The sequence below is a fragment of the Schistocerca piceifrons genome, chromosome 5, assembly GCF_021461385.2.
Source record: "Schistocerca piceifrons isolate TAMUIC-IGC-003096 chromosome 5, iqSchPice1.1, whole genome shotgun sequence".
NCBI classification, from domain to species: Eukaryota; Metazoa; Arthropoda; class Insecta; order Orthoptera; family Acrididae; genus Schistocerca; species Schistocerca piceifrons.
The window spans coordinates 83,716,233-83,788,321 of record NC_060142.1 but is presented as its reverse complement, the minus strand read 5'-3'; positions in this window follow the sequence as shown (position 1 = coordinate 83,788,321).

Genomic DNA, 72,089 nt, shown 5'->3' with positions numbered 1-72,089 from the left:
TGCAAACTCACAACACTACTGGCCGTAAAGTCACGGCCCTTCATGTGCATTCGTGGTGCATGTCGATTGCGATAGACTTATAATCATTCACGTAAGTAAAGCCAGCGTTTATCTTTTTACAATTAATTAGTGATGGATTGAGGTAACTGCTGAAATGGATTTTAAGAAGTCAAGCAGGAAGCTTGGAGCTTACTAAAGAAGTTGGGGGGAAGTAAACCACCAATCAAAGTAGCCCGTACAGTGCTACCAGATCAGATAGCAAGTCGAATTGTATCACTATCTAGAGCACCACGAGACAAACAGCACACACGAAAAGTAAAACGGAAATACAGAAACATACAGCGAACAACACCTCAAGAAACCGAGTACTCTGGGAGCTTCACAATTGAAGAACTAGAAGCTGCTTTTAGTGATGTTAAAACGGGTAAGGCGACTGGTTATGATGGAATGCACCCTGAATTCCTGAATCGATGTGGGAAAGAAACGAAGAATTGGCTGACCAAGTTTTACTCATGCATACTACTATCGGGCTGCCTGCCAAAAGCTCTTAAAATTACTAAAATAATTGCTGTGCTGAAACCAAACAAACCATCAGATAAAGCCGAAAGTTACCGCCCTATCGCTCTTCTCAGCAGCTGCTACAAACTTCTGGATCGGCTACTCCTCAACAGACTGGGCCTACGATTCCTAGAAGTCATCCCACCAGAGCAGGCAGGTTTAAGGCCCAATAGGAGCTGCACAGACCAGGTTCTAAGTCTAACGACATATATTGAAGCAGGTTTTCAAGAACTAAAAAAGACTGCGATAGCTTTCATAGACCTAACAGCTGCCTATGACACTGTATGGAAGGAAGGACTTCTACACAAACTGATAAAAGTAATCCCCTGCCGTATGACACTGAGACTTATCAAGAACATGCTTTCAGATAGATACTTCCAGGTTATACAGGGTAATGATAAAAGCAAACAAACGAAACTGAACAATGGACTGCCTCAAGGATCAATTTTAGCACCAATGCTCTTTAATCTTTACATCTCTGACCTGCCTGAAACCATCTCAAGGAAGTCCAGCTATGCTGATGATATCGCCCTAGCTATCAAAGCAAGCAGTTGGAAGACACTGAAAACCTCCTCACAACTGACCTAAACAAAATGCATGAATATTTCACCAAATGGAGGCTAATACCAAATCCCATCAAGACTGAAGTCAGCTGTTTTGATTTGATCAACAGAATGGCGGGATATGAGTTGAAAGTTCATATTAATAACAGTCAACTGCGATATCAGCCATATCCAAAGTACCTGGGGGTCACTCTAGATAGGACACTATCCTTCAAAAGACATCTGGAAAATGTATCCAATAAAAAAAGCTCACGGAACAGCCTCATTCAGAGGCTCTGCAGCACTGACTGGGGAGCAGCAGCAGACACATTACGACCCTCAGCACACGCCTTAGTGTACTCTGCAGCCGAGTACTGTGCACCAGCGTGGTTAACCAGCAGGCGTGTAACCAAGGTGGACACCCAGCTCAACGCTGCTATGAGAACCATAACTGGATACATAAATACTACCCCACTATACTGGCTCCCAACACTTAGTGATATAGCTCCGCCCTCCCTGCGAAGACAGGAAGCTCTGATGAAGGAATACACAAAAATAATGAATAACCCCCTACTTCCTATCCATGAAGATGTCCCAACTTTGGAAAGAACACGACTCCGCTCCAGAAATTCCCCTATAAGACTGGCCCAACAACTGTCAGCTGCTAACTTCAGCATAGATACTAAATGGCACGAGAGCTGGAGTAACAGTGCCTCCCCTGACAACCGTGAACTTATCTGTCCAACAGAGAAACCTAAGGGCTTTGAACTTCCACGACAGCTATGGAAGTGCCTAAACAGAACCCGAACACGACATGGACTATGTGCACACAATCTACACAAGTGGAGAAAGCTTCCCAGCCCTAGCTGTGACTGTGGGGCACCTAATCAAACAATACAGCACATCGCCCAGGACTGTGAATTAAGAGCCTACCAGGGTAGTCGGGCTGACTTCTTCAACGCCACACCGCCCTGCCTCGAATGGATCGCCAATTTGGACGCCAGTATTTGAAGACTTGGGTAACGCAAAATATCTGCTGTGATGTTACTTTTTATTGTGTTTATGTATTATATTTCATCTGAATATTTATCCATCATTTATATATTTTATAGTATATTTTATCATGTTGTTGTTGTTGTGGTCTTCAGTCCTGAGACTGGTTTGATGCAGCTCTCCATGCTACTCTATCCTGTGCAAGCTTATTCATCTCCCAGTACCTACTGCAACCTACATCCTTCTGAATCTGCTTAGTGTATTCATCTCTTGGTCTCCCTCTACGATTTTTACCCTCCACGCTGCCCTCCAATGCTAAATATGTGATCCCTTGATGCCTCAGGACATGTCCTACCAACCGATCCCTTCTTCTAGTCAAGTTGTGCCACAAACTTCTCTTCTCCCCAATCCTATTCAGCACCTCCTCATTAGTTACGTGATCTACCCACCTTATCTTCAGCATTCTTCTGTAGCACAACATTTCGAAAGCTTCTATTCTTTTCTTGTCCAAACTATTTATCGTCCATGTTTCACTTCCATACATGGCTACACTCCATACAAATACTTTCAGAAATGACTTCCTGACACTTAAATGTATACTCGATGTTAACAAATTTCTCTTCTTCAGAAACGATTTCCTTGCCATTGCCAGCCTACATTTTATATCCTCTCTACTTCGACCATCATCAGTTATTTTGCTCCCCAAATAGCAAAACTCCTTTACTACTTTAAGTGTCTCATTTCCTAATCTAATTCCCTCAGCATCACCCGACTTAATTAGACTACATTCCATTATCCTTGTTTTGCTTTTGTTGATGTTCATCTTATATCCTCCTTTCAAGACACTGTCCATTCCATTCAACTGCTCTTCCAAGTCCTTTGCTGTCTCTGACAGAATTACAATGTCATCGGCGAACCTCAAAGTTTTTATTTCTTCTCCATGAATTTTAATACCTACTCCGAATTTTTCTTTTTTTTCCTTTACTGCTTGCTCTATATACAGATTGAACAACATCGGGGAGAGGCTACAACCCTGTCTTACTCCCTTCCCAACCAATGCTTCCCTTTCATGTCCCTCGACTCTTATAACTGCCATCTGGTTTCTGTACAAATTGTAAATAGCCTTTCGCTCCCTGTATTTTACCCCTGCCACCTTTAGAATTTGAAAGAGAGTATTCCAGTCAACATTGTCAAAAGCTTTCTCTAAGTCTACAAATGCTAGAAACGTAGGTTTGCCTTTCCTTAATCTTTCTTCTAAGATAAGTCGTAAGGTCAGTATTGCCTCACGTGTTCCAGTGTTTCTACGGAATCCAAACTGATCTTCCCCGAGGTTGGCTTCTACTAGTTTTTCCATTCGTCTGTAAAGAATTCGTGTTAGTATTTTGCAGCTGTGACTTATTAAACTGATAGTTCGGTAATTTTCACATCTGTCAACACCTGCTTTCTTTGGGATTGGAATTATTATATTCTTCTTGAAGTCTGAGGGTATTTCGCCTGTTTCATACATCTTGCTCACCAGATGGTAGAGTTTTGTCAGGACTGGCTCTCCCACGGCCGTCAGTAGTTCCAATGGAATATTGTCTACTCCGGGGGCCTTGTTTCGACTCAGGTCTTTCAGTGCTCTGTCAAACTCTTCACGCAGTATCGTATCTCCCATTTCATCTTCATCTACATCCTCTTCCATTTCCATAATATTGTCCTCAAGTACATCGCCCTTGTATAGACCCTCTATATACTCCTTCCACCTTTCTGCTTTCCCTTCTTTGCTTAGAACTGGGTTTCCATCTGAGCTCTTGATATTCATACAAGTCGTTCTCTTATCTCCAAAGGTCTCTTTAATTTTCCTGTAGGCGGTATCTATCTTACCCCTAGTGAGATAGGCCTCTACATCCTTACATTTGTCCTCTAGCCATCCCTGCTTAGCCATTCTGCACTTCCTGTCGATCTCGTTTTTGAGACGTTTGTATTCCTTTTTGCCTGTTTCACTTACTGCATTTTTATATTTTCTCCTTTCATCAATTAAATTCAATATTTCTTCTGTTACCCAAGGATTTCTACTAGCCCTCGTCTTTTTACCTACTTGATCCTCTGCTGCCTTCAATACTTCATCCCTCAAAGCTACCCATTCTTCTTCTACTGTATTTATTTCCCCCATTCCTGTCAATTGCTCCCTTATGCTCTCCCTGAATCTCTGTACAACCTCTGGTTCTTTTAGTTTATCCAGGTCCCATCTCCTTAAATTCCCACCTTTTTGCAGTTTCTTCAGTTTTAATCTACAGGTCATAACCAATAGATTGTGGTCAGAGTCCACATCTGCCCCTGGAAATGTCTTACAATTTAGAACCTGGTTCCTAAATCTCTGTCTTACCATTATATAATCTATCTGATACCTTTTAGTATCTCCAGGGTTCTTCCATGTATACAACCTTCTTTCATGATTCTTAAACCAAGTGTTAGTTATGATTATGTTGTGCTCTGTGCAAAATTCTACCAGGCGGCTTCCTCTTTCATTTCTGTCCCCCAATCCATATTCACCTACTATGTTTCCTTCTCTCCCTTTTCCTACACTCGAATTCCAGTCACCCATGACTATTAAATTTTCGTCTCCCTTCACAATCTGAATAATTTCTTTTATTTCATCATACATTTCTTCAATTTCTTCGTCATCTGCAGAGCTAGTTGGCATATAAACTTGTACTACTGTAGTAGGTGTGGGCTTCGTATCTATGTTGGCCACAATAATGCGTTCACTATGCTGTTTGTAGTAGCTTACCCGCATTCCTATTTTCCTATTCATTATTAAACCTACTCCTGCATTACCCCTATTTGATTTTGTGTTTATAACCCTGTAGTCACCTGACCAGAAGTCTTGTTCCTCCTGCCACCGAACTTCACTAATTCCCACTATATCTAACTTCAACCTATCCATTTCCCTTTTTAAATTTTCTAACCTACCTGCCCGATTAAGGGATCTGACATTCCACGCTCCGATCCGTAGAACGCCAGTTTTCTTTCTCCTGATAATGACATCCTCTTGAGTAGTCCCCGCCCGGAGATCCGAATGGGGGACTATTTTACCTCCGGAATATTTTACCCAAGAGGACGCCATCATCATGTAATCATACAGTAAAGCTGCATGCCCTCGGGAAAAATTACGGCTGTAGTTTCCCCTTGCTTTCAGCCGTTCGCAGTACCAGCACAGCAAGGCCGTTTTGGTTATTGTTACAAGGCCAGATCAGTCAATCATCCAGACTGTTGCCCTTGCAACTACTGAAAAGGCTGCTGCCCCTCTTCAGGAACCACACATTTGTCTGGCCTCTCAACAGACACCCCTCCGTTGTGGTTGCACCTACGGTACGGCTATCTGTATCGCTGAGGCACGCAAGCCTCCCCACCAACGGCCAGGTCCATGGTTCATTGGGGGGGGGGGGTATTTTATCATATAATTTCATAATGTAATAAGTGTAAACCATGTGTGTAGCGCCATACGCTAAATAAATAAATAAATATATAAGTGATGCTTTTCTTTAATTTTCTTAGGCCACTTAACCTAACTGAAACTAATTTACGCTAAGGACAACACACACACACACACACACACACACACACACACACACACAGACACATCCATGAGATAAGATTAAAAGCCAAACTCCGCACGAATTATAGCTCACCTGCAGCAATCCGATGCCAGTAACAAACATTCCCGTACCTGACCAGTTCAAAGCAAACATGCAACCGTCAACAATCTCTATTTAACCTGCAACTATCTCTCTGCAACGTCCTCCGTACTTTAATAAATAAAAACATCCTGAAATACGATATCGTATACAGTGTGTTTCATGTACGAGGCAAACACTAATAATGTAGTTGCACGGGAGGCTCTATAAGAGTAGGAACACTGTAATCGCAGAATGACGCCCCGAAGCGTTTGCTCAGAAAACACTTCAGCGCCATCCTCTCCATCACGCACAGACTGCAAGAGCTAGTAGCAGGACCAGTGTTGAGCAACAGTTCTGCGCAGGTCGAGGCACTACAGTTACTTTGTAAAGCTTCAGTTTGAAACCTAACCACTGTCTGCAAACTTTATCTTGACTTTAAGCTAAAGATCTGAAGGATCTGTTTAAGCGATTTATATTCAATTTCCAGAAAAGCTTCTCAGAACAATCAGTCTGCCTCAGTGACAACGATTAACATTCGTAAGCGCAATCTAAAATGTGCTTATGTGTTTCAGCTCGAATGAGGCACGTTAATATTATCAAAATAAATTTGCAAAGCTAATGCATTCTTAATGTAAAGAGGTTCGTCTTGTACACAAAAACGCATGCAATGAATATGTATATGCAATTTGTGTGATCTGAAGCAGCACTGAAATCTGAATTACACACCAAAAAGTAGTAACCCATGAACTATAACGATTCTTCGACAACGTTATTAACACAATCGATTTGCAAGTAGAGCTATAGGCGGAATCGTTCATCAGCAAAAAGCGACATAAATACTTTCTACAAGGGACATTAAAATGAAAACCATGTTGTTGTAGTGGTCTTCAGTCCTGAGACTGGCATGATGCAGCTCCCCACGCTACTCTATCCTGTGCAAGCTTCTTCATCTCCCAGTACGTGCTGCAGCCTACATCCCTCTGAATCTGCTTAGTGTATTCATCTCTTGGTCTCCCTCTGCGATTTTTACCCTCCACGCTGCCCTCCAATACTAAATTGGTGATCCCTTGATGCCTCAGAACATGTCCTACCAACCGATCCCTTCTTCTAGTCAAGTTGTGCCACAAACTCCTCCCCAATCCTATTCAGTACCTCCTCATTACTTATGTGATCTACCCATCTAATCTTCAGCATTCTTCTGTAGCACCACATTTCGAAAGCTTCTATTCTCTTCTTGTCCAAACTATTTGTCGTCTATGTTTCACTTCCATACATGGCTACATTCCATACATATACTTTCAGAAACGACTTCCTGACACTTAAATCTGCACTCGATGTTAACAAATTTCTCTTCTTCAGAAACGCTTTCCTTGCCATTGCCAGTCTACATTTTATATCCTCTCTACTTCGACCATCATCAGTTATTTTGCTCCCCAAGTAGCAAAACTCCTTTACTACTTTAAGTGTCTCATTTTCTAATGTAATTCCCTCAGCATCACCCGACTTAATTTGACTACATTCCATTATCCTCGTTTTGCTTTTGTTGATGTTCATCTTATATCCTCCTTTCAAGACACTGTCCATTCCGTTCAGCTGGTCTTCCAAGTCCTTTGCTGTCTCTGACAGAATTACAATGTCATCGGCGAACCTCAAAGATTTTATTTCTTCTCCATGAATTTTAATACGTACTCCGAATTTTTCTTTTGTTTCCTTTACTGCTTGCTCAATATACAGATTGAACATCATCGGGGAGAGGCTACAACCCTGTCTCACTCCTTTCCCAACCACTGCTTCCCTTTCATGTCCCTCGACTCTTATAACTGCCATCTGCTTTCTGTACAAATTGTAAATAGCCTTTCGCTCCCTGTATTTTACTCCTGCTACCTTCAGAATTTGAAAGAGAGTATTCCAATCAACATTGTCAAAAGCTTTCTCTAAGTCTACAAATGCTAGAAACGTAGGTTTGCCTTTCCTTAATCTAGCTTCTAAAATAAGTCGTAGGGTCAGTATTGCCTCACGCGTTCCCATATTTCTACGGAATCCAAACCGATCTTCCCCAAGGTCGGCTTCTACCAGTTTTTCCATTCGTCTGTAAAGAATTCGCGTTAGTTATTTGCAGCCGTGACTTATTAAGCTGATAGTTCGGTGATTTTCACATCTGTCAACACCTGCTTTCTTTGGGATTGGAATTATTATATTCTTCTTAAAGTCTGAGGGTATTTCGCCTGTCTCATACATCTTGCTCACCAGTTGGTAGAGTTTTGTCAGGACTGGTTCTCCCAAGGCTGTCAGTAGTTCTAATGGAATGTTGTCTACTCCCGGGGCCTTGTTTCGACTCAGATCTCTCAGCGCTCTATCAAACTCTTCATGCGGTATCATATCTCACATTTCATCTTCATCTACATCCTCTTCCATTTCTATAACATTGCCCCCAAGTACATTGCCCTTGTCCACGAAAACGATACAAATGGAAAAAAGTAAGTAAATCTTTGATTGTTTTAAAAGTAGCTGCCGTATTTCTTCATACTTTTAATCCACTGTGATACAGGTTGGTAAGTGCGCTGATGGGAAAAAGTTTGCTGTTGCCTACGAAACCAGGAACGTACCTAAGCGTCCACCAATTCGTTCTGAGCAAATCGACATCCACAAATGTCTTTCTTCAGGGCTCCAAAAGTTTGGAAATCGCGTGGGAAGAGATCGGGACTGTGTGGAAAATGTGTAGGGGCTTCGCAGTGAAACTTCTGCAGCGGACTCGAAACAACCTTGGCGTCGCGTCCATATTTTTGTAGTCCTGAAGGAAGACGTTCGTGGTCGTCGATTTACTTTGGACGAAGAGGTGAACGCCTGGTACAATCGTGGTTCCGTAGGCACCAGCAAACATTTTTCTGAGAAGACAGTGATCGTCATGTCTCACAGTGGAACAAATGTATTAACAGTTATGGCACGTATTTTTGAAATAATAAATAATTTACTTAATTTTTCCATCTGCCTCGTTTTCATTTGACTGTACCTAGTAGAAAGCTGAATATTTACTTAAAATGTGAGAATGACATAAAGCTCTAGGATTACATTACTTGTGTAAATGGAGTCGTTAAACGAGGAATAATGAGATGACCAGTACACGATATGAAATTTGTTATTGCCGCGTGGCTCCAAATAAACAGAGAAAATTTTAACATCATAAGCGGATTCTTTTCGCAAAGATAATATAATGTTCGAGCTTTCAGATATAGACTAGGCAGCCATGTATAGGAGACTACAAACAGTCTCAGTCACTGCATAAAGGGCCTTAATTTGCCACGTTTTTATAATATTAAAAAATAATAACATTACCAAAGCGATTTTCTCTTTATATTGTTGGATGAGAGAGTGATTGAGTGTCACGAATGCTCACAGATGAATAAAGTATGAGTGAATATCACTGTCCAAGTCGACACGCAATTCTAAACTGATCAGAGATAAAACTAGCTTCGTTTCAAATAGAACAAATAATACGCACGAGAATCCCCCCCCCCCCCCCCCCCCCCGTCGTCTAACCATCACTTTGAAAGACAAACATTGTTGTTGTGGTCTTCAGTTCTGAGACTGGTTTGATGCACCTCTCCATGCTTCTCTATCCTGCGCAAGCTTCTTCATCTCCCGGTACCTACTGCAACCTACATCCTTCTGAATCTGCTTAGTGTATTCATCTCTTGGTCTCCCTCTACGATTTTTACCCTCCACGCTGCCATCCGGTGCTAAATTGGTGATCCCTTGATGCCTCAGAACATGTTCTACCAACCGATCCCTTCTTCTAGTCAAGTTGTGCCACAAACTCCTTTCTCCCCAATTCTATTCAATACCTCCTCATTAGTTATGTGATCTACCCATCTAATCTTCAACACTGTTATGTAGCACTACATTTCGAAAGCTTCTATTCTCTTCCTTGTCCAAACTATTTATCGTCCATGTTTCACTTCCATACATAGCTATACTCCATACAAATACATTCAGAAACGACTTCCTGACACTTAAATCTATACTCGATGTTAGCAAATTTCTCTTCTTCAGAAACGCCTGCCTTGCCATTCCTAGTCTACATTTTATACCCTCTCTACTTCGGCCATCATCAGTTATTGGCCGGCCGCGGTGGTCTAGCTGTTCTGGCGCTGCAGTCCGGAACCGCGGGACTGCTACGGTCGCAGGTTCGAATCCTGCCTCGGGCATGGGTGTGTGTGATGTCCTTAGGTTAGTTAGGTTTAAGTAGTTCTAAGTTCTAGGGGACTTTTGACCTAAGATGTTGAGTCCCATAGTGCTCAGAGCCATTTGAACCATCATCAGTTATTTTGCTCCCCAAACAGCAAGACTCATCTACTACTTTAAGTGTCTCATTTCCTAATTTAATTCCCTCAGCATCACCCGACTTAATTCGACTACATTCCATATCCCATAGTAATGTGGCTGCATATACCGGGTGATGTAAAAATGAGTATAAATCTGAAAACTGATTAAATCACGGAATAATGTAGATAGAGAGGTACAAATTGACACACATGCTTGGAATGACATGGGATTTTATTAGAATCAAAAAAATACAAACCTTCAAAAAATGTCCGACAGATGGCATTTCATCTGATCAGAATTGCAATAATTAGCATAACAAAGTAAGACAAAGCAAAGATGAAGTTCTTTACAGGAAATGCTCCATATGTCCACCCTCATTCCTCAACAATAGCTGTAGTCGAGGAATAATGTTGTGAACAGGACTGTAAAGCATATCCGGAGTTATGGTGAGACATTGGCGTCGGATGTTGTCTTTCAGCATCCCTAGAGATGTCGGTCGATCACGATACACTTGCGATTTCAGGTAACCCCAAAGCCAATAATCGCACGGACTGAAGTCTGGGGACCTGGGAGGCCAAGCATGATGAAATTGGCGGCTGAGCACACGATCATCACCCAACGACACGCGCAAGAGATCTTTCACGCGTCTAGCAATACTTTTTTTTCTAATAAAACCCCATGTCATTCCAAGCATATGTGTCAATTTTTACCTCTCTATCTACATTATTTCGTGGTTTATTAAGTTTTCAAATTTATACTGACTTTTTGATCACCCGGTATGTGCAAGGCGTTGCTTGAGACAAGAGTGTGTAACAGTCACATTCAGCAAGTATGACGCAGCATGATAGAAACTGTAACCAGATTTACATCCGCCCCTTACAGAATTTATCCCCAGAGTTCCCTCCGCTTCTCGCCGCGCTATGAGCAAACAAAAAATTCATGCCAACCTGCCTGATTGGCTCACATTAGTGTAAGTGCCTGATGCGTGAAAAGTGGGTCATGTGTGCGTTGTCCGGAGAATGCGACAAGCTGACAGAGAATGGCAGCACAGCTGTAACTGCTTCTTTGGAACAAAAAGAGGAGCGACCAGTTCACTCTTGAAATGTGCCGATACGAATAGCAGATACATTTCAGGTTTACATTTGTGCACGGTTCTCTCCGCAGATGCTACTGACAATCCGGGATGCTGAACGACACAGCGAGTTTCAGTTCAAGCCCGCCCCAAATTCGTCTAGCTTTCATTGAGAAGTTATACGCCACTGAAGCACAATCCGAGCAACGAACCGCAGCGAATGCGACGACGGGCCTACTGGTTCAAGCGCAACCCAGAAGGCAGCGCTTGCAAACCGTATACGAAAGTTCGAGGATTACATCGGGGATCAAATATGTCATTTTCCAGAACGTCCCGCACAATCTGTCAGCTCTCCAATCCGACACAAAATGCCGCCGAATAGTAAAGCCAGCTTGGATTAAATCGCCGCGCACCTGAAGTTGAAAGCCATGGCTAACGATCCGCAATTCCCATAGCAAACCTACCTTAGTAATACTTTCTATGTTTGTGCTAAAATAAAGTTGCTCTACGAAACACTCCGCAACAAAGTCCTGCTGCAAATGCCATATGTGGTGTCTAGGAAACCTGGGTACTAGATTCGCTAGACGAACATTCAAGCAAATCATAACAATGATTTCCATTACAAAAAGTAAAGAGAGAATACTTAACTTTGACAACCAAACAAGCAAAGGGCAACATGCGAAATAACCAAACTTCTGTAGTATACACAATTCCAAGTCTGTGCTAAATAGAGTGTACAAACAAAGTGTCTTGAGTTGATGCTGCTATTGAACTGGGGCGTCACCAGTCGGTTCCGGAGCTTACGTCCTCTTCACATAGGGGTTGCGGCTGTCACGTTGTCGTCTTGGAGGGGGATCCGGTCAGTTTACGGTTGGCTGATCCCATCTCACAGTCATCTCTTCTCTATCTTTCCCGACTGCCGTGCCGGCGCTTGACTTTACACCGTATGCTGTCTGTCAGCACCCACGAACGACTCTCCGATTTCAGACATGAGCAAAAGCACAGACAATGCATATGTAAAATATCTGCGCTTTGACGGCAGTTAATTATCATTCGGTGTGGTTGCACTCTTCGTACGAAGCCTTGCGGGAATCAGCGTGAGGATGTGAACAATGAGGGTAATGTGCGACAAGTTAGGAATTTAGGTTGTAGGGCAAGCGTGCTCGGATGGAGGAAACTGTTAAGGCGACCGCTGGCGTAAGGCAGGAAATCCGGGTTCGAGTCGCGGCCCACCGCAAATTTTCATTTGTCACCATTGAATTTATTTCAGTGCCCGATTGTGGCTGGGGTCGTAATTTCAGTTTCGTCACCTAACTCTCTAAACTTGTCAAACACTTTTTTCTTCTTTGCAAGTCAGCGTTGCAAATGCTTAACTTGTTTTCACCCACTGGTATTTACATCGGTTCATCCTACTCTCAGCTTTATGGGACTGTGATACTCGGATGAAAATTTGGCACGCTAACGACTGGAAACATCCCTGTGATGTTAAGTGAAACACTTTCAGTACTCCGTGCAATTAATGCACTCCTGAATGACACAGGGCGCTCAAATCTGGGTGAAGTTCGACTCTGGGTGAAGTTCGACTCTCCTCCCCCCTACCCCCCCCCCCCCCCCCCCCCGCAACATGTCACATATCACTTCTGCATCCTCATAATCCTCATAATCGCAAATGTTATATTAGAAACGCCACGTGCACTCGTCACAGTCATTTGAACTCAACATGTAACATGTACGCTTTCGACATTGAACCCACATAAAACAAATGGAAGGTACATATAGACGTGAACAAGTAACACCATTTTAGTTAGGCGGCTGAACGTAACTCTAAGCGACAACAATGGCATAATACTTTACTTTTACTTCTTAGCGTGTGAAAACTACAGTTTACCCCACAAAAGTATTTCACGTGTTGCATCCACTATTAAAGTTATGAGTGACAGTACAAGAAGACACCTTATAACATGAAAAAAAAGAAATAGTTCTCTTATTACATCCCACCGCAGCGTCCCCTCAGAGTAGCTATGCCATGGTAACGGCGGAAATGTTATTGATTGTGCGCCTTTGTCGGCTGGACGTAATGTAGCAACAAAAGAGCTACACTAAGTGAATTAACGCACCATGAAACGCTTTTATTACGATTCATTAGTAGTTAAATTGCCAAGCCAGAACTAAATTACCGGATAGGCATGTCAATTTATTGATGCTCTCTGATAGAAGACGCTTTGACTACCAATTACTGGTACTTAACCATTAGAAATCATTCCGCGAATGTGGCTCTGAATGGCTGGCGCTATTTTCCTGTGAAGTTAAAGATGGCTCGTATCCAAAGTATTCAGGTTTATTACTAGCTGTAATATGTATCACTGTTGCTACACATTTCTCTCCATCTGCTGCTGCCGGCCTGGATTTGTAGTTTCGAGAGGCCTGACGGACGACCAGGATCGTTCCACGAGCTGCAGCATTTAAAAACTGAAGAAGGGTATATGCGACTGACATGAATTTCGTGTGTCCACCCTTCGTCAACATGATAGCTTCAGCTCTGCTTTGGACAACTTCAGTGATGTGTCTGAATGTCTGTGGAGGTATCCCATTGTTCCTCTGGAGCCGAGAACAGAGGAGATGATGACATTACATGCTTGGGTCTGCAAAGAAGTCGACGTTCTCTCTCGGCATAAAGGTGTCCCATAGGGTTCCGGTCGGGACTCTAGGAACCCGTTCAGGAATGTCACCGTTCACAAACTACTGAATCACAGCTGCTCCTTCTTGACGGCGCATCGTCATGCTGATTCAGTTATCGTTTCTGAACTATTGCTCTATTGTAGATAGTACACAATGCTGTACAGTGGGTTCATATCCTTCCGCATTTAGTGTTTCCTTAAGCGCAGGAGAGGGATCACATCCTAATAACGAGAAACGCCCCCGCACCGTAACACCACCTCCACTGTTCTTCAGTACTGGAACTACGCATGATAGCAAGTAGCTTTCTCTTGGCGCTCGTCAAAACCAAAAGCTTCCATCGGGTTGGCACAGGTATATAGCGTGATCCATTACCCCAAATCACACATTTACAGTCTCCACTGTCCAGTTATGCACTTAATAGACTATCCGACGCTGTGTCGAAACTTCTCTCTTTTAAACGAAAGGCCAAAGAAACATATCTTTATGAACAACTCGAGATTTATATCCGTAAAAAGAAGGCACACCTAAATTTACTTAATGGCCGTTCTGAATGCACATCAAGCTAATTGATTAAAAGTTTCAACACTGTATTGGACAGGTTGTTAAATTTGTAATTTATTTCCATGTGATTTCCAGCAGTGTGGGGTGTTCAAAAAGTCTCTCCGCAGTGCCGTATGATTGTTAGCCGCTCGTGCCGTTTGCCGCAGTGAATATACCGAAATGAAACTCAGTGAAATACAGGTTATTAATTTATTGAACATTCGTTTTACTCACAAATTTTCACATAATGGATTGTTGAGAGAGTCCATTAGAAGAGAAGTAACCCAGGAAAGCGGACAATCATACCGCACGCGCGGCTAACAATCGTACGGCACTGCGGAGAGACTTTTTGAACACCCCGTATTTTCCTTCATACATTTCAGTTCCCAATACGTTACAGTCATAAAAATTAGGTCCAAAAACAGTTTATGTTTAGATTTTTCTCCTGCAAAGACGGGATCTAGAGAAATCTCTTTCGTAATTCCGCAACGTCAACAGAAGTCAAGCAATAGGCCTGATCGCAAACAATTAGAAATACGACAAAAAGTGATGCTTGCAATTATAATAAAAAAACTGAGCCACATTCTTGTGGATGAATAACCATCATATTCTTTCTGCCTGTTGCGATTACGCGAATAAGGAGATTCGTTGCTTTAAAAAATCCATCAGTCACTGCTTCCCACATTTCCTTGCTTAACTTTGACATAGTCATTTGTCTTACGTTATTCCATAGCCTCTTACATACAAATTGCGTTATTCTAGACAGGGTTGAAAATCCTATTCGGAACATGTAACACAATACAATAAGGGAATCACACGTTGTTAAATAACTGTAAAAATGATTTTATAGAAATATCAGTATTTTAAACATAGCTGCGCAACAGCAACGGTTCCACGTAATATGATTAAAAAACAGCCGACCAGTTGCAACGGATAAAGTAATCTTTACCTAGGTTTCGACAGATTTAAATCTATCTTCTTCAGAAGGCGGCCTGAGGATAATGAACATCGTAATTAAAAGGTATGAAGCATAAGTCAAGAATAGAGTTTAACACATAGTAGAAAGCTCTTGTATTACAAAATATGAGAAGGATTCCTGGTACTTACAGTATTACATTAATATGGAATGATATGTCATTGTCGTTTTTACAAATATCTGCATAGATCCATTAGTCAAAATAAAATATAGCCCTGAAAATAGGGTTTGTCAAGTAAATAAAAATTAGTGCATGGAAGTTGCAGAGCTCACAAGTGACTGAGTATAATCGGCCAGCGTAGTTACACTGCGGCCAGGGCAGGTGGCGCTCAAGTCGCGAACTATGTGCCGATTGGCGTACTGAAGCAACATGTAAAATATCAATATTAATTGCGTCCTTAGAAAAAGTGACAATAAATAGAAGGAAAGCATTTAATACTCCCGTTATGACAGTATGGGAGCCTTGGGAACATTAACGTAGATATATACATGAAAAAGGCAGGTGGCGCTTACGCCGTGAGTTACATGCAGTGGCATATACAGTCAGAATATAAAAGTTATATTACAATATTAGTGAAGCACATACACCGTATATAAGTCAAACTTTAAAATAATCAGTAATGGCTCTTAAGACAAAATTACGAACCCTGGTCCACAATCCAGTTAATACACATTCTCAGGGAGCCAAGGTTTTATAATAAGAGAAAATCACATGAGGGCCGATGTAGTGGCAGCCATACATCGTGAGAAAACCACATTACATAAAAGGTAGTGAGCTTAAAGATGTGAAAGTGCATTATAGCTTCCTGAGAAATAGACTACTGAGGTTACCAGCATTAATGTTATACAATAAACAGTACGGGTTTAAAGCCTTCGAAAAATTGTCTACAGGCAAGGTTCAACTGGTCGTTCAGTATATTACCGTCTTTGAGCTCTAGATGTTTAAAAATTTGTAATTCTTCCCACAGATCTAGTCTACGCCCTTTGACTTGTCTGTGTAGGATAACCGTGTCTTCTAACTGTTTAGGCGTATGGCCGGCTATCAAGAGGTGTTCAGCAAACGTAGAGTTGTGAATATTCGCTCCTTTTTTTACCTAATAGATGTTCTTTATATCGTGTTTTCACAGCTCTGCCTGTTTGACCAATATAATATGAGGGGCAGTTATTACAGGTTAGTTTGTAGACACCTGAATTGGAAAACCAATCGCTGGCAATCTCTACTGAATGTACAAGATTTCTTTTTAAACTGTTATCTGTAGAGAAGGAGACGTTACAGTTATATTTTTTTATTTAGAAGACGTTTAATCCTATACGATATATTACCCAAGAAAGGGATGGAAATAAATTTTTTAGTTTCTTTGGTATCCGTGGGGAGGTTGTTGCTCAAAGTCGAACAATTTTGGGAAATTTTCTTATTGAGCAAGTAATCGATCATATTCTGATTGTACCCATTATTAGCAGCAATCGCTTTGATGACATTCAATTCCTTTTGTTGATCCGCAGGTGATAAAGGAGTAGTTACCATTCGGTGAAGGGCGGAATGAAAAAACGCCAGTTTATGAGCTTTTGGATGAGTTGAGTCAGCAGGAATGACATTATCTGAATATGTTTCCTTGCGGAAGATATTGAAATGGAAGGTATTATCTTGTATAGAAATTGTTAAATCGAGGAAGTTAAGTTCACGTTTTTCATTTTGAAGTTCTTTTGTGAAGGAAATTTTTTCGTGTAAACCATTAAAAGTATTGAAGAGATGCTCCAACTCATGATCAGTGCCATCAAAAGCAATGATAATGTCGTCAACATAACGTGCATAATAGCGGATTTTGTGGCGTAATTCTGAACTTGAATTGAAGAGTGTTATTTCCAGGGCGTTGATGAAAACCTCTGCTAAAATACCGGTGAGGGGGCTACCCATTGCTAGGCCATCTGGCTGTACATACATTTTCCCATTAAATGTGAAATAACTGTATTTTAAAACGACCTTAAGCAAACCAATGAGTTCCGCAATCTGAGTTTCACATATTCAATCTGTAAGATGTACACCTGACACTAGACTGGTGTCCTTTGACATCGTCAGCCTTTATACAAATGTCCCGGTTGATGAAACCATAGACCTTGTAAAAAAGAATCTTCAAAGGCATAAAAAACTAAGTGAAACTGTGAGGTCGGTAACACATGCCTGTGTAGTCACCAGGTTTGACCTTCTCCCTTCCCTTTAGCCTTCAATGCACAATCCCAACACTACAAGCACCCAATATAGTCATCTACTCGATATGCACTGGTGTCCAAAATTAAAGCAACAAACCGCTATTTTCACATCCTGTGTCTAATTCACGATGTAATCATACCAACTTTCAACAGATATCGGTACGATCGTGTTTTCGTGGAAGATGGCATTTCGGCCAATGAAAAATCACACCAATGATAACGCCAATGCACCTATCAAACGGAACAGTGTTTGCCGGCTAGTCCCACATCCACAATTGCTGGGTAAATAGTAACAGACAGTGTCGTATGACACAGAGAAGACGCATGCCAGATTCTCTGCTGTGGAGGGCCGTAGGACGAATGGAAGCAGGACAGCCGCCAACTCATGTGGCCCGATGGCTAAAGGTGAATCTTTCTCTGTTTCTCGGATGTGGCGACAGTGTATAGAGGCCGAAACTGTATCACGAAGACTAGTGTAGACCACGTGTGACATCAGAAAGAGAGGCCCATTATTTGGCTATGGGGGAACAACGTACCGCCTTAGTATTGCGCAGTAACTGGCATCTGTCCTCGCAGCATCCACTGGACGTGTTGTAACGAGAGCAAAAGGCATAGCGAAGGCTTCGATCGAGTGACCTGTTAGGTATTGTGTAACGAGGACTCGGGACCTCATCTACGGTTGTTTCGAAAACAATTTTTAACGCAACTAGCGTGACATTCCTTCACATCGGCATTCTTCAAAAACAGTTGCTGAAAACGATGCAGAAAATTCTAAACGACAACTTTGGTCTTTGCAGTGGGTGAAAACGTGTGAGGGGACATCTGAGGTAATCGCCATTCGGCGCTACCAACAGAAACTGCAACTTTTAACTCCACCACGAAGTTTTGACACTACAAGTGCTTTGTCGCTGTCGTCTGCAGAAATTAAAAAACAGGGAAATCCACATGAAATGTTCCGGAAAACTCCGATATGTGACGAAACCGAACGATGGACCAATCGGACACCTTTTATTGTGCCACTTACATGCAGTTACCATTGTTAGCAAAGTGATTATCGCCAAACGTGAACATGCATCTTTTCCTTTCAGTTCTTGCTCTGAGTGGGGTAAGCAGGCTGCTAGCTTGTTGATGCTCAGATAATTTAATAGTAAATCAATACTTAAATATACAGCTCTAAAACTGGTAGTATATTTACAACGTGCACCAGATATCTACACAGGCCAGTATGTTGATATTTTTTTCCGTCGATATATCGCTACCTTTCTTCTATGTATCGACTGTGGACGATGATATACCTTTAAATATAGATATATCGGATTACCGATATTTTTAAAAGTATCAACAGCCCTAGTGGGAGGACTGGTATCCAGTGCACTCAGCCTCATGATGCTTACATAGGAGCTACTTGGCCTGGAATATAGCCGTAACAGTGACGAATGAATGTTCACAGGGGCTGAAAACGGTCCACGTAGTCTGAATATCTTCAACGTGTGCAGTCCCATGGACGCTGCAGCAATGGGTGGCTACTAATTCGACGAAGCTTCCTGTTGTGCCAGTCCCACCTGTGGACTAACGAATCTTGTTGGATTTGCTGCCGACAGCAGGTACAGTGAGCTTGTTTCCATTCCTGCCTGCAATGTTAGCCGTCAGGCTGGGAGCCCATCCACACAGGGCAGCACTCACCAAGCAACTGAAAAAATATATCCTGTGAGAAACATGTCTTCTTTGTTATAGAACTGTTTTACATTTTCGGGAATCTTAGGTTTTATTCTACAGTATTCTCTGGATGTTAGTGGAGAAATATGGAAATTTATTTGTGTAAAAATACAGGGTGATTCAAAAAGAATACCACAACTTTAGGAATTTAAAACTCTGCAACGACAAAAGGTAGAGCTAAGCACTATCTTTCGGCGAATTAAGGGAGCTATAAAGTTTCATTTAGTTGTACATTTGTTCGCTTGAGGCGCTGCTGACTAGGCGTCAGCGTCAGTTGATGCTAAGATGGCGACCGCTCAACAGAATGCTTTTTGTGTTATTGAGTACGGCAGAAGTGAATCGACGACAGTTGTTCAGCATGCATTTCGAACGAAGTATGGTGTTAAACCTCCTGATAGGTGGTGTATTAAACGTTGGTATAAACAGTTTACAGAGAATGGGTGTTTGTGCAAAGGGAAAAGTTCTGGACGGCCGAGAACGAGTGATGAAAATGTAGCACTTCATCACTGGCCTCCAAGAAGCCCTGATCTTACCCCCTGCGATTTTTTCTTATGGGGGTATGTTAAGGATATGGTGTTTCGGCCACCTCTTCCAGCCACCATTGATGATTTGAAACGAGCAGCTATCCAAACTGTTACGCCTGATATGCTACAGAGAGTGTGGAACGAATTGGAGTATCGGGTTGATATTGCTCGAGTGTCTGGAGGGGGCCATATTGAACATCTCTGAACTTGTTTTTGAGTGAAAAAAAAACCTTCTTAAATACTCTTTGTAATGATGTATAACAGAAGGTTATATTTTCTTTCATTAAATACACATTTTTAAAGTTGTGGTATTCTTTTTGAATCACCCTGTATAACAGTTTATATTATAATTTTTGTGGGGAGGGGTCATGGCTCCAAGATGTCCCTTTGAATACGCGCCTGTGGCTTGTGTAACACATCAACAGGTCGATGTTAACATCAGGGGAAGTGTATTGGATTGCACGGAAGGAGGAGTGAGCTTCACGGAAAGGTTAGTCAAGAATTCGGCTCGCGGGACGTGCCCTGCCACGACTGCCACAGTGCTCAGCCTGGCTGGCACATTTCCCACACTGCCCCGCCACACAGTCTCAGCATGAGCATGAGTGGCTCTAAGACTTCTTAAGTAATAGAACCCAGTATGTTGTCCTCGGCAGCGAGTGCTCGCCAGAGTGCCCCTGATGTCGTGCTGCACGGTAAGGTGTCGAAGTTGAATGATTGCAGGAAGATGCAAGACGACTTAGATAAAATTTTCAGTTGGTGTGATGAATTGCAGCTAGCCCTAAATGTGAAAAAACGTAAGTTAATGTGGATGAGTAGGAAGATCAAACCTGTTATGTTCGGGTACAGTATTACTAGTGTCCTGCTTGACACAGTCAAGTCATTTAAATATCTGTCAGTAACGTTGCATATCGATACATGTACATCTACATCTATACTCCGCGAGCCACCTTGCGGTGTGTGGCGGAGGGTACTTATTGTACCACTATCTGATCCCCCCTTCCCTGTTCCATTCACGAATTGTGCGTGGGAAGAACGACTGCTTGTAAGTCTCCGTATTTGCTCTAATTTCTCGGATCTTTTCGTTGTGATCATTACGCGAGATATATGTGGGCGGTAGTAATATGTTGCCCATCTCTTCCCGGAATGTGCTCTCTCGTAATTTCGATAATAAACCTCTCCGTATTGCGTAACGCCTTTCTTGAAGTGTCCGCCACTGGAGCTTGTTCAGCATCTCCGTAACGCTCTCGCGCTGACTAAATGTCCCCATGACGAATCGCGCTGCTTTTCGCTGGATCATGTCTATCTTTTCTATTAATCCAACCTGGTAAGGGATGATACTGGATCCAACGAGCATGTGGGAACTATGGTAGGGAGAATTTTAGGAAAGAGTGGTTTACCTGTAAAGGAGACCGCATATAGAACGCTGGTGCGACCTGTTCTTGAGTACTGCTCGAGGGTTTGTGATCCGTACCCGGTCGGATCGAAGGAAGACATCGAAGGAATTTCATAGGCGGGCTGCTAAATTTGTTACCGATAGGTTAGAACAACGCATAGGTGTTACGTAGATGCTTCAGGAACTCAAATGAGAATCCTTGGAGGGAAGACGCTGTTCTTTTCGGGAAAAAACTGTTGAGAAAATTTAGAGAACCGGCTTTTGAAACAGACTGCCGAACTATTCTACTACCGCCAACATACATTGCGCGTAAGGACCACGAAATAAGATACGAGAAATTAGGGCTCATATGGAGGCATATAGAGAGTCGCTTTTGTCTCGCTGTATTTGCGAGTGGAACAGGAACGGAAATGACTAGTAGTGGTACAGCGTAATAGGGTATCCTCCGCCACGCACCGTACGGTGGCTTGCCGAATATAGATGTAGACATGAAGAGGAGGGAACAACGAACGCGCCACGTTTGAATGGGCAGTGCACCGCGCTGCATATGACTTCGTTTTATGTTTCACACTTCTCAACAACATACATCAAAAACAAAACAAGTTTTCAGTACTGAATTATTTTTGACGCACCGAAGACATAATTTTTATCTGGTACAAACTGTCGGCGTACAGACAGAAACAGACTATTTTACTGATTTTCCTGCTCAGGTTGCCACGTAATCGTGATTTATTTAGTTTCATAATAGATCTCATTTTGGAGACGTGGAAACCACGTGAGGATAGCAAATAGACGTCCTGGACAGTTTCAACGTTGAAGGGATTTGTCTTTAAAACGGGAATTACGTTGCAGATCAGTCAGTTACATCTGAACATTCACAGCAGCACTTTCAGCTGAAACAGCAAAAGATCTGGAAAATAGATGTAAGATCGGCAATGTCCTCAAGATTTTTAGGAAGCCATCCTAGTAATTCTTTCAATATCACAATGAATTTTTCAAACCTCACGTTTACTTTAATGCTAGTGACTTAGGGAACAGTACAGTTTTTGTTGGAATGTGTTCCTTCTACAATGTGATTTTCTTTTTAAATTCAAAAAAAAAAAAAATGGCTCTGAGCACTATGCGACTTAACTGTTGAGGTCATCAGTCGCCTAGAACGTAGAACTAATTAAACCTAACTAACCTAAGGACATCACACACATCCATGCCCGGGGCAGGATTCGGACCTGCGACCGTAGCGATCGCTCGGCTCCAGACTGTAGCGCCTAGAACCGCACGGTCACTCCGGCCCGCTTTTAAATGCATTCCCATCAAAATAGAAAGAGGTTGTACCTCACCTTGCAATGTCTTACTGTTGTTTTCAGTGTGCGGTCAAGTCCACTCAAAATGAAAGGTCTGCAGTCCATTTTAATTTTTGTACCTGCACTGCTTTTTGCTTCACAAATTCAACAATATCGAGTTTTAAATCGAAAAATCGTTTCATGCACGCCCCTTGCCCTAACCATTAACTTTCCAGTAATATGTAAAGTCTCTATACTCTTCGCTCTCTTCTATCGAAAACTGTTGCAAATGACACTGCGTGCAATTTGAGAAATTTTACTGCTCTTAACATCAATTTATTGACGTGCTCTCTGCCTGTATATTTATTACAACGTGCTTTTCATGTACAGAGCAATGAATCCCCCCTAACGATCTTTGTAATTTTTTGCTCTTTCGTTGCCGTCTAAATTTTTAAATTCGTTCTGCACCATATTGTAATGTCGTTTCATAGAAAAGCTGAGTACCTGTCTCTTATACGACTGCATAGTAGACATCGAGAATTATCACCCCTCTCTTTTGTCATTCTCATTCATTTCCAAAAGAGAATGACGATAATTTCCTAGGCTGCATCTTTTTGTGCAAACATCCACTGGTCCTGTGGGATGTCTTCCTGAAGGGCACTTCATTCTGTTGTTGTTGGCCTATTTCTTTTTTTTTTTTTGGCAAATTTAATGGTTTAATCTGCGTGGAGCATTTATCTGAATCTTTCGCTAATGCTCTCGAGGTATCTTACTGTCTTTTACTATTATCATTATCTGGACTGCATGGAGAGTCACCTAAAAAAGACCTCTTGTTCATCAGCACATTGCCGCGCGGGATTAGCCGAGCGGTCTCAGGCGCTGCAGTCATGGACTGTGCGGCTGGTCCTGGCGGAGGTTCGTGTCCTCCCTCGGGCATGGGTGTGTGTATGTCTTTAGGATAATTTAGGTTAAGTAGTGTGTAAGCTTAGGGACTGATGACCTTAGCAGTTAAGTCCCATAAGATTTCACACACATATGAACATTTTTTCATCAACACATAGTAGTCTGCCTGGGTAGCAATCTGTGATATTGGCAAGGGCAATCATAAAGTTTTAACCATCACCTGAAAAAAGCTTTCAGATCAATGTTTTGTTTTTTTGCTGGTACCCATGCGTAGCCCTGGTACACTATGAAATCCCGACACCACATTGGTGTAGCACGCTGTTTTCTAACGGTAACAAAATGGTAAAAATCGATTCTGAGTTGGTGGAAGCGTACAGCAACAGCACATGACACAGTGGTTAGGTGGCACAGAGACTTCCACACTGGCCAAACATATCTGAATGATGAAGACAAAGTGATAGACCGTTTCTGTGTGAAGAATACAGTGTGTAAAACAAGCGAGGCCCTGTTCCAAAAAATGAGACTAATTCGAAGAAAGGTACAGCAAGGGATAGACTGTCCTTGGAATATGTCTCAACTGGAGTATTTCAGTTCTGTGTGAGGCCCATACTAATCATACCTCATTTTTAGGCCTAAAGTATATAAACAAGAGCAGTAAGATCTTCCAGGAAAATGGTATTTACCTATGTTACCAGGTAGGACTGATGGAAGAGATGGAGAAGGTCCAACGAAGAATGGTGCGTTTCGTCACGGGATTGTTTAGTCAGTGCGGGAGCGTTATGGAACTGCTGAACAAACTCCAATGGCAGATGCATCAAGAGAGGAGATGTGCATAATGGAGAGATTTACTACTGAAATTTCTAGAGTACTTTCCGGGGAGAGTCAGACAGACAACGTATTCTGCCTCGGGCATGGATGGTGTGATGTCCTTAGGTTAGCTAGGTTTAAGTAGTTCTAAGTCTAGGGGAACTGATGACCTCAGATGTTAAGTGCCATAGTGCTTAGAGCCACTTGTGCCATTTGAACATACAACGTATTCAAATGGTTAAAATGGCTCTGAGCACTATGGACTTAACATCTGAGGTCATCAGCCCCCTAGAACTTAGAACTGCTTAAACCTAACTAACCTAAGGACATCACGCACATCCATGCCCGAGGCAGGATTCGAATCTGCGACCGTAGCGGTCGCGCGGTTCCCGACTGTAGCGCCTAGACAACGTATTACTTCCTGTCAAATAACATCTCGCGAAATGACATCGATGAAAAATTTGGAGAAATTAGAGCTAATACGAAGGTTTACTAACAATCATTCTCACACACCATACGTGAGGGATCAGTTGCAGCCGGCCGCGGTGGCCGTGCGGTTCTAGGCGCTGCAGTCCGGAAACGCGGGACTGCTACGGTCGCAGGTTCGAATCCTGCCTCGGGCATGGATGTGTGTGATGTCCTTAGGTTAGTTAGGTTTAAGTAGTTTTAAGTTCTAGGGGACTGATGACCTAAGATGTTAAGTCCCATAGTGCTCAGAGCCATTTGAACCATTTGCCATCAGTTGGAGATACCTGAAGTATCTTCCACCAAACACCGTCAGGTTGCTTGCGGGGCACTGACGCACAAAGGGTACTAGGAAACTTTTGCAATGCAGTTTTATTTTCTCAATATTTTGGAAGTACTTTCGTCACATTTAATACACCTCTCCATCCTCCGAAACCAATCCCTAAACCAGTTCCCCAAATGTTTCTGTTGGTAGTAAGGCACACACGTTGTCCCAAGCCCTCGGGAGGTCCTCATTACTTGAAAACTGCACTCCTTTCAGCTTCATTTTCACATGCGGGAACAGTGGAAAGTCAGAAGGAGCAAGGTCTGGACTGTAAGGAGGGTGCTCAGAAAGGTTCAGTCCTGTACGCTGCAAATATTCGATGTATTCTCTGGCGCGGTGAGATGGAGCGTTGTAGTGACGGAGGAACCAAGTGTCCATTCTTGGCTTCGGTCACACGTTCTCCAAAGACTGGGTGACTTTGGGCAGGCACTGCTCAGTGTACCACTTAGCTATGACTGTCTTCTGTGTGTACAAAACAACACGCTCCACTCTTCCACTCGATTTGAAAAAAACGGCTATCATTTTCTTATTTCTTGATCAGGATTTTCTGAGAGCTGTGGGTGTGTTGTCATCTTCGAAGACCGAAACTTTGTTCTCAGTCTCAGTCGGTACGTTATAGTACAGCCAAGTCTCGTCACCTGTCGCGATGTCAAACACATACTGAGATTGTTCCTTAGAAAACTTCTTTAACATGTCCCGGCACCAAGTCGGACGTCGTGTCTTCTCTTCCGTCACTCTATGCGGCACCCATAGACAGTTTTTTTTTTTACTTGCAAATGATCATGCAGAATCGAACGAATTCCTGGTGCATTTAATCCTAAGGTATCCTCTATCTTCTTATAAGTCACTCGCATGCCTTCGTCTAGCATTTTCCTCAGAGCATCAATGTTTTTCTCCGTAATAGATTATCGTGGCATTCCCCTCCTCTCAGCATCCTCCAGAGGGAAATTTCCTCTTTGGAATTCTCTGTACCACCCGAATATAGATGTACGATATGGACACACATTACCAAGTGCTCGAGCAATTTCTTAAAAGTAGTGGAATATATTTAAACCACGCACGAAGTTGTACCGCAAAATTTCCCGAATCTCGCTTGGTGAACAATGCAAGCACTTCAAAGTAGCCGTGCTAGTGAACGACTTCCCCCACACACTTGGACCAGCGGCTGCAATGCAAGTAGGAAGTATTCTCAGAACCCGGAAACAATCACCTTCCTCCGACCTATTGTTGTGTCGTACTACCAAACTCCCCTAGTACCCCGCAGATGTAGATGTAGATACCACGAACAAATATCGAAGGATAAACACCGCTGACACCACTACTCTCCCGAAATAAAGAGTCTTCTGCCGACAAAAAAATGCCACACTGCAATGCTACACTGAAGAGATAAAGAAACTGCTATACCTGCCTCATATCGTGTAGGGGCCCCGCGAGCACGCAGAAGTGCCCCAACACGACGTGGCATGGACTCGACTAATGTCTGAAGTAGTGCTGGAGGGAACTGATACCATGAATCCTGCAGGGCTGTCCATAAATCCGTGAGAGTACGAGGGAGATCTCTTCTGAACAGTACGTCGCAAGGCATCCCAGATATGCTCAAAAATGTTCATGTCTGGGGAGTTTGGTGGCCAGCGGGAGCGTTTAAGCTCAGAAGAATAATCCTGGAGCCACTCTGTAGCAATTCTGGACGTGTGGGGTCTCGCTTGTCCTGCTGGAATTGCCCAAGTCCGTCAGAATGAACAATGGACATGAATGGATGCAGGTGATCAGACAGGATGCTTACTTAGCTGTCACCTGTCAGAGTCGTATCTAGACGTATCAGCAGTCTCATATCACCCCAACAGCACACACCCCATGCCACTATAAAGCCTCCACCAGCTTGAGCAGACCCCTGCTGACATGCAGGATCCATGGATTTATGAGGTTGTCTCCATACCCATACACGATTTGAAGCGAGACTCGTCTTCGGCTCCGAAAGCCCATATCAATGATCTTTCGTTGAATGCTTCGCACGCTGACACTTGTTGGCCCAGCACTGAAATCTGCAGCAATTTGAGGAAGGGTTGCACCTCTGTCACGTCGAACGATTCCCTTCAGTCGTCGTTCGTATCGTTCTTGTAGGGTCTTTTTCCGGCCGCAGCGATGTCGAAGATTTGATGTTTTGCCGGATTCCTCATATTCACGGTATTCAAGTGAAATGGTCGTACGGGAAAATCCCCACTTCATCGGTAGCTTGGAGATACTATGTCTCATCGCTCGTGCGCCGAATGTAACACCACGTTCAAACTCATTTAAATCCTGACAACCTGCCATTGTAGTAGCAGTAACAGATCTAACAAGTGGGCCGGACACTTGTTTTCTTATATAGGTGTTGCCGACCGCAGCGCCATATTGTGCCTGTTTGCATATCTTTGTATTTGAATGTCATGAGGCCCTCCAAAACCTGATCCCAAGGGCAAGCGGAAGTCGAGCCACACAAGACACGTTGAGCATTGAAGTCTCCCAAGCGGAGAAATGGGCAGGGGAGTTGTTTTATAAGATCTGTGAGAGCCTCAGAGTCTTCTGCATCAGATGGAGGTAAATATAGTGAGCAAACTATGATCCTCCAGCACTTGTGAACTGCAACTGCTTGCAGGTCAGTAGCCAGTGGAGAGCAGACGAGGGTGTACGTTATTTACAGACAACGCCTGGCTTGGCTCATTCCCGAGTTAGTTCATCCTTGTGAGAGACTATAGCATTGTAAGACTGGGGCATCAGACGCTTTACAATTCGTTTCCTACATACAGATGCACACTGAGCGTTCCTGTGCTAGGAGCTTCAGTTCCTCCACATGAGTCCTGAACCCACTAACGTTTCATTTATCACAGGAGATGCACTCTCTTCCTGTATTTCTGCCTGGGAGTGGGGCTTACTTTATTAAGTTCCATTAGGTCTGTTGAAGAATCACGATATACCCCAGAGAGGATGAGTTCGACATCATGGGAAAGTTGACTCCCTGGCTCTGCCAGTGGTTTACGGGTTGCCTTGGATTTTTTTACGCTGAGTGAGCTTTGGGACCACAACCGTGACGGTCGTAGTAGCAGCACTGGATGGTGGACCAGGCTGAACCTTCGGAGTGGCAGGGAGCTTCACAACAGCTGCAAACCACAGCCTTGTCTGAAGTCTTGTTTGGAGGTAACGACTTCGAAATAACTGCAGCAGAACAAGTGCACTGGCAAACGCAGGTACTAGTGCTGGCACTGGCTACCTCCGTTTGTGTGGCAGCATTTGTTTTAGGTTCAAATGGTTCAAATGGCTCTGAGCACTATGGAACTTAACATCTGAGGTCATCAGTCCCCTAGAACTTAGAACTACTTAAACCTAACTAACCTAAGGACACCACGGACATCCATGCCCTTGGCAGGTTTCGAACCTGCTACCGTAGCGGTCGCGCGGTTCCAGACTGAAGAGCCTAGAACCGCTCGGCCACTCCGGCCGGCTTGTTTTACGAACTGGCTGTTTAAGAACAAGTGCAAAGGAAGAAGCGAATGTCGGCGTCTCCCTGGCCTTACAGATCTATTTGGCCTCTCCATATGAGATATAGTTGTTTTTATTTCCTGTACAGTCCTTTCGTCAAGAAAGACACTGCAGTCCCTACTCCAGACATGGTGATCTCCAAAGCAGTTGACACACTTCACAGGAGATCAGCAACCAATTCGTTCATGGGCGGCCTTCCCACTTTTGCCACAAGTGGCTTCTTCTTTACATTTGACAGTAGTGTGCCCAAAGTGCTGGCACTTAAAACAGCGCATTGGGTTCAAGAAATTAGGTCACATCCAGAGGTGAAGGAAGCCAGCCTTAACATGCTTGGAACTTTTGTGCCACTAAATGTCACAGTAAAGGAGTCGGATTTGATAAGATCACCATCCACTCTGTTCACTATGTTTTGCACGTCGACTATGTCTTCTGGAGACCACTCACGCTGCATTTCTTCCTAGGGAATGTCTACTGGATCCCTGCGTGTCACAAAACCTTTGCTGTAATTTGCGTATATCTGTATTTGAATACACATACCTATACCAGTGTCTTTGGCGCTTCATTGTAAATGAAATGTGGCGCTGTGTTCGGTACTTGCGGGAAGGAAGGAGCAAAGCCGAGAAAGGCCGAGTCTTGGTCCGCCCGCGGCTCTCACACCCTGCTCGCGTTAAGTTTGGTATCCCGTGGCTGGCCCTGCTTGACAGGGTACACACAGCCGTCGTTTCCGCGTGCAAGTTCCTTTCGCCTTCTATCCCTTGCGTAAGTAGTCAGCTCGTGTTTACTAAAAGAAAGCCTCTCCGTATGGCGACAACGGACAGCGCCGTGAGCCGGTGGCGACGCGAGACAGTTCTCGCTCCAGGCGGTGCCATAGCGGCTGTCGATTTCACCAGCCCAGAGACAGCCACCTGCCGCGTCAGCCGGCCGCCGGAAAGTCCGTCGTCCCATCCCAGTCGAGCACAGTGGAAGTGGCAGCGGTTCGTCCGTCCCGACCGGCTAGCGGGCGCGAGTAATTGGAAGCGGCGGCAAACACAGAGCGCAGACACACGTGCGGGGGGGCTTTCACCGGCGGCCACTAACGAGGCCGCCTCTTTTCGCGACACACTTGTCTCCAGTTCATGAAAAGTTATCCACAAATTGGCAGTTACATCAGACCAGACGCGCGCCTTTGACAGCGCGCCGTAGCGGCGTTTACGCAGCGCTGCGGGCTGCACAGGCAGCGTGCCCAGTTCAAACGCGATCGTTATTCAAACAAACGAACCGGACAGCGACAGGCAGACAGACATTGAACGAGCTTCACTGCCGCTGAAACACGGCGAAATGGCCGCGAATTCCAAACAGATTTCCATTTGCGTTGCCAATACTACATCGGTAGAATGCGGCAATGAACATCTCTAAGAATGTGACATAGAAGTGTAAAAAATTGTTTGAGCCACTGACACAGGACAATAAAGAAGATGCCTCAAGGGTGTTTTGGACGGACTAGGATCCATCTGCCAAAGTTCGTTGTTTTATTTTGGGGGACGAGACCAAACAGCGAGGTCATCGGTCACATCGGATTAGAGAAGGATGGGGGAGGAAATCTGCCGTGCCTTTTCAAAGGAACCATCACCGCATTTGCCTGAATCGATTTAGGGAAATCACAGAAAACCTAAACCACGATGGCCGGAGGTAGGTTTGAATCGTCGTCTTCCTGGATGCGAGTCCAGTGTGCTAAACACTGCACCACTTCGCTCGGTCGATCTTCTAAGTACGAAATGATAAATTAATGACAAATGTATTTGCCTTGCTGGGAGGATGACCTGTTCACTGGACTTCGTATTATTTCCTGTCTCCCAGGGTTGCTGATCCAGCATCACAGCAGGAGAGCTGGGTTGGACGTAAACGGGCGAGTAATTAAAACTGTGGGTCAGTCACTGAACGCTATTTTTGCACTAACTCAGTAATTTAGTCACATGCCGAGTGATCTATTAACTAAACGTATGGAGTCGAATAGTTTAGCCAACTGATTTATATGGATAATAGGCTGTCAAGTAACTTTGCCCACCCCAAATGCCTCACCACTGGTGCGCCACTAAGCAGGTATCAACACTGTTATGACCAGACGAATCTACAATCGTCCGGCCACAACTGTGCGTTCTTTGATTGTTCTGAGGTGGCAAGATGGAAAGGCGTATACATACATTTCTTATAGTTCTGAGGAAAATGGCTCTGAGCACTATGGGACTCAACTTCTGAGGTCATTAGTCCCCTAGAACTAGGAACTAGTTAAACGTAACTAACCTAAGGACACCACACACATCCATGCCCGAGGCAGGATTCGAACCTGCGACCGTAGCGGTCTCGCGGTTCCAGACTGCAGCGCCTAGAACTGCACGGCCACTTCGGCCGGCAGTTCTGAGGAAACTGGAGTCAAAGTTCACAATGTTTCAGAACTATTATGATATTGAAAAACGGAATTACAGATTTTACTTCTGTATATTATATTTAAAAATACTTTGTAGCCTTCCCTGTTCGCTTGTTAGGATAACATGTTCATATAAATGATCAATTTTGTACTACAGTTTGTAAACTCTGTATCCTTTTGCTTCTAGAATACTGCGAATTAAGAAGAAAGTGATTAATTTTATCAATTCTGTCATCATAAAATTACTATCTAGATCTACACTCCTGGAAATGGAAAAAAGAACACATTGACACCGGTGTGTCAGACCCACCATACTTGCTCCGGACACTGCGAGAGGGCTGTATAAGCAATGATCACACGCACGGCACAGCGGACACACCAGGAACCGCGGTGTTGGCCGTCGAATGGCGCTAGCTGCGCAGCATTTGTGCACCGCCGCCGTCAGTGTCAGCCAGTTTGCCGTGGCATACGGAGCTCCATCGCAGTCTTTAACACTGGTAGCATGCCGCGACAGCGTGGACGTGAACCGTATGTGCAGTTGACGGACTTTGAGCGAGGGCGTATAGTGGGCATGCGGGAGGCCGGGTGGACGTACCGCCGAATTGCTCAACACGTGGGGCGTGAGGTCTCCACAGTACATCGATGTTGTCGCCAGTGGTCGGCGGAAGGTGCACGTGCCCGTCGACCTGGGACCGGACCGCAGCGACGCACGGATGCACGCCAAGACCGTAGGATCCTACGCAGTGCCGTAGGGGACCGCACCGCCACTTCCCAGCAAATTAGGGACACTGTTGCTCCTGGGGTATCGGCGAGGACCATTCGCAACCGTCTCCATGAAGCTGGGCTACGGTCCCGCACACCGTTAGACCGTCTTCCGCTCACGCCCCAACATCGTGCAGCCCGCCTCCAGTGGTGTCGCGACAGGCGTGAATGGAGGGACGAATGGAGACGTGTCGTCTTCAGCGATGAGAGTCGCTTCTGCCTTGGTGCCAATGATGGTCGTATGCGTGTTTGGCGCCGTGCAGGGGAGCGCCACAATCAGGACTGCATACGACCGAGGCACACAGAGCCAACACCCGGCATCATGGTGTGGGGAGCGATCTCCTACACTGGCCGTACACCACTGGTGATCGTCGAGGGGACACTGAATAGTGCACGGTACATCCAAACCGTCATCGAACCCATCGTTCTACCATTCCTAGACCGGCAAGGGAACTTGCTGTTCCAACAGGACAATGCACGTCCGCATGTATCCCGTGCCACCCAACGTGCTCTAGAAGGTGTAAGTCAACTACCCAGGCCAGCAAGATCTCCGGATCTGTCCCCCATTGAGCATGTTTGGGACTGGATGAAGCGTCGTCTCACGCTGTCTGCACGTCCAGCACGAACGCTGGTCCAACTGAGGCGCCAGGTGGAAATGGCATGGCAAGCCGTTCCACAGGACTACATCCAGCATCTCTACGATCGTCTCCATGGGAGAATAGCAGCCTGCATTGCTGCGAAAGGCGGATATACACTGTACTAGTGCCGACATTGTGCATGCTCTGTTGCCTGTGTCTATGTGCCTGTGGTTCTGTCAGTGTGATCATGTGATGTATCTGACGCCAGGAATGTGTCAATAAAGTTTCCCCTTCCTGGGACAATGAATTCACGGTGTTCTTATTTCAATTTCCAGGAGTGTATAACAAAACACAAACGTAGTGCTACATGAACACTTGGCTTACAATACTGAAACAAAATAAGAAAGAATACTCCAGATTGAGATTTTCACTCTGCAACGGAGTGTGCGCTGATATGAAACTTCCTGGCAGATCAAAACTGTTTGCTGGACCGGGATTCGAACTCCGTGCCTTTGCCTTTCGCGGGCAAGTGCTCCACCGTTGTGTTTGTTCGTTGCGGACGTCACATGACATCCGTACAAGTTCTTTGTTGAGCCTTTCACTTAGTTTTTTTTTTTTTTTTTTTTTTTTTTTTTTTTTTACAGAGGCCAACCAGCTCTCTGACCGAAAGCGCTGAGCTATCGTGCCTGCACCATCTGAGCTACCCAAGCATGACTCACGACGCGTCCTCACAATTTCAATTCTGCCAGTACCTCGTCTCCTACCTTCCAAACTTCGCAAAAGGTAGGAGACGAGGTACTGGCAGAATTGAAATTGTGAGGAGGAGTCGTGCTTGGGTAGCTCAGACGGTAGAACTCTTTCCCACGAAAGGCAACGGCCCCGAGTTCGTGTCTCGGTCCGGCATACAGTTTTAATCTGCCAGGAAGTTTCATATCAGCGCACACTCCGCTGCAGAGTGAAAATCTCATTCTGGAAACATCCGCTAGACTGTGGCTAGGCCATGTCTCCACAATATCCGTTCTTCCAGGAGTGCTAGTTCTGCAAGGTTCGCAGGAGAGCTTCTGTAAAGTTTGGAAGGTAGGACACGCGGTACTGGCAGAATTGAAATTTTGAGGACGGGTTGTGATTCGTGCTTGGGTAGCTCATATGCGAAAGGCAGAGGTCCCGAGTTCGAGTCTCGGTCCGGCACACAGTTTTAATCTGCCAGGAAGTTTCAAGAAAGAATACTGTTTAATGCATTAGCCCATTATCGAAAATAGAGGGTGATTATAATTAAATTTAATCTTTCAAAACGCTGTAGAAATAACACCATTTGTCAGATTGAGGTCAAATTGCAACGAAATATTATCGAAGAAGGGGGAAAACGTATGGCAGAAGAAGAAAAATAGTGTGAAAGTTGATCAATATATGGCGCTGTATGTGTCAGTATACGTAAATGAAAACACTTGTCAGGCTCACGGCCCATTGAAGTTGGTATAAACACGCCGGGTACACGGCTTTTCCTCCTCTCGCGTCTGCAACGTTGCCATGACTATCTCAATGCGAGATCGCGCTCTGCTAATAAAGGTGTACTACAAGAATGATGACTGTGCACACGTCGTTCTGCAGAAGTTCCTGACACTGAAGGGTTTGAAAAAAGGCGTTGGTCCGATGACTGCCGTGGGTCTGGAGAAAATGATTCGGAAATTGGAATAGACGGGTTCTTCTGGTGTGCAACCTGTTAGAGGGAGGATGCGAATTGATTCGACGTCAGTGGAAGCAGTGGCCACAGCAGTGCAGGAGGAGACGAGTGGTGGTGTGCAAACGTGCAGTGCACGGAGAATTGCCCGAACATTGGACATACCCGTGAGCACGGTGCGTAAAATACTACGAAACATCCTTCTTTGCTATCCATTCAAAATTATCCATGTGCACGATTTGCTTCCTGTTGACCTGCCAGCAAGAGAGAGCTTTGTTTAGAATTTCTTGCCCGTATGGAAGTGGATAATGATTGGCCATGGAAGATTTTGTGGACAGACGAAGCCCACTTCCCTCTGACAGGATATGTGAATACACAGAATTGTCGATTATGGACAACGGAAAATCAACACGCAAATCAACCAGTACCACTTCATTCTGAAAAGGTCACTGTGTCTTAAGGGTTTCAACAAATGGTTCAAATGGCTCTGAGCACTATGGGGCTCAACGTCTAAGGTCATCAGTCCCCTAGAACTTAGAATTACTTAAACCAACTAACCTAAGGACACCACACACATGCATGCCCGAGGCAGGATTCGAACCTGCGACCGTAGCGGTCTCGCGGTTCCAGACTGTAGCGCCTAGAACCGCACGGCCACTCCGGGCGGTGGTAAGGGTTTACGGCATCATTTATCATAGGGCCATATTTTTTCGAAGGGACAGGTGCTTCCGGTCCTGTTACCTATACCGTCACTGGTAAGAGCTATAAGTGTCTTTCGCGCAACCACATCCAACAGCGTGGGTATGAGGATGGGATAATTTTTATACAAGATGGCGCACCTCCGCACATTGCAAATCCAGTTAAGCAGCTGCTGAAGCGTCATTTTGTAAATGCCGCCATTTCCCTACAACGTGACCATCCCAATCACCTGATCTTAATCGATGTGACTTCTGGCTTTGGGGCTATCTAAAAGACGTTGTGTTCAATGTTCTGACTGCAAACTTAGCTACATTAAAGGCACACATTCTGAACGTGACCCAACAAACACTTCGATCAGTTGTGGAAATGCTGTTTCTCGATATCAACTTGTTGCAGAGCGGTGGACAGCATACTGTACATGTTCTGCGCCAGTCACACAGAAATTAATAATCCGATTTGACTTTGACAGCTGCTTTTTATGCGATTTTTGGTCTCAGGACACTCAAAAACCGATGTGGTTGATGCTTTATATGTGGTTTTTGGTCTCAGAACAATTAAAAACCGATTTTTCCCATCCGATGTGATATGACCTTGCTGTGGTGGATGGGTTTACGTTACTAGTAGTATGACACCAGTACACCCACGCACACTGAGTAGTACAGTTTGTTTAACGTCAAGCTACACCTTAGGTATTGTTGTATGATTCGTTTGTCATTTATAGTCGTCCACTACTAAAGTATGATGCATTTTCTTTTTATTTTTCTTCTTCCATACGTTTTCCCCCTTCTCCGATAATATTCCATTACAACTTGACGTCGTTCTGAGTAGTGGTGTTACGTCTACAGCGGTTTGAAAGTTTAATTATAATCACCCTGTATTCACACAACATGGGCCACGTCCCATAAAAAGGTGATTTAGATAATATTTGACATGAAAAATCAGTATAACCCTACATGTTGTTGTTGTTGTTGTGGTCTTCAGTCCTGACACTGGTTTGATGCAGCTCTCCATGCTACCCTATCCTGTGCAAGCCTCTTCATCTCCCAGTACCTACTGCAACCTACATCCTTCTGAATCTGCTTAGTGTATTCATCTCTTGGTCTCCCTCTACGATTTTTACCCTCCACGCTGCCCTCCAATACTAAATTGGTGATCCCTTGATGCCTCAGAACATGTCCTACCAACCGATCCCTTCTTCTGGTCAAGTTGTGCCACAAACTTCTCTTCTCCCCAATCCTATTCAATACTTCCTCATTACTTATGTGATCTACCCATCTAATCTTCAGCATTCTTCTGTAGCACCGCATTTCGAAAGCTTCTATTCTCTTCTTGTCCAAACTATTTATCGTCCATGTTTCACTTCCATACATGGCTACACTCCATACAAATACTTTCAGAAATGACTTCCTGACACTTAAATCTATACTCGATGTTAACAAATTTCTCTTCTTCAGAAACGCTTTCCTTGCCATTGCCAGCCTACATTTTATATCCTCTCTACTTCGACCATCATCAGTTATTTTACTCCCCAAATAGCAAAACTCCTTTACTAATTTAAGTGTCTCATTTCCTAATCTAATTCCCTCAGCATCACCCGACTTAATTCGACTACATTCCATTATCCTCGTTTTGCTTTTGTTGATGTTCATCTTATATCCTCCTTTCAAGACAGTGTCCATTCCATTCAACTGCTCTTCCAAGTCCTTTGCTGTTTCCGACAGAATTACAATGTCATCGGCGAACCTCAAAGTTTTTATTTCTTCTCCATGGATTTTAATACCTACTCCGAATTTTTCTTTTGTTTCCTTTACTGCTTGCTCAATATACAGATTGAATAACATCAGGGAGAGGCTACAACCCTGTCTTACTCCCTTCCCAACCACTGCTTCCCTTTCATGTCCCTCGACTCTTGTAACCCTACATGAACGACACTGTTTCGTGGCATCTTGTAACTAATTTTCCTCTCGTTCACCATGGAGCTGCGCAAAGTGGGATTTCTCCTGGATACCTTCACCACAACAATTTTACATGCATTACCATCCTCTAGATGTACGTATCTCATTTTTCTGGGAAATGTCACTTGTACCCTTTTGTTTCTGACCCCTCAATCTGAAATACTAATTCACCTTATTACATGAAAAGTAGAAAGGTTTACTTAACTTGATACAGTTCTTTGCCATAGGAGTGCTTGATAATTTACAACTGTCATTGACAATTAAAGCATGAATTGATGCACTGACAAACTATTCTCTTGAAAGACGTTGTTCAACATTTACGAAAGTTCGTTTCCATTTGGGACTTGACTAACTCTGGCCGTATTCAACGATGTTAAATGCTTCAGCTGAGGTCACAGACTGGAGCAGAGCGCTTCCATGCTCGGCACTACTGGGTGAGCCACCAACTATTGCCACCTAGAATATCTCCGAAAGTATCATAGTAGGTGAAACGTTTGTGGGACAAATGTTGCATGGGACAACGGGGGCTATAATATGACGGTTTTTTATTGTTTAGTGAGCTCGCGTCGGAGATATGAAGGTCAACTTTTTTTTAAAAATGGGATGCTATAGTTTGGTACTTATTTTCTGATAGCGGCTATCGAGACGAATCCAATGTTGTGTAACAATAAGGTCTTTGAAGGTCAACGAAGGTCACAAAGGCGGCATGAACATCCATTTACAGAAGGTGTTCCAAGTGATGACCACTGGTATCAATGCAGTGCTGCAATCTTCTTATCATGGACTGAGTGGTATTCCTTATCACTTTGGCAATTATCGAAGCACGTGCTCTGACAATTCTGTCTCGTATATCGTGGAAATAGTAAACATTTGCCGAATACGGCATATCCATCTAACGTGCCATTGACATGTAAACACCATTCGACGGTTTCACAATACAACACTAATAGGAACAGTAAGACTAGTATCGTCGAATTAACCGAATGTGAATGATGTATTCCTTCGAAGAACAAGTCGATATGCTTCTCATTTACGGAGAATGTCAACGAAATTCAGTGAGAGCTTTACACTTATACGCTGAAAGATATCCTCAACATACTCACCCTACAAGTCGTACATTTAAATATGTGTAGGATAAATTGAAAATAACTAGATCTTTAATGCATCGGAAACATATCCGGCAAAGGAAATTTACTAACGAGCAAACGGAAATTGGTACTCTTGCCACTGTGGTTCGAGATCCTTGTGTTAGTTCGCGTCAAATAGCAAGGGAATCTGGCATGAGCCAGAGTAGTGTTGTTCGTGTTAGCATCGCCATAAATATCATTCTTGCCATATCAGTCTCCATCAAGAATTAACGGTTACGGATTGTATGCGTCGGATAGAATTCTGCCGATAGGTTCAACTTCAGATTCAGAGGGATGACATTTTTATTAATTTGATTTTATTTACTGACGAGGCTACAATCACGATCAATGGAAATTTGCATATCGTGCATTACTGCGCAACTGAAAATCCATGTTGCACACCAAAAACCGTAGCCGGTGAATGTATAGTGTGGGATTCTGGAGGACTGAATTATAGGCCCCTATTCCATCGAAGGAAATCTTAATGGTAGGAGGTACACCACATTCCTGCAAGAAACATTAGGTTTGTTATTGGCAGAAATACCCTTAGGAACAAGGAACAGAATGTAGTATTAACACGATGGGTGTCCGGCACATTTTTCGCTGATGGCTAGAAATGAGTTGCAGAGACAATTTCCAAATCGTTGGACGCGGAGGAGATGTGTCGTGGCCGGCTCGTTCGCCAGACTTGGCGCCTATGGATTTTTTCTTGTGGGGATTCGTAAAAGACATTCTTTATAAAGGCGTTCCAACTACATCTGAAGATATGCTAGAGAGAATTTTCAGAGCATGTGCTTCGATAAGTGCCGACGTGATAAGGAATAGCACTCAATCCATTATAAGAAGATTGCAGCACTGCATTGATACCAATGGTCATCATTTCGAACACCTTCTGTAAATGGACGTTCGTGCCAACTTTGTGACCTTCGTTGACCTTCAAAGACCTTACTGTTACATGTGATTGGATTCGTCTCGATAGATGCTAACAGAAAATAAGTACCAAACTATAGCATCCCATAAAAAAAATTAAAAAAAAGGTTGATCTTCATGTCTCTGACGCGACTCCATCTAGCAACAAAAAACCAACGTCGTATTATGCCCCCCGTTGACCCTTGCAACATTTGTCCCGCAAACTTTTCAGCTCCTATCATACTTTCGGAGTTATTCTTTGTGGCAATAGTGACTCACGCTGTATATTGACCTCCGTGTGAGGGTGCTATTGTGCTGAGAAAGAGGGCGTGCCTTCTTCAGTCTCTCCCATTCGTCGTTGCGGGAATTGCAGCGATACCTCGCTAATGTCTGTGGCGTCGACATGCAACGTCGTCTTTGGTGTGACGCAGTGACCTTTGGACGATACCACGAACACCATCTCATTTGTAGAGTGTATTAGCAGTTTGTTTTCGTGTAGCTTTCTCGCTTCATTTATATTTTGGTGGTTTGAACAGATAGCCCATTTGAATGAGGATACAACAGTCATGATTGTTATTAATTATTCTAGAGTGCTTGTGAATCGTGGAACTTTCCCTGTAGAGAAATAAAGAGGATGGGGCAGCTGCGCCCCGGGAACTGGAAAAATTGGTGGGATTAACGGGGTTTACAGAGAAGGAGATTTAAAGTATCAGATTAAGAAGACAGATACAATTGACGTCCACAGTGGAAAGAAGTGTCAGGGTCGTTCAACTGCATCCAGTAACAGTGTCAGTAATTTTGTTTCTTGGGGTATAGTGTCTCTAAGATGAATGCTAGTGCAACTGACGTCCAGTAGAAAACTGAATTAAGTATTACACGTTTGTATCTTCAATTTAGAGCTCTTTAGAAACTCGTTTGGTGCTCCATGCTATGTCATTTCCGTACCGAACGAGGTGGTGCAGTGGCTAGCACACTGGACTCGCATTCGGGAGGACGACAGTTCGAACCCTCGTCCGACAATCCTGATCGAGATTTTCCGTGATTTCCCATAATCACTTCAGGCTAATGTCAGGATGCTTCCTTTGAGAGGGCAAGACCGACTCCCTTCCCCATCCTTCCCTAATACGATGGGACCGATGATCTCGCTATTTGTTCCCCTCCCCCAAATCAACCAACCACTCATTTCCGTAACCATTTCCTCTTCTTCACATTTTTAATCTCTGCTTCCATCTCCTCCTGGATAAGCTTTCTTGCAAAGTGTCTAGCTAAATTCAGCCTCGTTGTACGTATCGCGCGCAGTCTGCAGCTGTCGACATTGACCACCAACTCACTTGCTCATTTACTCGTTTACTAGAGTTATTAAATCGCTCGCCTCGACTAAACCGCTGGCCTAATGTGAACCAGTCTTAACGTGTCCATGGACAAAGGAAATGCTAGAGCACCGTCTGTGGGAATCTCCAGTCCTAGTTTCGAGTCTTCGTCCGCTACAGTCCGCCCAGATGGCTGAATGGTCAGCGTGACGGACTGCCGTCCTAAGGGGCCCGAGTTCGATTCCCGGCTGGGTCGGGGATTATAGCCGCTCAGGGACTGGGTGTTGTCTTCATCATCATTTCATCCCCATCCGGCGCGCAGGCCGCCCAATGTGGCGTCGAATGTAAAGAGACGTGCACCAATGGCGGCCGGACCTGCCCCGTAAGGGGCCTTCCTGCCAATGACGCCAAACACTCATTTCCATTTCGTCCGCTAAAAAATTTCGGCATGCCACGGTATGTGCAACCGCTGATTAGGAAATGACATTAATGATAGATCATAGGAGTTACACTCTTCGGAACGTTGCACTTTTCGACGAGCTCACATTCTTCATTGTCGGATGAATAGCTACTGGTGTTTCTCCTTCGGCAGCCGAGAAAATAACAGCCCGTTGGTCCTGTTTGGACGCATATGGCAATAACATTTCCATAGTTGACGTTTCCGCTTTTATCTCACGCAGTCGGAAAGACACTGATGCCACATTAATCCCTTGCCTACAGGTCGGTGCTCGTATACCCGCATCGACCCTCAAACGGATCGACCTTATTAGTTCAACATCAGTGTGCTCTCCTAAACAACAAATATGAGCAACATATTCACTACAAGCGTGGAAATTTTTGACTGGATGCGATTAAAATATTTTCTTAAGAATAGAAAATATACTGCAATGCAAACTTAAGGACGGAAATAACTTCCACATGATATGTCACTGTCTAGTAACATAGCTCGATGATGCTAGGATCGTACGCAGAAAGAAATGCTGCGGTATAGTACGGGAGGTAATTGACGGAAGTACGCAGTGAAAATGACACGAATGATATTTTTATTCAAAGAGAATAATTATACTGAACTCATTGCAAACAACAGAAAAGTGGGAAGAAAAATTTTCGAAATATAAAAAGATGCTTACGTTTCGTAAATAGAGCGGTAGTGCGACCTTCGGCATGTGACCAGATGAGAGGAAACGCAGATGCCAACTAAAAACGTAAAGGACTGTAAATAATCGCTTATTTACATAAAAAGCGAATGGGCAAGAATAATCAAGTCAATCCTCGAATACAACTTAATTACAATATCAGACAACCTCTCTTTTTCGAACCCCATTCTGCAATCGAACGGGGTCTTACAGGGTAGCCCAATGAGTCCTTTGCTGTACATTGTTGCCACTGAAGAAGTACTCCGAATTGGAGAAAATGAAGAAGATGTGTATGTATACGCTGGCGACATAGCCGTAGGTTCAACAGATATACAGAAGCTGCAGAGAATCACCGAGAAAATAGACAGATGGTGCAGTGAACACAAACTACACATAAACATAAAGACAGAAATGGTAATTTTCAAAAAAGGGGGCAAAACACCCAAGAATGCGGAAATCAGTATCAGAGGACAAAAAATAAAAATCTCATCAGACTTTAAATACCTAGGAGTGACATTGCAACCAACAGCCAAATGCTTCACAAAACATACAACAGAACGTGCAGCCCAAGCAATAATAGCAATACAGGACATCAAAAAATCTGCCTACTCAGTCTAGAAACAGCCATGAAATTATTCAACACAAAAATCTTGCCAATCCTGGCCTATGGGATGGAGGTTATATGGGACCACCTGACAGAAAAAAATCTAGAAATACTAGAAAAGGTAAAATCGACCTATCTAAAAAGACAACAAGATCTAGACTAGTGGACCTGCTAGCGAGAGAGACATTCCTAATTGAAGACATCAGACTTCGATATATGATGCCACACACCAGGGCTTCCAGAAAGCAACTGAAGATCATGGAGGACAAACAAGAAAAAATATGGCCGGAGTTTTATGGCACCGAAGCAATGACGAACCGCTCATGGACAGCACCAAACTTCGAACAGCGACATGTCGTAACTAGACTTTCTATTCACGGCTTTCATCATCTAATCTGCAAAAACAAAACTTATCACGACCCAACCGCAACATGTGTATGTGAACTGTGTAACGAAGCCTGTGAATGATCTCACATAGAACTGTGCAGTAAAAGAGTGAAATCGATAAATGAATATGCAAAAATGTAAAACGTAAATGTAAAATGTTAAGCAAAGTAACTGTATATGGCTATTTGGCTGCAATTTTATTAAATAAATAAAAAGCGAATAATATGTATCAAAACAAAAGTGTATCATAACTGTATCATTATATACCCCACTGATGATGCCTTAAAGTGAAAAAAAGCGAAGAGTGTCTGGGAGAATAAAATATTGTGCAACCAGAGGAGCCGTTTTGTATTTAGAGGACAAATACTTCTGTGCTTGCTGCGGAGGATGACCACGCAAACAAACTCGTTGGTGAGGAGTACTTGTGACAAGGCCTCCGTTCCTCCCTAAGCGTGCTTGATAACTGCTGAATGATCGTTGGTGTATATAGACGTGCCCGACTGGATTTAATCCACGTGAACGGGCAAGGGCATACCAATCGCCGATTATCCTCTCGCTCCAAGAGCTCCTCCAGCTGATTAGTTCGCTGCGGTCGCGCATTGTCAACCACAAAAATGCAGTCAGAGCCAGAACAGATGCAAATGAGGAAGGAGCATAATGTCACTATAACACTGATCGGTTAGTGTACCGCGTTCAAAGATTTGGAGGTCAGTACGCCTATGCAACATTATGTCTCTCCACACCAAAACACCAGAACCACCAAAATAATCATTTTCGACAATGTTGAAAATGCCCTCACACGGCGAGACGTGGGAAAACATAACGCACCCAGAAACAGCAGCGAACAGGATCGTTTTGATGGTACTGGTGTTACTTTCGTCCTTAAGTTTTGCACTCCAGTGTATCTTATCAACCATATGCAGCTAGCGCCTAGTTTTTCCCTGAACGCCAAGCAGAAAGGTCATACTGCCTCCCTCATATCACGTCACTGTTGGCCTCAGTGACAGCGGGTACGAAGCAAGCCGTGCAGTTCGTCAGGATACATGGTATGTTGATCTCGTGTCCCACGTTAACTGTATTATTGGCTCTCAACATCACAGTAATGTTGAGGGTAAAGGTTCATTTTATGGACATAGTGTAGAGCCTATAGCGGTATGCAACTTCGGTGAACTTTCTCCGTACATCATCCCACCAATGTAATTATGAAAATGAGTAAGTGGAACCACTCGTAAAGGGTGCAGTGCAGCCAACCATGTACCTATACTTGAAGGAAGAATATATAACGCCTAGAAAGAGCTGTGAGAAGAAACACGACAGCAGGGAAGCCGTAATCTGCAAACTGCTCTCTGCAGACCGAGCGTAACGGATTATGCTAACGGTAGGAGACACCTAATGTCCATCATAAACATGCGCTATAGAAACTTTCCTAGTCATCTTCACAGGATAAATACCAGAGACTTCCCAACTTGTTTGTGCGACTCATTTTCGGAAATTTATCAGACTGTTTGGTCTTTTTGTGTGAGAGGAGTGGCAGTCAGCGAGTCACTTAATACAAGATACTGCGCGAATTCAAACACAAATTTCCACTTGTCAGCACTATCTTCGCCCCATAATAAGACTGCTTACAGCATCACGATGGAATTTTGAAGAGACTGTATCCTGCACATACAATATGTGTTCTACATATCATAGTGTTATTTGCTTAGTTCATTGCAGTAAACAATCGGTAATGCTTCGTCAATACGATAGTGAATTGAGGCTACGCACTGTAACAAAGAGAATAAAAACGTACACTCTGTTGCAAGACTGCTTAGCGGATACTCCACCTGTCAAATTGTCAAGGCAACGAGCCTAAGCGTCATGCAGCGACCTGTTGTTAGCCCAGGTGGTGACGGGAGGGGCATCAGCATCACACCGGACTATCAGGTGATCTATCTGCGTACTGCTTGATGCAACCTTCTTTCCAAACACGATGCAGGCGTTGTCTTCGACGGTATCCGGGAACCATAACAATTGATGGCCAAATGACTCTTTGGATCGTTCCCCGAACAATTTGACAGGAGACATATCTGCTAAGTCTCATTTACCTTGCAACTAAGTATACGTTTTCCTTCCCTTTGTTATTGTGCGTAGCTTCAGTTCACTATCGTAATCACGAAGCATTACCGATTGTTTATTGCACTGAACTAAGCAAATAACACTATCAAATGTAGAATGCCAACTTGCCCCAGTACGAAATTTTCAATTTGTTTATAACGAGGAGAGATTGATCCTGAAATCCTCTTCCCTTCTGGCGAACTCACTTAACAATACTCGTTGCAGCTCTGAAACTACTTATCAGTTACGTCAAGAAGACCCTCTGCATATCAAAACAAAGGTGTGGTGTGCAGTTAGTGGAACACGAATTATTGGACCAGCAAGCCAGAACTTCTGATAGCTCTCTGAACAATATACTGCAACCTTTCCGCAGACAACTAGCGAATATCTACACTGCGTGACAAAAATGGTGAAGCACACACAAGGTTAAGAGGAAATATCTACACATATACATCTAAATGACTACTACGCAGATCACACTTAAGTGCCTGCCAGAGGGTTATTCGAACCACCCTCAAAGTATTTCTCTACTGTTCCACTCTCTCAGTAGCTGGTGGGAAAAATAAACTATTAAATCTTAGTCTACGAGCTCTCTTATTTTATTATAACTATCATTTTTCCCTATGTAGGTTGGCGACAGTAAAATATTTTCACATTCAGAGGAGAAAGCTGGTGACTGAAATTTCGCGAAGAGCTCTCACAGCAACGAAAAACTCCATTGTTTCAATGATTTTCATCACAACTTTCTTATCAAATCTGTGGCGCTCTCTCCCCCGTTTCGCGATAGTACAAAACGAGCTGCCTTTCTTTGAACTTTTTCAGTGTCCTCCGTCAGTCCTATCGGGTAAGGATCCGAAACAGCACAGCAATACTCTAGGAGAGGACGATCGTAGCGTAGCGTAGGCAATCTCTTTAGGAGACCTGTTGCGTCTTCTAAGTGTTCTACCAATAAAACGAAGTGAAACCTCACGGGTTGAAAGGGTACGTGATGTTATTTCACTGATTACAAAATCAAGTCAAATTTCCTAGAACTCGAATGTATGAGCCGACTAATCAGTATGAAGTGTCAACAATGGCACTATGGGACTTAACTTCTGAGGTCAATCAGTCCCCTAGAACTTAGAACTACCTAAAGCTAACTAACCTAAGGATATCACACTCATCCATGCCCGAGGCAGGATTGGAACCTGCGACCGCAGCGGTGGCGGGGTTCCAGACTGTAGCGCCTAGAACCGCTCGGCCACCATGGCCGGCGAAATGTCAACACCTCTGGCGTAGATGCATGTAGTAATCGATTGGGAAGGGTGCCACAAACACGTTGAATCCTCTCCTGAGGCAAGCTTGCCCATGATTGTTACAACTGGTTCTTGATGATATCCTGAATGCTGATACTGGAATAGAGTTGATGCACGCGCATGGGTGGTAAAACGAGAAGACGTATCATGTCCGTGATGTACCATTGTGCCATCATAGTTCTCTCAAACATTACGAGCCGTGACCTAAACTCATACCTGATACATCCCCACATCATGACGGTGGGAGTAGCACCACTGTGGCTTTCCAAAACGTTGGAAGTCCCAGTTCGCCGTCATACTCGCCGACGATGGCGTTCTACGGTAGTGCTGAACCGCGTCAACCCTAATCACAATGCGACGCCATTCGTCAGCAGTCCAAGCTCCGCACGAAGGAAATATCAAAATGAGACGAAAATCGGTAGATGTGATGTACTGTACAGACGAACATATGACTGCAGTTTCAGAAAAACTGGATGATCTGTTCAAGAGCTTCACAAAATGAGCAAGTCAATGAAGCCCTTATGCAGTTATTCGGCTCGGCATTGATTGACAGAGTTGTTGGATGTCCTCCTGAGGCAAATCGTCCACATTCTGTCTGGTTGGCGCTTTAGTTCATCAAAATCGCGAGCTGGTTGGAGGGCGCTGCCCATAATGCTCTAAACGTTCTCAATATCCGGCGACCTTGTTAGCTAAGCTAGGGTTTGGCAAGCATGAAGACAAGCAGCAGACACTCTCGCCATATGTGGACGGGCATTGTCATGCTAATATGTAATCCCAGGAGGACTTCCCACGAAAGGTAGCAAAAAGGATCGTAGAATTTCTCCGACGTACCGCTGTGCTGTAAGGATGTCGCGGATGGTATCCAATGGAAACCTACTGTGAAAAAAAGTGGCTCCTCAAACAACCACTTCTGGTAGTCGGACCATATGGCGAACAACAGTGAGGTTGGTATCCCAACACTGTGTGAGCATCTTCAGACTTACATTTGGCTTGGAATCTCACTGACTGGAGTAGAATTGTCCCATTTTGAACTGAGCTACTGATGGCAAGCGAAGACAGTGACTTGAGTAGAATCGTCCTATTTACAGCTGAGCCCCTATGACCAGAGAATACGTATCTGGAGGCGCCCCAGAGAGCGGTGGGATACCAATCTGACTGTCGTCCTCCAAGAAGCCCAAGATGCAGGAGTAATGACCAGTGGTGCCGTTTTTTTCACAGCAGGACCCCCCTTGATTGTCACTCGTGGTGCCCTTACAGCATAGTGGTACGTCGATGATATTCTACGCTCCATTTTCTTGCCCTTCATCCCAAGTCGTCGTTGACTTACAATTCAGCAAGATAATGCCCATTCACACAAAGCGAAAGTTTCTTCAGTTTGTCTTCGTACTTGCGAAAATCCTACCATGGCCAGCAAGATAGACGGATCTCTACGCAGTTGAGAACGTTTGGAGCATTACGGGCAGGGTACTCCAACCAGTTCGGCATTTTGACGATCTAAAGTCACAGTTAAATAGAATTTTGTGCGATATCCCTCAGAAGGTCGTCGAACAACTCTACCAATTAATCCCAAGCCGAATAACTGCTTGCATAAGGGCTAGAGATGGACCAACGCGTTACTGACTTGTTCAGTTCGTGAAACTCTTTCCCCTGAATATATCATCCAATTTTTCTGAAATTTTAATCCCTTCTTTATGTGTGCATGTACGTCACGTCTAGCGATTTCTGTGCCATTGTGATGAGTCCTTCACAGTGTGTCTTTTTTCTGTCTTAGACTGTATGTCTTTGGACAGTAGGCGCAGAGGCGAAGTGGTTAAAAAGTGTTTGGTGGGCAAAACGACGCTCCTCAAGTGTTTTGGTCAGACGTGGTTGACTAGAAGCTTAAAAACAAGTAAACAAGGATGCCTGGCCTCAGGTTTCCACACAGACCAACATCGCGTCACTGTCATATCTGAATGCCCAACAAATCTGGATATTACACGACTCGATGAGCCTGTGAAATGGGCCCACAGTGAAGCCTCTTTCAAACTATCAGGCGTTGATAACACTGTCTCACAAGAGCATGCAGCATTTCCGTGTCCTTCGCATTGATCATTCAATACCTGAGGCTCTTCACATCCCTTATACAGTGTGTATCATAATTAATGGCGTAAACACATACAGTTGAGAGTACATGGTACTAGGACCAAAAATGTTTCAGTAGACATGGGCTCTCAAAACGCATATCTTAATAATTTTGACCACTTCTTCATTTTCGGTACTGTAAAACAAATCTCTTCTTTCCATATCCCCGCTTCCCGTATATTGGGGTGGGTAGTATGGACCAAAACAAGAAAAAAATGCCCAGCAAACACGGGCTCCGAAGCACGTAAGTTAAGAGCCAAGAAAACGTTTTGAATAGAAGAGATGTGTTTCACATTAGCGAAGATGAAAAAATGGTCGTAGCTCTTAAAGTATGCACTTTAGAGCCCATATTTACTGGTCTTTTCTTTTCCCTGTTTTGGCCCCTACTCCACCTCTCAAAACATGAACAGCAGAGAGCTCGCATTAGAAGAGGTTTGTTCCACAGTATCGAATACGAAGAAGTGGTCATAGCTCTTGAGATATGCGTTTTAAAGCCCATTTTTACTGAGACTTTTTTTGCCTATAGTATCGCATACTTTCAACTGTAGGCATTTACACCATTAATGATGATATTTTACCAGGCCTGGTAACAACACTGAGGTACTGGGGTGGCCATTCTGCCTGTCAGAGGGAATTGCAAGTCTGACCACTTACATATCCACTGATGGTGTGTAAATGTACGAAGTTACGTTGACATCGAACCATGTCTTCTGGGTGCTTTACTTTTTTGTCAGACAGCGTCAAAATTTATGATTTTTTCTAGCAGGACAATGCAATGAAACACACTGACAGTTTGTCTACGACGATATTATAAGCAAGGGCGCACCGAGGGAGGTCATGGAGGACAGAAACCCTCTAGAAAAGTAGTCTTCGCAAAAGAAACTCGAACCTGCGGAACAGACGTGTCGATTGATTGTCAGTTTGAAGAAAACCTGAATGTGTAATGGATACGAAGTAGTGGGAAGTGAGCCAAGAAGTGTGAAAACTATTTCGTCGTTCAGCGCAAACCTAACATGAATTGCCGTCTTGGTCTCCATCCCCCTCCCTACCACACACACACACACACACACACACACACACACACACATACACTCATCTTAGGCACTTTGGACGTTCTTCAGTATGAAAAGTTTATGATGATGGAATAGTTGACTGGCCTACTCATCTGGTAGCTGTAAACTGTAAACACTCTCCATAGACTAAAATCATTAGTAAGACAGTATTGGGATGTGGATTTCGAGAATACCATCAGCTGATATTCGACGAGAGTGTGACATTGTGTACGTAAGGTGTCAGACTGGTCTTGCCGCAGAGGAACGTCATTCTGAGAAGCTGCTGCAAATAAATCTAAGCTTCATTTAGAGACATTGCGTCTCAGTTTATGTTCTACTCGTGGGCGACATACCAAGCCATTATGCGTGAGGGGCACAAATTGTACACAGGCGGCGGTAGAAATTTAAGAATGAGGGGCAAGATTCTAAACTCACCGTTTCTGAAATAATTGATTAAGAGAGTTTGAGAACGTGTACTAACACAAAAGCTAAATTTACAAAAAAAAGTATTATATCTCAAACGATTGACAGGTATGCATTCAGTGTTTCTTTTTCGTACTTTCCTTTGATACCACAATTGTAAGAATATTTCATTATTAATAATTCATAACATTTTCGTTTTGCATTTCGGTATTCCGGCTACTATGGGTTTATTTATCGATAGCATTTTTTATTTGTATTTCAGTGTCGCTACTTGAGTTTACATATTGTCTTTTGTCATTTGCAGACAGTGAACGGAACTACGGAAGCTATGAAATGTAGTGAAAAGAGGAGAAATCGGAACATTATCGCATGTCCTTACGTTTGAGTACAGTTGGAGGCTGACAGCGTCGGAGGCAGTCAGAACTACACTGAAGCACCAAAGAAACTGGTTTAGGAATGCGTATTCAAAAACAGATATTTGTAAACAGGCAGAATAAGCCGCTGTGGTCTGAGCCGCGCTCTCTCCCAACTATGCGTTTTCGTGAACTTCGCTGTCTATCTGTGTTTGCTTTCCCGCCCTTTTCGCGGTTACGTCGTGGTTCTTCTTCCTTCTACGCGTGGCAGCAGTGATGTGTATCGATATTTGCGCCGTGTACCATCTTTGGTTTGGTGAATATAGTTTCCGGTAAGGTGGTCTGCAGGGAGTCGGTCGGTTGTTGCGGACGAGGGAAGTTTTCCGAGCGGTGCAGTCGGCTAGGGCCGCAGGCAGCCCCTGCGCAGTGTCGGAGCGTGTGTGGAGCTGTCCGATCGCTGTGAGTTTCGTCATTCACCGACCTAGAACGTCAAAGTTCAGTAGTGGTTGCAACTACCCAAGCCACGTCTATTCATGTTGTGGTGGTTCGCTTCGGTGGTTTGGGGAGGTTTTCGGTGAGCAGCACCGAGTGGTTCGACTGCTGAGATTTAGCCGCCATGCGGTGCAATTAACTTCTTTGGTCGACTACGATTTGAGTGCACTAGTGGAATTTTCTGTCTTATGGTCGTTAGTGTTCTGGTTACTTGCCCTCGGCACTGACGTAAATTCAGGCAGTGTTCTTTGGAGCGAAGTTAACTATTACCATGTTTCAAATTCAAGTGTACCAGCGGAATTTTCTGCCTAGTGGCCGTTAGTATTCCGGTTATCTGCCCTGACCACTAACGTAATTTCAGGCAGCGTCCTTTCCTCACCTGTTGTCGCTATCCAACAAGGAGGTTCGAATCCTGCCTCGGGCATGGATGTGTGTGATGTCCTGAGGTTAGTTAGGTTTAAGTAGTTCTAAGTTCTAGGGGACTGATGACCTCAGAAGTTAAGTCCCATAGTGCTCAGAGCCATTTGAACCAAGTCGTTGTGTCAGTCGGTCCGTGGCTGTCCTCTGGTTGGGTTCCGACGGATCAAGAATAGTTGGGCTCACCACCTGTCTCACCTAAGTGAACGAGGGCAGACCGACCTCCCTGGAGGCTTTCTGAGTGCCGCCGGTGTTTAATTATCTGTTGCCAGCTATTTTAAATTTTAGGCTTACTGTTATTTGTCTTGTTTCCTTAAAATTTTGCAAAAATTAATTTTTAAATTTATCTTTCAAGCTTTTTTTCTGCCTTTAAGGATGATGATAATATATTTTAAAAAATTTGAAGGTTAATTGTGGCCCTCAGCCATTGGTATTGCACTGTGCATATGTTGCTTCTTTAAATTACTGCCGGCCGAAGTGGCCGTGCGGTTAAAGGCGCTACAGTCTGGAACCGCGAGACCGCTACGGTCGCAGGTTCGAATCCTGCCTCGGGCATGGATGTTTGTGATGTCCTTAGGTTAGTTAGGTTTAACTAGTTCTAAGTTCTAGGGGACTAATGACCTCAGCAGTTGAGTCCCATAGTGCTCAGAGCCATTTTTTTAAATTACTTTTCGCTATCTTAATTGGATTTTAAGATTTCTTGTTGTTAAACATGCTGGACTTCTGGCTTTAAGGGTCTATGGTAATATATTCTGAAGTTCTGAAATTTAATTGTGGCTCTCAGCCATTTGTGTTGCACCTTGCGCATGTTGCTTTTTAGGTTTTAAATTATTTTACTGCTATCTTAATTGAATATTTTATTTTCTTAAGATTTCTTGTTGGCCTTCTGGCTCTAAAGGTCTATGATAATATATTCTAAAATTTTAGAATTTCATTGTGGTCCTCAGCCATTTGTATTGCACCTTACGTATGTTGTTTTTTGAATTATTTTATTGTTATCTTAATTGGATTCTTACCTTGGTAAGATTTCTTGTTGGAGGCATTCAGCCATGAAAGAGTTGAATTCGGTTAAGATTAGATATGTGCCGGTTTGATTGTAAAGGTTATTAACTTACAATAAGTGACAATTAGAAGCAGAAACTGACCTCAACCCTTGGCCCTTTCTGCAATCCTATTACCTGTTCTGCCCAGCGGGTTTAGCGGGCGCTTATATAAGACAAGTGTCTGGCGCAGTTGTTAGACCGGGTACTGCTGCTGCAATGGCAGGTTATCAAGATTTAATTGGGTTTGAACGTGGTGTTATAGTCGGCGCACGACCGATGGAACACAGCATCTCTGAGGTACCTCTGAAGCGGGGATTTTCCCGTACGATCATTCACGAGTGTACTGTCAATATCAGGAATCCGGTAAAACTTCAAATCTCCGACATCGCTGTAGCGGAAAAAGATCCTGCAAGAACGGTACTAACGACGACTGAAGAGAATCGCTCACTTGACAGAAGTGCAATCCTTCCACAAATTGCTGCAGATTTCAATTCTCGGGCATCAACAAGTGTCAGCTTGCGAACCATTCAACGAAACTTCATCGACATGGGCTTTCGGAGTCGAAGGCCCACTGGTGTACCCTTGATGACAGCACGAGACAAAGCTTTACACCTCGCCTGGGCCTATGAATTCCGACATTGCACTTTTGATGACTGGAAACATGTTGCCTGGTCGGACGAGTCTAGTTTCAAATTGTATCGAGCGGATGGACGTCTACAAATGCGGAGACAACCTCATGAATTATGGATTCTGCATGTGAGCAGGCTACTGTCCAAGCTGGTGTAGGCTCTGTAGTGGTGTGGAGCGTGTGCAGTTGGAGTGATATGGGATCTCTGATACGTCTAGGTACGACTCTGACAGATGACACATACGTAAGCATCCTGTCTGATCACCTGCATTCATCCATGTCCATAGTGCATTCCGACGGACGTGGGCAATTCCATCAGAACAATGCGACACCCCACACGACCATAATTGCTACAGAGTGGCTCCAGGAACACTCTTCTGAGTCTAAACACTTCCGACGGCCTCTAGACTCCCCAGACATGAACGTTATTGAGCATATCTGGATTGTCTTGCAACGTGATGTTCAGAAGAGATCTCCACTCCCTCGTACTGTTGCGGATTTATGGACAGCGCTGCAGGACTGATGATGTACATTTCCTCCAGCACTACTTCAGACATTAATCGACTCCATGCCACGGCTATTACGGCGCTTCTGCGTGGTCGCGGGGACCCTACACGTTACTACGTTTTTTTGGTTCTTCAGCGTATTTGCGCTGTGTATCGGTAAAATGCCATTGTACTGAGCGCGGCAACAAAATGGTTTCCGATTTCAAGTGGGATCGTTTTGACATCAGTGACTTTCCACGTTCAGAAGACCTTCTGGGATTGATGAAGATGGTCTAAACTTATTAATCCACATCAGGGTAGTATAGAACTATCGAACGTGATGAACAGTGACCATTCCGCGTGCTCTAAGCCAGAATCACAAAAATCGGTGGGTGGCCACATGTGCATATCTGCATGTTCGTCATCAGTTGGCCCGTGAACAACACCGATCATTTCTGTCTTGCATCGTGATTGGTGACGAGATACAGTGTCTTTAAGAAACCTGATGACGAGGTATGGCGTCTTTGCGCTAACATACCGAACAGAGAGGAATGGTTGAGCCCAAACAAAGCAGGAACTTCCTGTACAAAGACCTGAGTGCATCAACAAAAGATAATGTTAAGCATTTGGTGGAACAGCAACGGTATGCTGTACTACGAATTGCTTTCCCGAGGTGTAACAATCGCTGCTGACATTTATTCTCAACAACTGAGACGTCTTGGCGACGCATTCCAGGAACAACGACCAGGAAAACAGCGTGAAGTGATGCTACTCCACAATGACACCCACTCATGCCAGAGTGGCGAAAAACCCTCTGCAGCAGTTGTGGTAAGTACGAAGTCCACACTCTGAGAGTCCAGGAGGGGGCAAGATACAGACCTTCTTACGTCAGAGTGCGAGCCAGTCGAAATATCGGCGGCTGTTGAAGACGTCATCCGGCTGCATTCCCGTATGTTTTGGGAACATTTTGTAAACCAGAAAAACTCAAGTTTCACATTGTATGCTCTGTTTGTGCTTACCCACCACATTGTGCTGGTGACTGGGAAGAACATGCTGGAACACGAAGATGGTTGTCTAATCCACAGTGCACAATACGCCACTACTCGTCGTCACAGACAGTACTTCCTTATAAATGCAAAGAATTCTGATATTTCATACAGACTGTCACGTAGAAGAAGGTGTAAGTAGCTGAATGACTAACACTAACTTCACTTAACGAAGGTTTATTCAGCACTTGCACATACATGAGCGTGGAGCGAACTGCCTCCAGCCAGAACACATACAGTATATATACAGCTACAGAACATTCCAGAACAATGATTGTTGACGTTTGTGGATACTTCTAGAATGTACTCGAACCGAATATAGAAATTAAAGTTCTACAGTCCAGGTGAGTTTTGAACTCACGACCCTCTGTGCAACGGTTTAGTATCATAACCACTACACCAGGTTCTTCTCAGCTTCTTCTGCGACAAGATAAAAGTTGTAACCTTAAATGCAAAATGAAAACTAGGAGACGCAGCTATCTGCACACTGGTGTTAATATCTCAAAAGCAGAGATACTATTCTCTTACGTACTTTGTAAAATGTTTTAGTAACTTCGTTTCTTCCGCAGTTTCTTGTGTAACGTTGTCAGACTACAATTAAATTCCGTTAAATCCGGGGTTCCTGAAATTATCGCACAAAGTACATTTTATCGTGAAAGCCAAATGACTATTGCATTTGGTCTGATGTCACAAATTCTTGTGTCCTGTCATACTGCGGTTCAGCACTCAGTAGTGATGTAAGGGTTTGTTGTGTCCATTTCCAGATTTCAAGTGCGTGTTGATATGTGAATACGAACTGTTGGATTCAGATCGTTTGTAACTTGGCTGATATTCCGAAATTTTTAAATCTTGATAGGTCGGTAATGCCTTTCGTGATTGTGAACTGCTTTTTCAGAGTTCCAGTATCTATACTCGACGTTGCTAACCCAGTAATAGGTCTTCGTTTTGGAGTGTTATTAGGTTTCGTGTGTTTTTTCCTATATTTCTGCTTTTTTGTATTTGACATAACAGTCCACAGCTTCTGTAATTTCCTTCCTCCCTTACCATTGTCCACTGACAGTTGGTGTTCGTCAAGGGAGATCGCTTCTGGGTGAGGCAGATACCCCGTAACTAAATTTCCAATAGGTCACTGTTGGCCGTTGGTGGGGGCTCTTCCTTGACATCGTTTTGCCTGTCTTAGTTACTACTCGCAGAAATTTTCCTCTTGGACTTTTCAGTCGACTCTTGACTCAGCTTTTCTGAACCAACAGACTCAGCTGTGTATGTCTGTTATGCCTCTATGGTTACTTATGGTGAATCCGCAGGTGCCTGCATTGGTTCTGTTATCGGCCCAGTGTCCGGAGCACTGCCCGTCGCGTCACCCCAAACGAGCTCCATGTCGGATATTTCTGGGTTGTTTGTGGCTACTATTAGCTGTGCTCTCATCTGCAACTATACTACTAGCCTGGGCCTGACTGATTACTAATAGGTCAGTACTCCCAGTTACTAGGACTTTCTGACTTACCATTTTCGTTCGGAACATTTGAAACATCGCCACCGTCTTACGGCGTATTATTTACAGTCTCGGGATCATTAACAGCAGGTGAATTACTTTCACCTGACGTCGCACTGTTACCTGTCGATTCTCTACTTATTCCCGGTACGCTGTCGGAAAACACACGTTTACATTTACTTAGGCTGTGTTCAAGACTGAATTTTCGTCTGGGACAGTCTTGGTTAGCATGATCTGTTTCATTGCATATGAAGTATGATGGTAGTTGCCCCACGTATGTATTATATGCTTGATAGTCCGTAATACTTACTACAGACGGGATCGGTTTTTTAAATTCCATTTTGCCATTTCTTATTCCATTGGGATTGGGGATCGTATAAAAATCTGCCATACCTCGTTCAGAATTACACGAAAGTTTCCATAACTCTGCAAACCGAGATTTTATTACTTCGTTTGGGACGTCCACGGCGATGTTAAAGGTAAGCACATTTGTGAAGTTGCCTTCGTCTGGACTAACGGTACACTTAGAGAGAGAGCCTGTTGTTAACTTGAACTCAACATTCTCAGTACACTTACGGCTTACTCGCTCTTATATTAAGTTAGAACATAGTTTGAAATAGTAGATGGAATCGTTTGTATTACAATGCACACTGTCTACTTGATCGCTTGTTAGTTTCGTGTAGGCAGGTATCCAGTTCTGGATTCTCGAGCTGTTGACTGCTCGTCGTTCTTGGCGAATTCCAGCTTCACGGTTTCTTAAGAGAGTGGGCTTACGTTTATACATTTTCATATTGTTGGGAAAGTGCAAGGACTCTCATTTTCCACGTAGCGCAGTTGCGTAATAGACGCTTCAAGAGACGGTACGAGTAGCACGCCACTTGAAAAAACACTGCGCGACTGACCGCTGAGGCCGCCCGACCGAAACTGTTTACTAAGAGTTTCACGCTATGCACTCTGCTCCCAGATATTGCGTCATTCTGTTGTACGAAACTGATGTCCAGGTACTGACCTTCATATCCCATAAGAATGACGGAAATCGAGGAGGCCCAGTATCTAAGGTCCTGTTATTAGTGAGAGTGGACATTATAAAATTACGGTACCAGGCTGATAAGATTATCGACGGACACAACATCAAAATATGAATTACATAATTTTACTGAACAAGTAAATTATATGCTCCAGAGACATAGTATGTGACACCTTCATCTGTTGTTGTGGTCTTCAGTCCTGAGACTGGTTTGATGCAGCTCTCCATGCTACTCTATCCTGTGCAAGCTTCTTCATCTCCCAGTACCTATTGCAACCTACATCCTTCTGAATCTGCTTAGTGTATTCATCTCTTGGTCTCCCTCTACGATTTTTACCCTCCATGCTGCCCTCCAATGCTAAATTTGTAATCCCTTGATGCCTCAAAACATGCCCTACCAACCGATACCTTCTTCTAGTCAAGTTGTGCCACAAACTTCTCTTCTCCCCAATCCTATTCAATACCTCCTCATTAGTTACGTGATCTACCCACCTTATCAAATGTTCAAATGTGTGTGAAATCTTACGGGACTTAACTGCTAAGGTCATCAGTCCCTAAGCTTACACACTACTTAACCTAAATTATCCTAAGGACAAACACACACACCCATGCCCGAGGGAGGACTCGAACCTCCGCCGGGACCAGCCGCACAGTCCATGACTGCAGCGCCTTAGAGCGCGCGGCTAATCCCGCGCTGCCCCACCTTATCTTCAGCATTCTTCTGTAGCACCACATTTCGAAAGCTTCTATTCTCTTCTTGTCCAAACTAGTTATCGTCCATGTTTCACTTCCATACATGGCTACACTCCATACAAATACTTTCAGAAACGACTTCCTGACACTTAAATCTATACTCGATGTTAACAAATTTCTCTTCTTCAGAAACGATTTCCTTGCCATTGCCAGTCTACATTTTATATCCTCTCTACTTCGACCATCATCAGTTATTTTACTCCCTAAGTAGCAAAACTCCTTTACTACTTTAAGTGTCTCATTTCCTAATCTAATTCCCTCAGCATCACCCGATTTAATTTGACTACATTCCATTATCCTCGTTTTGCTTTTGTTGATGTTCATCTTATATCCTCCTTTCAAGACACTGTCCATTCAGTTCAACTGCTCTTCCACGTCCTTTGCTGTCTCTGACAGAATTACAATGTCATCGGCGAACCTCAAAGTTTTTATTTCTTCTCCGTGGATTTTAATACCTACTCCGAATTATTCTTTTGTTTCCTTTACTGCTTGCTCAATATACAGATTGAATAACATCGGGGAGAGGCTACAACCCTGTCTCACTCTTTTCCCAACCACTGCTTCCCTTTCATGCCCCTCGACTCTTATAACTGTCACCTTCATCTATGGTAATGAAATCGGGACAAAGCAATGGAGTTTGTATTAGAGAGGGAGACGTGGTAGGGTAATCCATGCAGCTATATTAGCCACAGTGGCAGGATGGCGCAGTGACAAGCCCTTCCGCCTAATGAGCAGGAGGCCTGGGTTCGAATTTTAATTCATTGTGTCGGCCTGTATTGATTATCATACATAATTTTACGTTACTTCAAATGTTATTTTTGTCTGTATATCTTTCATTGTTTGATTTTCTTTCATATGTTCCTCTTACAGATATACGAATCCTTTGCCTCAGACTGCCGGAATGGCCGAGCGGTTCTAGGCACTACGGTCCGGAACCGCGCTACCAGTACGGTCGCAGGTTCGAATCCTGCCTCGGGCATGGATGTGTGTGATGTCCTTAGGTTAGTTAGGTTTAAGTAGTTCTATGTCTAGGGGACTGATGACCTGACATGTTAAGTCCCATAGTGCTTAGAGGCTTTTGAACCTACACTAGCGCCTTGATGTGGCGTTTCGTCTGATCTACGCAAATGGTGGCCAAGAAGTGAACTTCGTATTTTTCTATCCTTCATCGTGAAGGAGAAGATAATGTAAAACATGTAGAGTGCCTGGTTAGACGTAAGAGAGGACATGATGGCTCTAATCTTGCCGGGCTGCTAAATAAATAAACTGAACTGAAAATATAGCAGGAGGAATTACTTCGAATATAATATACGGTTCGCGAAATCTTTACACAGAAATGGCATTTTAATATGAAATAATTATTAAATTCTAAGGCGCAATCATGCGTCGTCGCCCACGGCTTTCAGTTTTCAGCCGCCAAGACTTCTGTCATCGTCGTACTGTACACCTGCATCCAGAGCTTTACCTCGTTGGCCAACTGCTTAATGCAGTGGAGACTTGCCGCTTTTTAGGACTGGTCTTCAACTCGCGCTTAACTTGGCTTCCCCATCTTCGTCAGCTTAAGGAAAAGTGCTGGAGGCATCTTAACACTCTTCAATGCCTGAGTCAAATTGACAGGGGTGCAGATCGTCCTACACTGCTGCAGCTGTACAAAGCCCTTGTACAGTCCCGTCCTGACTTAGGAGCGTATGGTTCAGCATCGCCCTCAGCATTGCGAGTGCTGGACCTTATACAGCACTGCGGAGTTCGACATGCGACGGGGGCTTTCCGAATTTTCAAAAAATGTTCAAATGTCTGTGAATTCCTAAGGGACCAAACTGCTTAGATCATCGGTCCCTAGACTTACACACTACTTGCACTAACTCGTGGTAAAAACAACACTCACACCCATGCCCGAGGGAAGACTCGAACCTCCGGCGGGAATGGCCGCGCAGTCCGTGACATGGCGCCTCAAACTGCGCGGCCACTCCGCGCGGCGGCTTTCCGAACGAGCCCAGTGCACAGCCTCCACGTGAAAGCTGGGGTTCCTCCACTGCGGATCAGGCGACAACAACTGATTGCAAATTATTCCGCACACACTCACAACTCGCCTCAACATTCCAATTAGTGTCTCCTTTTCCCTAACACGCCGACCCATCTCCCGCAACGGCGGCCCCGATCGGTGATTCCAATTGCCCTTCTCTCTGAACTTGAGGCTTTCCCTCTACCATCTCTCTTGCGAGTCCACTCACGTACACCTCCATGGTGCAAACCTAGGCCACAGCTTCATCTGGACCTATCGCATGGCTCAAAAGGCTCATTTCCACCTCTCCACCGGCAATTTTTCTCTATTGTCGACGAGTTCCAGGGCTCAGAAATAGTCGATGGTTGATGGCCATGATGGCTTCGCTTACGCTCACACTGGACGTACTGAAGAGCGCTCCTTGCCGGATGGCTGCAGTATTTTCAGTGCAGAGTTGGTAGCCATCTCTCGCTCTGGCGGCGGTGAGTTATTCGTCATCTGTAGCGACTCCTTCAGCAGCCTACAAGCTCTTCACCACTGTTTCCCTCTCCATTCTTTGGTAACGACTATCCAAGAGTCTCTTTATGCCCTCGAAAACAGTGGACATTCACTATCCTCCATTTTACCCCTGGATATATCAAGGATCCCAGGCAATGAATTTACTGATAGGTTGGCGAAAGTGGCTATCGGTCAACCGACCCTAAAGATCGCCGTACCGGCGACGGATCTCCGATTGGTCTTACGCCGTGAAGTTTTTTGGGCTCTAGGGCACTGAATGGCGCACCTTCAGCGCACCAAATGAACTACGTGCTATCAAGGAGACAATGAATATTTGGAAGTCAGCCATGCGAGGCACTCGCATGGACTCCGTTGTCCTTTGCCGGCTCAGCATCGGCCACTCTTGGCTGACTCATTGTCACCGACTTAGCGAGGATCTACCACAGTGGCACTGCCGTTCCCACTTGACTGCGGTGCACATTCTGTTAATCTGCGCAATTTTAGCCGCGCTGAGGCGGACTTTTAACCTTTTCACCACGCTACCTACGATGTTGCAATGCATCCACGGCTGATCTAGTTTACCGTTTTCATCGAGGGGGAGGCTTTTATCGCTCAATGTAATGGTAGGCGTCTGGCCTTCTCTCCCGGACCTCCACTCAGCCTCTTCTTTACCTCCTCCTCGCTCTTCTTTGCTGTTTGTTAGCCTTGATGTTCATCTTTTCCCTATTTGTGTCTCCCTATCCTTACGTTTTTCGGGTGGAGATTTTATTGAGTTACAGGGTGGTTTGTTTATCGTTCGATCAGCCATCCCAGGCCATCTGCTATTTTATTTTAATACCTTCCACCGCTTTTTTCCTTTTAGTGCATGTTCACATCTACATCTACATCTACATGGATACTCTGCAACTCACATTTAAGTGCCTGGCAGAGGGTTCACCGAACCACCTTCACAATTCTCTATTATTCCAATCTCGTATAGATCACGGAAGGAACGCACACGTATATATTTCCGTACGAGCTCCGATTTCCCTTATTTTATTGGGATGAACGTTTCTCCCTATGTAGGTCGATGTCAACAAAATATTTTCACATTCGGAGGAGAAAGTTGGTAATTGGAATTTCCTGAGAAGATGCTGTCGCAACGAAAAACGTCTTTCTTATAATGATGTCCAGCCCAAATCCTGTAACATTTCTGTGACTCTCTCTCCGATGTTTCGCGATAATACAAAACGTGCTGCGCTTCCTTGAACTTTTTCGATGTACTCCGTCAGTCCTGTCTGGTAAGGATCCCGTACCCTGCAGGAGTATTCTATGAGAGGACGGACAAGCGTGTGTAGGCACTCTCCTTAGTAGGTCTGTCACATTTTCTAAGTGTCCTGCCAGTAAAACGCAGTCTTTGGTTAGCCTTCCCCACAACATTTTCTATGTGTGCCTTCCAATTTAAGTTGTTGTTAATTGTAATACCCAGGTATTTAGTTGAATTTACGGCCTTTAGATTAGACTGATTTATCGTGTAACTCCCCTTTTGGTTTGCTTCTTTCGTTTTCTCTTTCAGTATCGTTCCCAGTTCGCTTTACGCCTTTTTTCAACTTTCCCTGACTCCTTTTGGGAAAGGTTTTAACCCGAGATCTGATTGCCTGAGGAAAAAGGGACTGATGACAGGGACTGTTGAGTCTTTAGATCGGCCTCTTTGCTCTCCAAACCAACCAACCAACCATTAAATGCTACCGAATTAACTCCTAAGAAAGATGTGTACGGAAAAGGACACTATTAGCCTTTTTTGGGGGGGTGGGGGGTGGGAGGGGTTTACAAGGACTTGCCGACTACACCAGGCGATGCAAAACGACGTCGGTGCCGTCTCTGAAATTTCTGGTTTAAGTGGTTCAAATGGCTCTGAGCACTATGGGACTGAACATCTGAGGTCATCAGTCCCCTAGAACTTAGAACTACTTCAACCTAACTAACCTATGGACATCACACACACCCATGCCCGAGGCAGGATTCGAAACTGCGACCGTAGCAGCAGCGGGGTTCCGGACTGACGCGCCTAGAACCGCTCGGCCACACCGGCCGGCGAAAGTTACGTTATTTGTATTTGAACAGGTAGTAAATTTCATCTGTGGCTTCCAGAGTGCAGTGAGATCTACAACAAGGGTTGGTTTTTAGATAAACACGCCCCTGGGGCGAGCTCAAAAGCCTTCTCTGACAGTTTTGCTCTCAGTAGCCTCTGTAACTGGTGTGAAGCATTGAGTCAGACAATAAGGCGTCCTCTCTCGATCGCCCGAGTCGACATTTAATACTCGCATCCTCATACATCAAAAGCCGAGGTCAGTCTCTTTCTCTGACAATAAGCGTCGGCGGCTGCTGGGGGGAGTCCCGCATTACCGCCCCGTGCAACGTCCTGGTACAGGTGGTTTGCCGATGCCTTCCCACGGCCTGTTACGAAGTGCCAGGTGTGTACCTGTGTCGTCTGGGCTGTAGTGAGTCCATGTACAGCGCAGCGTTGTGTTTTCGTCGCTGTGGACGAATGGAAAAGAAGAGGTGGCGACCAGTGGCTTACTCCTCTCAACAGCACCGCAGAGCTTAACGTCTTCATCCGTCTGATGGGATCACCAAAGAAATGTCTCAAGCTCTCATTACATGAGATCATCAGCTGTAGAGTGGAATGACGACAGTGAAAATCTGCGCCGGAATAGGCTCGAACACCGGTTGCCGCTGATCGCGACCAGTCACCTTACCAACCAGCTATCCGAGCACGACTCACGGGCAGTCCCAAACATCCACACATCGACAACCTCGTGTCTACAACCTGCACTCGTACATTAATGATGTGTATCTCCTTACGTGGGAGACACATCAACTGAGAATCGCTGCATGCGTGTTCAACGGAACAGGCACTGCGGCGACTACAGCCAATATGAAGTACGTCAAATGAATTCGCAATTGCGAATAAGGACAACCATCAACTGTAGAATGCAGTAGCGACAGTGAAAATTTGAGCCGGACCCGGTCTTGAACAGGAGTTTTCCGCTTATTGCTAGAGCTCGCTTTACTATTTGGCTATTGGTCCAAGACTCACGGACATAGCCAAACTTCCGTCAGCCGCCAACCCTGCATCTACGACCTGTACTGATACATTCATTATCTACATTCCCGTATAGGTTAGACGTTGTACTTGGATGCCGCTTGTCCGGTATCGGCAGATAAATACGATATTGCAGTGTCTGTGCTATTCTGATTACGATGCAAAGTTCCTTTGGACATGCATGCATGGGTGCGGTCCGGTACAAATTTTCATTGTCGTCATACCATTCTACAGCTGATGGTTCTCCTTGTTCGCAATTGCGAATTCATTTGACGTGTCTAATTGACATGTCCTCCCCTTTACGAGAATTAAATAATGTGTGTACTAGTATCACAGGTTGTGAGGCAGGAACGACCAGATATGGAAATTTTGATATGGCCTTGAATCGTGCACAGGTAATTATTGCGGTCAAGGCGATCAGTACGTAATCCGAGTTCGAGTCCCAGTCCGATACAAAATTTTACTGTCGTCCTTCCATTATACAGCTGATGGTTGTTCATATTCGCAAATGCGAATACATTTCACGTATACGTAGCTGCTGTAGCCACGACAGTGCCTGTACCTTCGGACATGTCTATCTCAATGCTCCAAACCAGTTACAGAGGCTGTACAAAGGAATTATTGTCAGGGTACGTTTTTGAGCTGGACCGAGGGGAGTGTTTATTTAAAAACTAACCATTTTAATTTTTTTACGTTTTCGTGATTTTAGCGTCCTCTGGAAGCGCCAGATAAAATTCACTTACTTATTCAAATACAGCTAAAGTAACTCTTACCCTGAGATAATGTTCGAAAATAGTGTTGTTCTCCAAAGACAACGAATGTCCTAACGGTTTCTCATAATAAGCTCCTTCTGTCATTAGACGGAGGCTAACGCTTAAGAAATTTAGTCGGATATAGTTTCTCGTCGTCTCCTTTGTTACTATTGGGTTTTGTGCAGCTTGTTGTTGTCCTGTAACTTATTAGTCAAAAGTTCTTGACAACCTTAGGGGTGGAACACGATGGACGGAACTTCGATATAATTGAATATGACGATTGTAGCCTGCATTTCTTTCACCAGCAAGATTCGAACCAGCTTGCAAGATCCCCTCGCTTCTAAGCTGATACTGTTATTACTCAGCTTAGCCGCGAGTCCGTAGAGGGTTCAATATGTAACGTACAGTATGACTGGTCAACATTTCCACACGGAATTTGCGAGTGTAAGTCGGACCTTCCTTGATCTGCCTTGGTGGGTCGTGTCGTCGGATTTCCTCCTACCTGTGCACGGTGCAGCTCTCGTAAATGTCGTCCCGTGCAGATTCTTCATTGGCGCATTGAGATGTCTCTGTCGGTGGAAGCTAATTATCTGAAATTGCTGTCGATCAACTTTGGGGTATCTATTTACTCGAAATTAACATTCAGAATGCCGTAATATCACTTTTATTCCTATTAGATCAATAATGAAACACTCATGTCACAAACTACACGTAACCGAGAGCATGGCTACCATCGAACAAGACAGGAAGATCTCTTAACGCCGACTGCCGACTTCGGCGCGCAGTCCGTATCTCTTACTAGTTTCGTCACAGTTCGTGGATTTCCGATCAAGTTCGTACTTACTAAGATATGGATTTGTTAATGAACGGGTATGAATTTTAACGAGGCAAAATTGTTTTAAACATCCAGTGGCTCCTCCTAGTATTCATGTTATCATAAATGACTTTAATCTTTAAAGAAACAAAATCGGTGACTTTGGCGCCAAGGTGGCGGTACTTCCCGTCCTGTATATTTCCCAGGCTAAACCTTGTTGCTACGGTCCAGCGCCGAGCCCCCACCACACTACGCGTGACATATGGTCGCTTCGTCACCTAGCCAGCCAGCGTGGGAAATGCTCTCCGATTCATGGCCGGCTACGGACTACAGCACTTCCTAACTATCGTGAATACATCAATAAGAGACAATAATTTCTCTAAAACTGGTAAAATTGTTTTCCTCACGTAAGAGGCCCCTTACAAGCTGTCTCCGATATGATATCCAGTACACAAGAATGCGCCAGCGATCTCGATTACGGGGATGGGGGCTCCTCTTACACATACTTTCTCACGTTAACAAGAAAAACCAAAAATGAGTGTGATTAACCTCCGACTACTTTTGTGAGGCTCCACGCACCTCTTTCTACGAACTATCGGAGAAAGTACTGTGTCGGTCACAAGAGACGATCAGACCGGTGCTCCCTCGCCGGTACGGTAAGCTATCCAGCGCCAGCGTGGGCCGCCACGCGTGACTGGGCAGTCCTTTCTCCCGCCGCGCCGCGTCTCCCTTTCTTCTGGTTACGGTTAATCTCGGAGCTTTCCTCGTGTGCCGGCCGCCGCTCGTTACGCTGACCAGCCGGACCTGCGGCAGTTTCCCGCCAGGCAGCCGCCGCGCAGCCTTGACACGGTACGCCACGCCACGCCGAGCGCCTCCACAGAAAGCGACAGGTGGCGCGCCCGGTGGGAGATGGACCGGCAGCCGGCCGTCCCCTGCTTTCACTGTGCGCGCACCTCGCCAGCCCCATTGTGGTCGGGCGCCCCGGGCGTCGGGCTGCTGGCGGTCACGACGCGTCGCTTTCCACGCGAGCAGCCGCGCCACTGGCACACATACATGTACGCGCAGCGGGACACGGCCGCGGAGGCTGCGCGGCCGGCGGTGGTCCAGCCTCGCGTCCGTCTTACGTCTATACCAATCGTTCCCATCCTTCCTGAGATCATTATCCCTCATCCGATTCACATGTCTGCTAATACACTCAGCAGAGTCTCGCACTTGACAGGACATTGGGATCAACAGAAATTAGCACTCCTATTTTTAAAACAAATTACGCTGATACCATCAACATCCGCACTGATAAAGGTGACAGATGGCCTGAAACTTGCCATGGACAGACAAGAAGCGACTATCATTTACTTCTTAGATTTCAGCAAAGCATTTGATACTGTCGACTTCGACATCTTACTAGCCAAACTTAGCGGTCTAAATTTCTCACCAAGTTCAGTGCAATGGTTTCGCTCATACATGACGTCTCGTCAGCAACGCGTCCTGTCCGGGGATATAAAATCACAATGGCGGCAGGTAGTGTCAGGCGTTCCCCAAGGCTCAGTATTAGGTCCTATACTCTTCTCTCTGTATGTCAATGATGTGTCATCGGTTCTGACCTATTGCAAATATCATATGTATGCTGATGACCTTCAGTTATATCTAAGTGCGAAACCAAGCAATCTTAAGAAAGCTATGAAAATTTCAATACTGACATCGATGCACTATCAAAATGGGCACAGGACATAGGACTAAAACTAAACCCATCTAAAACCCAAGCGGTACTTGTTGGTCACTCTAAGCTCATTAGACCAAAACATCAGGAATCCGTACCATCTCTTATCCTAAATGGAAAAATATTAACTTCTCTCCCTCAGCAAAGAGTTTGGAAGTAATAATAGATGAAAATCTAAATTGGACAGAGCATGTAACTGCACTGTGCTAAAAAGCAGCAGCATCCCTTCATGTCCTACAAAAATGTAAAAAACTCTTCCCTTTCGAAATTAGTACAAACGCTTATACCCCCAATCATTGACTACAGCGATATTATCCTACAAGGCCTCTCTCAGAAAATTCGCGACGTCTAGAACTGGTCATGAATGCCAGCGTCCGATATATCTGTGACGTTCGACTTTTTGATCACATTTCACCAGCATATGCAACATTGTCCTGGCTGCGTGCAGACAAACGCAGAGATTTTCATACACTCTGCCTCATCTACTGCTTAATAAATGTACACTGTCCCTCATATCTCTCCTCGTCCTTAACGCTTATGTCGGAACAACATGACAGAAACACACGTTCCCATCATAATAAAATCTTCTCTGTTCCACTGCATCGCTCAGTCACCTTCTCCAAGTCCTTTACAGCTGCGGGAACCCGACTCTGGAATAACCTCCCTCGTTATGTTAGAGAACATAAAAACATGTCCGGCTTCAATAAACAGTTAATGACGTATGTAATTAAGCAACAATAATGCCTTCCTCTGTACGTGAATGCACTTCAGCTCATTACTTCCCTCTTTCCCCCTCCTTCAATCTACCTTCCCCAAAACTCGCTATACTAGTAAACATCTACTTTACACACCAAGATATTAATGTACATCTGCACAAATCTTCATTAAAAATGCCAATTTTTCTCATGTTTATCGTTATTATTTGATTTTCTTTTTTACTGTTATTATTATTGCTTTTATCATAATTTGTATGTATAGCACCTGTTAAAAAATACTGCCAGCGTTTACTTTATTAGGTCTTAGTCATTACTCTTTATTCATTTTGTCACTAGAGTAATCTAATTTTCTTATTTAAACTATTGTCATGATGTAACTTTGATGTGTGAAATGCTGGATGTGTGGAACACTGGTCCGCTGTAAGAGAGGGCCTGATGGCCCTAATCTGATCAGGTTAAATAAATAAATAAAAAAGAAATAGTAATGGAGAGTAATAAAATCTCGGGAATTTATTTGTCAAGCTAACATACGCTGAAGAGCCAAGGGAACTGGTACACCTTCTTCATCATGTAGAGACCCCGCGAGCACGTAGAACAGCCACAACAAGACGTCGTATGGACTCCACTAATGTCTGAAAAAGTGCTGGAGGGAACTGATACCATGAATACTGCAGGGCTGTCAATAAATCCGTAAGACTACAAGGGGATGGAGATCTCTTCTGAACAGCATCGCTGATGTGCTCATTAATGTTTGTGGCCAGTGGAAGTGTTTAAACTCATAAGACTGTTCCTGGAGACACTCTGTAGCATTTATGGACGTGTGGGGTGTCGTATTGTCCTGCTGGAATTTCCCCCAAGTCCGTCGGAATGGGCAATAGACATGGACGGATGCGGTGATCAGACACGATGCTTACGTACGTATCACCTGTCAGAGTCGCATCTAGGCGTGTCAGAGGTCCCATATTACTCCAACTGCGCACACCCCACACCATTACAGAGCCTCCACCAGCTTGAACAGACCCCTGGTGACATGCAGGGTCCGTGGATTCATCAGGTTGTCTCCATACCCGTACACGTCCATCCGCTCTATGCAATTTGAGAAGAGACTCGTCCGACCACGCAACGTGTTTCCAGTCCATTGTAGGTGTTGACGTGCCCAGGCGAGAGGTAAAGCTTTGTGTCGTACAGTCATCAAGGATACACGTCCGCCTCGATAGCTAAATGGTCAGCGTGACGGACTGCCGTCCTATGGGGCCCGGGTTCGATTCCCGGCTGGGTGGGGGATTTTCTCCGCTCAAGGACTGGGTGTTGTCTTCATCATCATTTCATCCCCAACCGGCGCACAGGTCGCCCAATGTGGCGTTGAATGTAATAAGACCTGCACCTAGGCGGCCGGACCTGCCCTGTAAGGGGCCTCCCGGCCAATGACGCCAAACGCTCATTTCCGTCAAGGATACATGAGTGGGCCTTCGGCTCCGAAAGCCCATTTCGATTATGTTTCGTTGAATGGTTCGCACGCTGACGCCTCAGCGATGTAAGATATTTGATGTTTTACCGGATTCATGATATTCACGGTACACTCGTGAAATGGTTGTACGTGAAAATCCTCCCTTCATCGCTACCTCGGAGATACTGTGTCTCATCGCTCGTGCGCCGACTATAACACCAAGCTCAAACTCACTTAAATATTGATAACCTGCTGCCATTGTAGCAGCAGTAACCGATCTAACAACTGCGCCACACACTTGTTGTCTTATGTATGCGTTGCCGACCGCAGCTCCAAATATCGTGCCTGTTTACACTCCCCTGTATTTGAGTAGCTCTTCAATGCATGTAACTGATTAACAACACAAAATAGTAGGCATTTGTAAGCGCGAGGTACATCATTGCAAATGTGAAGTGGCGGTACATAAATGTCAGAATGTTGAAGGCAACCATGCAGACGTGAATGCATTGTGACATACTTGTGCCTGGTGTCAGATTGTGGGATGCAGCTCCATGCCTGTCGCATTGGTCGGTCAGCATGGGGACGATTAATGCTGGTTGTTGATGACGATGTCGTTGCCGTCCGATGAAGTCTCATAGCTGATCGATTCTACACTAATTTGGTGATCGAGCAAGCCAAGGCAAGATGTTGACATTCTGTAGAGCACGTTGTGTTACAACAGCGATGTGTCGACGAACCTTATCCTGTTAGAAAAAACAAACGAGGAATCTTGTTCATGAATGGCAGCACAACAGATCGAATCACCGGCTTGACATACAAATTTGCAGTCAAGGAGCGTGGGACAACCGCGAGAGTGCTTCTGCAGTCATACGAAATCCCTCCCCAGGCCGTAACTCCAGGTGTAGGTTCAGTTTTCTAGCACGCAGACACTTTGGCTGCAAGCCCTCAAATGTCCCCCTTACAACCAACACTCACCTTCACTGACACTGAGGCAGACCCAGCTTTCGTCAGAAAACACAACAGACCCCAGCCTGCCCTCCGGTGAGCTCTCCCTTGACACTCCTGAAGTCACAAACGGCGGTGGTATAGGCTCAGTGGAATGCACGCTACAGAGCGTGTACTTCGGAGCTGTCCTTGAAGGTGCCAATTGCTGTTCAAATTGGTGCTGCAGGTGCAGTGCGAAGCGCCAGAGCCATGCTCTGAACACTATGGTCTTCCCTCTCGGTAGTGCCAGGTGACTGCCAGGACCCCACTCTTCTTGCGACCGAGCATTGTCGTCACATTCGCGTCGCCACTGCCGGCAATCATGTACAGTGGCTATACTCCTCTCAATTATTTCTACAATATCGCAGAAGGAACATGGAGCTTCTCGTATCCCTACTATACGATATCGTTTAAACTCAGTGGGGCGTTGATAGTGGCGCATTTGTCACCTGAAGCATGAGCCCACCAAATGCAACATGGAAAGCAACTAACTTACAGCGTGTATTTAAAGTAAATCTAACTTGCGTCCTCATAGTGCCGCTACCAACACCACTGTCATGCGACTGCCGCGAAACTGGAAGACAACATCTTTCACACGTAGAAACACGCCTAGCAACTTTGCTTTATGCCACACAACTCCTTCTTGGTGTTCCGATTTTTTTTCCGTCAGTGCATAAGAGGCGATCAAAAAGTTCTGTTTGAGGGCGTTGCTGCAGAGTACATCCATCACTGCGCGACTCCGATGCGGGTATATAAACACCGACATGTAGCCAAGAGGTTAGTGTCGCTTTAGAACAGAAATTTTTTGATCGCTCCTAAGATGTTAGTAGCGTTAACGGCGTTAGCTATTTTAGAAAAGTGGTACCTAATAACATATGGTGAACAGAGAGCGATTGACTATAGACGCTATAAATATGCACTCTTTTAATCCCACCAGGCCAACAGAACCAAGAAAGCTGAAGTATTTTCGTAATATGATAATAAAAAAAGGTTATACGTTTATTCAACCGCACTGGGGCTGAATTACAGAAAGTATAATTTTGGTAATAAAAAATGTAACCTCGGACAAATACCACAGCATCAGAATTGTGTAAAATGTTAGTGACTACTTTGGTTGAAACACGTATAGAATTTAGGGAAGTGTGTTCGTACCTTGTGGAACATTAAAAAACATACCATTTAACAGTGCAATGTAGTGAAATTACGGGCTTTGTGCGGAAGCGATGTGACGTGTGACTGTACTGTGATTCAATGCAGAATTGAGCTTTTTTAATAGAGGTGGAGCCCTTCCACGCCAACACCGGCATGATGGCCAGCTCAAAAGGTCTACTGCCATCTCTGCATAAGGGTTAGTATTCACTAAAGTGAGGTGTCGCAGGATGTCTGCGTGCGTCTGGTTAAGGTTAACCATTAATACGCGCTCATCTGGAGATAGATTGGGTCAAAGTTGAACGAAGGGTAGCGATTTGAAGGGCAGAGGAAGAAAAGTGCCAAGGCAAGAGCAAAGGGAAAGAAACCTCTGCGACAGTTAGGTCAGTAGCGGATGTCTTGCTGCCTGCTATAGGTCGTGCAAGTGTAGGCTTTGTTAGTAGTGGGTATCATGCATGTCGATACCTCTGACGTTGTGCGGTGTTGCTCGGCGGCTGCCGCCGGGTGCCGGTGTTGAGCTCTCGTTCAGCTTCAACAACCTGCAACACTTAGGTTTATTATCGTTTTTGTGTCCGATAGGTCATACACTCCTGGAAATTGAAATAAGAACACCGTGAATTCATTGTCCCAGGAAGGGGAAACTTTATTGACACATTCCTGGGGTCAGATACATCACATGATCACACTGACAGAACCACAGGCACATAGACACAGGCAACAGAGCATGCACAATGTCGGCACTAGTACAGTGTATATCCACCTTTCGCAGCAATGCAGGCTGCTATTCTCCCATGGAGACGATCGTAGAGATGCTGCATGTAGTCCTGTGGAACGGCTTGCCACGCCATTTCCACCTGGTGCCTCAGTTGGACCAGCGTTCGTGCTGGACGTGCAGACCGCGTGAGACGACGCTTCATCCAGTCCCAAACATGCTCAATGAGGGACAGATCCGGAGATCTTGTTGGCTAGGGTAGTTGACTTACACCTTCTAGAGCACGTTGGGTGGCACGGGATACATGCGGACATGCATTGTCCTGTTGGAACAGCAAGTTCCCTTGCCGGTCTAGGAATGGTAGAACGGTGGGTTCGATGACGGTTTGGATGTACCGTGCACTATTCAGTGTCCCCTCGACGATCACCAGTGGTGTACGGCCAGTGTAGGAGATCGCTCCCCACACCATGATGCCGGGTGTTGGCCCTGTGTGCCTCGGTCGTATGCAGTCCTGATTGTGGCGCTCACCTGCACGGCCCCAAACACGCATACGACCATCATTGGCACCAAGGCAGAAGCGACTCTCATCGCTGAAGACGACACGTCTCCATTCGTCCCTCCATTCACGCCTGTCGCGACACCACTGGAGGCGGGCTGCACGATGTTGGGGCGTGAGCGGAAGACGGCCTAACGGTGTGCGGGACCGTAGCCCAGCTTCATGGAGACAGTTGCGAATGGTCCTCGCCGATACCCCAGGAGCAACAGTGTCCCTAATTTGCTGGGAAGTGGCGGTGCGGTCCCCTACGGCACTGCGTAGGATCCTACGGTCTTGGCGTGCATCCGTGCGTCGCTGCGGTCCGGTCCCAGGTCGACGGGCACGTGCACCTTCCGCCGACCACTGGCGACAACATCGATGTACTGTGGAGACCTCACGCCCCACGTGTTGAGCAATTCGGCGGTACGTCCACCCGGCCTCCCGCATGCCTACTATACGCCCTCGCTCAAAGTCCGTCAACTGCACATACGGTTCACGTCCACGCTGTCGCGGCATGCTACCAGTGTTAAAGACTGCGATGGAGCTCCGTATGCCACGGCAAACTGGCTGACACTGACGGCGGCGGTGCACAAATGCTGCGCAGCTAGCGCCATTCGACGGCCAACACCGCGGTTCCTGGTGTGTCCGCTGTGCCGTGCGTGTGATCATTGCTTGTACTGCCCTCTCGCAGTGTCCGGAGCAAGTATGGTGGGTCTGACACACCGGTGTCAATGTGTTCTTTTTTCCATTTCCAGGAGTGTATATCGCATGCACAGTGTAGGGTGATGTTGGCGAATTGTTTGTGCGTCAGTGGGCGAGCTCGACGGTGTCCCTGCTGTGGCCTGTTGGTCGGCTCTAATAGTAGCTGGTAGTTACCAGTCAGTGTTGCTGATATGCAGGGGCTTGCCGGCGTTTGTCGCTTG